General features: G+C 45.6%; 2 non-coding genes across 2 annotated transcripts; both read left to right on the plus strand.

Annotated features, from left to right (window-relative positions):
• The first annotated feature begins 33,378 nt into the window (after positions 1–33,378).
• On the plus strand, positions 33,379–33,585 carry LOC144820600 (small nucleolar RNA SNORD17). The gene has a single exon (XR_013607879.1). It is a non-coding gene; the product is annotated as a small nucleolar RNA SNORD17 (small nucleolar RNA).
• A 444-nt stretch (positions 33,586–34,029) lies between these two features.
• On the plus strand, positions 34,030–34,105 carry LOC144820572 (small nucleolar RNA SNORD83). The gene has a single exon (XR_013607856.1). It is a non-coding gene; the product is annotated as a small nucleolar RNA SNORD83 (small nucleolar RNA).
• Positions 34,106–72,089: the final 37,984 nt, after the last annotated feature.

Here is a 72,089-nt window from a genome sequence, read left to right on the forward strand (position 1 = left end):
ATGGTGTCAGAGACCAAGTACTTATACCCAAAAGTGCCTTTAATGTGGGGATGACTTCAAAAGAACTCTATGAGTGCACAGGTCTCCTATCAACCCAGTTCTGTCTGCCAGCCTAGAGATGGGGGGTAAATCAGCCTTTGGGTGTGGAGACAGGAAACTACCTATTCAAATGAAGTGTTACATCCTCTCCTCCCTCAGGCCCAGGATGACCCATCAGTATGCTGATGAATGCAGATGCAGTTGAGTGTCCTGTGTTGTGGCTGTCTAGAGGGAATGCACAAATGTAGCTGTCACCCAGCCAAGATGCGTATTGGAGACAGGCTGTCAGGCACACAGAGCAGTAAGAGCAGACAAATGTCAAATTTCTAAAAAGTGGAAACAAGGAGTCTTTTATCTGAACTGAGAAAGGAATAGGAAATTGAGGAAATGGAATATAAACATGGATTTATATGGATTAAAATGGAGGATTAAACTGACAACGAATTCTGCAGAATATTTTTCAAGTGGCTGTTTGACAGGCGGATGGAGCGTAATGTCGGTCCACATATTTTGAAACACTTTATAAAAGTGGCATTTCTAAAATAGTAAAGTTAAATCCAACCACACCAGTAAGTAGAATTTATCAATACAATTCTGAACATATGAAACATCAAAAAGCTACTTCTCTCTGATCAGGAATTACAGTTTAAAAGATATTAAGAAATTCCCAATGCTACCCTTTGTGAGGGGGAGGCCTCACAGTAGTGAGAAACAAAATAGACTGTTTGCCACTACCAGGACATGCACAAATAAAGGTACATGTCCTACCTCTAACTTACATAGCACCGTGCCTCTAGGCCTTCCTAGGGCCTACCATAGGAGTGACGTATATGTAATAAAAGGGGTGTTTGAGGCTTGGCAAGTAGGTTTCAAATGCCAAGTCGAAGTGGCAGTAACTGCGCACACTGATCCTGCACTGGCAGGCCTGAGACAGGTTTGAAAGGCTACTTCTGTGGGTGGCATAATCAGTGGTGCAAGCCCACTATTTGTATTTAACTTACATGCCCATGGTACATGGTGTACAACTTTAAAGGGACTTATAAGTAAATTAAATATGCCAATCAGGTATACACCAATCACAAACATGTTTAAAGAAGCATATGCACTTTCACGCTGGTTAGCAGTGGTAAAGTGCTCATAGTCCTAAGGCCAACAATAAGAAGGTGAACAAAGAGGACGAAGCAAAAAAGGCTCAAGTGACTTTTCACAGAGAGCAATTTTCCAACACATCCCATGAAAGAACCTGAATATTTAATGAGTGCCCATTTAGAGAATATGCCTTTTGCCAAATGTATGTCTGTATGTCTTTAATTCCTCTTTAAAATGCACCATTTGACCTTATTATTTTTTAACTTTTTCTTGGGAAGATTCATCCCCCCGCCTAACCTTGGAATCCCCTTACAGGAGGTCAGGCTCACTTGCTTCACTCCTTCGCTTGTATTTAGGGAACCTATTATTCCCCACCACTTTCAAAGATCACCAGCCATCCCTTCAAGAAAAGAAGGAAAACAGTATCCTAATAAGCAGGGTCTACTTTTTGTAGCTTCTACTGGGACCAGGACAATACATATAAGTTTGTAAAATAATTAATTTCAGCAATGCAATGCACATTCTTCTAATTAAGTAAACAATTAACCAAAAAACAAACACATTTTTTTAACAAGGTGTTTCATTATTGTAAAGCATGAAAAAGGATGTATGTGAATAGAACCTTCACCTCTGTGCTTTGTACAAAGGATAATGCCTTGCAAATGAATCATGAATCAAAATGTATTGACAAAAGGGATAATTTTAATTTAAGGTAGCATAGTTCACACAAAATATATGGGGTCCGATTCACAAAGGTAAACTGAGACAAAAGTCTAAGTTTACTACTCGTGAAGGAGAGTAGGATCAAAAGGTATAGGGTTGATTGTAGGGAAAGGGCAGGGGTGGATTGTGGTCAATTGCTGGGGAGGTCTTGGTGAAGTTGGGGAAGTTGGAATTCTGTTAGTTCCAAGGATCACGGGGGATAGGAGCCTGAGGGTTCAAAGGGTCGGGAGATAAAGAGCAGGAGGGTAAGGATTACAGGTGTCAGGGAGATCAGAGGCGGGGAGGAGTGTCGGGCGCAGAGGGTTCTGAGTGTTTCGTTACTGAGGGGGGTAGTATCCTGTTGCTGGGTGAATGTAGAGTAGTTTTGATCAGTGCACAGGGGACTAGAAGGATTGGGGTGGTTAAGTGAGGAGAGGGAGTAAACATCTTTTATGAGAGAGGTGAGTTCAAACGACAGGTTAGTGAGATGGAGTTCTATGTTAAAGAGCGTCTGGGGAATGAGGGAGAAGGATATGGGGGATGCGAGGACCTGGAGGATGTTCTATGTTAGTCAAGACGGGAGGCCTGGGGAGAGGGAGGAGAGGGAGCCCGGGTGGGGGGTGTAGAGGAGAGTTCCGATTTATGGCTGAAGGGAGGGAGGTGAAGTGGGATGAGGCAGTCAATGGGGCACAGGAGAGTCAGGAGAAGGGAAGGGAGCTCGGTGGGAGTGAGGATAGTGGACCTCCTGGTTAAGGAGAGAAAGGTCAGCTAGGGGGGAAGAAGTTAGAGCAGGAGATTGAGTCGAAGGGAGGTCAAATTGAGGGGGCTGGGAGGAAGAAGAATGTGGGGGACCTGCTGTGAGATATTGGAGCCTCAATAGGAGGAGAGAGAGTAAGGGTGGTTGCATAGGCAGTTGGTGAATCATTAGGAGGGGCCGTAGATAAGGTAGGGGATAGACTGGGAATCTGTGCTTGGGAGAACACCATGGTGTTTTCAAAGTCTGTAAGAGGGGGGTTAGAGTAGGTGACAGAGGAGGTGTAGGACCCGATTGCGATAGGGAGGCTGATAGAAGGGGGGGACTGCTGTAAGATGTTGGAGTCTCAAGCGGGGGGGAGAGAGTAAGGGTGGATGTGAAGTCAATTGGTGAATCATTCGGAGGGACAGTTGTTAAGTTATGGGAAAGATTGAGAGTCAGTGCTTGGGAGACTTCCATGGTGCTTTCACAGTCTGTAAGAGAGAGGGAATGAGTTGGTGAAGGAGGAGGCGCGGGGTCAGATAGTGAATGGGAGGGTGATGGGTCAGAGGATGGTATCGAGACTAGGTAAGTTAAGGGTAGTAACTGGATTATTAGAGTACTGCAAGGAGAGTATATGGTAAATTGGGTATTGGTAGAGTTATTGGATTAGTATATGGTACTGGCTGGGTGACTGGTGAAATGCACGGGGAGTGACAGTGTGATTGCAAGTCTGCATGGGTACAACCTGGGAAAATGAAGCTGTGAATAAGCATTGTATAAGTGGTTAGAGAGCTTCATGGACAGTGCACATGTTATTGTAGCACTACATGTGTTAGTGTATGGGTCATTGCATGAGTACATGGGTAGTGATTGTATGGTGAATTTATAAGTGCTTGGGTATTGGCGGAGTAATTGGATTAGTATATGGTACTGACTGGGTGACTGGAGGAATGCACGGGAAGTGACAGTGTTATTGCTGGACAGTACGGGTACTACCGGGGAAAATGAAGGTGTCAATAAGCGGTGTATAAGTGAGTAGAGGACTGCATGGATAGTGCACATGTTATTGTAGCACTGCATGTGTTAGTGTCTGGGTCATTGCATGAGTACATGAATACTGACTGGATGTTTAGAGTACTGCAATGTGAGTGCATGGTGAATTTATAAGTGCCTCGGTATTGGCGCAGTGATTAGATAAGGACATGGTCCTGGCTGGATGATTGGAGGAGTGCACGGAAAGTGACAGTGGGATTGCTAGACTGCATGGGTACTACCTGGGTAATTGGAGGAGTGAATTAGTAGTGTGGAAGTGGTTAGAGGACTGCATTAACAGTGCACATCTGATTGTAGTACTACATGTGTTAGTGCCTGGGTCATTGCATGAGTACATGGATAGTGACTGGATACTTGGAGTATTGCAAGGAGAGTGCATGGTGAATGTATAAGTGCTTGGGTTTTGGTGGAGTGATTGGATAAGGACATGGGACTGGCTGAGTAACTGGATGAGTGCATTGGTAGTAACAGGGAGATTAGTAAACTGTATAGATAACAGTCAAAGGAATGTAGAAGTGCATGAATAAGTGCCTGGGTAATGGCATGAGTACATGGGTTCTGACTGGATGATTACAGCAATGTGAGTGCATGGTGAATTTATAAGTGCTTGGGTAGTGGCAGAGTGATTGGATTAGTACATGGTACTGGCTGGGTGATTGGAGGGGTGCACAGGTAATCACAGTGTGATTGTTGGAGTGCATGGATACTACTTGGGTAATTATAGCAGTGAATCAGTAGTGTGTAGGTGGTTAGAGGACTGCATAGATAGTGCACATGTGATTGTAGCACTGCATGTCTTTGTGCCTGGGTCATTGCATGAGTACATGGATAGTGACTGGATATTTAGAGTGCTGTAACAAGAGTGCATGATAAATGTATAAGTGCTTGGGGTTTGGCAGAGTTATTGGATAAGGACATGGGACTGGCTGGGTGATTGGAGGACTGTATACGTAGTAACAGTGAGATTACTAAACAGTATAGGTAACACTCAAAGGATTGCAGCAGTGCATGTGTTTGTGACTGGGTCATTGCATGAGTGCAAAGAGAGTGACAGTGTGATTGCTGGACTGCATGGGTATACTTGGGTAATTGGAGGAGTGAATCAGTAGTGTGGAGGTGGTTAGAGGACTGCTGCAAGTTGAAAGCATGGTGAATGTTTAAGTGCATGGGATTTGGCGGAGTGATTAGATAAGGACATGGTGCTGGCTGAATGATTGGAGGAGTGCACAGAGAGTGGCAGTGTAATTGCTGGACTGCATGGAAACTACTTGGGTAATTGGAGGAGTGAATCAGTAGTGTGGAAGTGGTTAGAGGACTGCATGGATAGTGCACATTTGATTGTAGCACTGCATGTGTTAATGCCTGAGTCATTGTACAAGTACATGGATAGTGACTAGATACCTAGAGTGCTGCAAGTTGAAAGCTTGGTGAATTTATAAGTGCTTGGGTTTTGGTGCAGTGATTAGATAAGGACATGGTACTGGCTGGATGATTGAAGGATTGCGCGGAGAGCGACAATGTGATTGCTGGACTGCATGGGTACTACCTGTGTAATTGGAGGAGTGAATCAGTAGTCTGGAGGTGGTTAGAGGACTCCATAGATAGAGCACATTTGATTGTAGCACTGCATGTGTTAATGCCTGCATCATTTTACAAGTTCATGGATAGTGACTAGATACCTAGAGTGCTGCAAGTTGAAAGCTTGGTGAATTTATAAGTGCTTGGGTTTTGACGCAGTGATTAGATAAGGACATGCTACTGGCTGGATGATTGGATGAGTGCACGAAGAATCACAGTGTGATTGCTGGACTGCATGGGTACTACCTGGGTAATTGGAGGAGTGAATCAGTAGTGTGGAGGTGGTTGGATGACTGCATGGATAGTGCACATTTGATTGTAGCACTACTAGTGTTAATGCCTGAGTCATTTTACAAGTACATGGATAGTGACTGGGTACTTAGAGTGCTGCAAGTTGACAGCATGGTAAATTTATAAATGCTTGGATTTTGGCGAAGTGATTAGATAAGGACATGGTACTGGCTGGATGATTGGAGGAGTGCGCGGAGAGTGACAGTGTGATTGCTGGACTGCATGGGTACTACCTGGCTAATTGGAGGAGTGAATCAGTAGTGTTTAGGTGGTTAGAGGACTGCATGCATAGTGCATATGTGATTTTAGCACTGCAAGTGTTAATGCCTGAGTCATTGTACAAGTACATGGATAGTGACTGGATTCTTAGAGTGCTGCAAGTTGTTAGCATAGTAAATTTATAAATGCTTGAATTTTGGCGAAGTGATGAGATAAGCACATGGTACGGCTGGATGACTGGAGGAGTGCACAGAGAGTGACAATGTGATTGCTGGACTGCATTAAAACTACTTGGATAATCGGAGGAGTGAATCAGTAGTGTGGAGGTGGTTAGAGAACTACATGGATAGTGCACATTTCATTGTAGCACTGCATGTGATAATGCCTGAGTCATTGTACAAGCACATGGGTTGTGACTGGATACTTAGAGTCCTGCAAGTTGACAGCATGGTGAATTTATAAGTGCTTGGGTTTTGACGCAGTGATTAGATAAGGACATGCTACTGGCTGGATGATTGGATGAGCGCACGAAGAGTCACAGTGTGATTGCTGGACTGCATGGGTACTACCTGGGTAATTGGAGGAGTGAATCAGTAGTCTGGAGGTGGTTGGATGACTGCATGGATAGTGCACATTTGATTGTAGTACTGCATGTGTTAATGCCTGCGTCATTGTACAAGTACATGGATAGTGACTGGATACTGAGAGTGCTGCAAATTGACAGAATCGTGAATTTATAAATGTTTGGGTTTTGGCGCAGTAATTAGATAAGGACATTGTACTGTCTGGATGATTGGAGGAGTGCATGGAGAGGGAAAACAACCTTTACAACACAGTCATTACATCACACTACCTTTACATAGAAATCATTACATCGTAAAATCCTTTACATTGCATGTCATTACAACACAGCCATTACAATGCATGTCACTACAACGCAGGCATTACATCGCAAGTCATTACAACGCATACCATTATAACACATATTACCCTTATACTATCCGACACTTACCCTACTGTTGCACTCGCTGGAGTTAGAATAGTAATTTTGACCCCTACACTATCTAACACTTATCCTACTTTTGCACTCACAGGAGTTAGAATAGTAATTGTTACCCCTTACACTATCCAACACTTACCCTACTGTTGCACTCACTGGAGTTAGAATAGTAATTATTACCCCTATACTTTCCAACACTTACCTTAAGTGCAATGTAATGGTGTGCATTGTAATGGTATGCGTTGTAAAGGTTATAATGCGATGTAATGGAATGCGTTGTAAAGGTAGTTTCTGAAAATGCGATGTAATGGCATGCTAGGTAAAAGAATGCATTGTAAAGGTTGTTGCAATGTAAAAGCGGCGCAGTAAAGGCATGCATTGTACATGAATGCATTGTAATGTCATACATCAGATTGCGATGCCTCATCCTGGGCAGATGGGGCGGTCCTAGCATAGGATCTTGCATCTGTTGGGAATGACAGTGGCAATGCTGGGTGAAGAGTTGTCTTTGGTCCAGGTTTCTGTGAAGAAGGTGAGGCCCCGCAAGAGGGTGTTGAGGAGGTCCCAGATTTCATTGACGTGTTTGTGTAGGGAACGTACTCAGTGGAGGAAGCAGTTGAGGGGTGTTTGAGCAGTTATGTCCGGTAGGCTGGGAGATGCTGCTGAGGTACGGAAGTGGGTGATGGTGCGACAGTAATGTAGACAGGAGAGAGGGCCTTGGATGTTGTTTGGCGCAGAGAGCTGGCAGTTGTTCCTGAATCGAGAGTTGAGAGCTTGGAAGTTGCTGGAGTCGTAGCAGAGGCGGGTTTGATGACCCGGGTCCCTGGCACTGGTAGCGAAGGGGAGCAGACAGGCTTGCATTTGATATGCATTAGGCGTGCCAGCTATGCGGCAGTGCAGCGGCCCGCATTAAGTAGGGATCGGGTGAGGGTGTGTCAGCTGAGAGGTGGGAAGAACACACTGGAGGAGGGAGAGGCCGTGGGGGCAGCAACCATGGGGGATGCCGTAAAAAAAAGAAAAAGGGGAAGACAAAATGAAGGAAAAAAAGAGGGCACAGAGGAAAGAGCCAAGAGGAAAAAAGAAGGCACGTAGAAAAGAGGCAAGAGAGGCAGAGGCAGAACAGCAGAAGAGCAGAGTGCTCTTCCACTGGACAACCAGGGATGATGTGCAGGCAGGATTCGCAGGTGGTGGAGGCCCTTGAACACCCTGCAACAGGGAGCTCAGGGGGCAACACTCTGTGGTGGAGATGCGCGGGGTGGAGCAGTCACACTGACCAGGTCAGCGGTCTTGCTCTTCTTGCCACTTAGCAGCTGCCATTAAGTAGGGATCAGGGGAGAGGGGGTCAGTTGAGAGGTGGAAAGGATACACTGGAGGGGGAGGAGCCACGGGGGAAGCAGCGGCAGGGGGGATCATGCTGTAAAAAGAAAGAAAAAACACTGTAAAAAAAAAGGGAAAGACATAGAAGGCAAAGAAAAAAGAGTGCACAGAGGAAAGAGGCAAGAGAGAAAAAGGAAGCACAGATAAAAGAGGCAAGAGAGGCAGAGATGAAAGAGCAGAAGAACAGAATCCTCCATACTTTCAAAGAAACAGAACTGACCTACACGGAAATAGAGATGTGCCCATGACTATGCTTCGGTCAACTGTGAAAGCCAAGATCAGCACTTGTGTCTCCTTGCCCCACAGTTCACAGTTCAAGTAGTGGGCCATAGCTCCAGGCCTGATTTGCCCATAACACATTAAAGCACATTGCTGGACACATGGATAGACAGCTAATCTTGCAATTTGAAGTTTGAACTAATTTATTATTAAATTCCCACAGTAAGTTGACGGACCCAAAGTATAGTATCATCTCCTAGCTTGCCAATTTGCTCGGCCTGATATACTATTAGTCCAGACTAATAGTAAAATAAACAAAGTAAATACAAATTGCTGGGGGTCCCCGGCTTCCAGTGGTGACTTAATGGGGGTCCCCAGGAGTCAAAAGTTTGGGAAGCACTGATCTACACAACCCAGAAAGAGCATATACAAACCAAAGAAACTGCCAGATAAATATAGATTTCCAGTTCAGGGAAAAAGTCCAGCCAGCAGGAGTAAAGTCTGTAGCAAATTTTTTTGAGAGATTTCCCACTGATTCCAAAAATATACCTAGGGTAGAGATAAAGATAGTAACAATGAATGGCAATCAATTAACTTCCATAAGAGATTCTGTTATTATATGCAAGTTAAATTATACAATATACATGAATGGAATTAGACTCTACCATGCAAGTCTAGATAATCAAATACAATAAAATAGGCAGATTTGAGTCAATTGCATTGTGTTTAACATACAAACAAATTTTGACCCTGGCCGACCAAGTAACATCCGTTAGGGTAGCAAATGACTTAAAGTTCACCACTGTGATGAACAGTAGTCTGTCTTATTCAGAGATGACCACTGGCCCTGTGGTCATCTATGTACTCTGAAAAGAACTTCAGTCATTACAGTTCCCTTCAAGGCACAAAACGTTGGGTGGACGGCCGCTATCGGTTTTGACGGCAGAGCTCCAAACTTAATTTTTTTTATTTTTCTCCCAAAATGGAACTTTATAAGTAACAAAAAACAGAATGACTTCACACCCTGAGAGTTTTCTTTCATGGTGCCGACGCAGGGCCTACTATTTTTTCCTGTGCCCCATCGCCACGTATTCCCTGGCAATGATGGACAAACAAAAGACCCATCAGACCGTACACTCTAAACAGAGTGGGCTTTGTGATGACTTTAGTCTGATATACTATACTGTCGGGCCATCGGAAGTAGCTTTCCGCCAACGAGCCCCCGCTGTCAGGGGCTGACCATCCTTTCAAACTTAAGCAGGGAGGGCAACCTGTTTGGCGGACAGGGTAAGCTGTCATGTTTGCAGTGGAGTACCTTCTGTCAAACTTTAAATTACCCGCATAGTGCTTTGTGATATTGGTGTGCTCTTTCATAATAGTCTATAAAGCACTGTAAAGAAGAAAAGCATTTCTTAAAAACGAAAATTCCTTTATTCTTTAACACTGGTTAGCTGCAAAAGCTTGCATTGTAGTCTTGTACAATACTATGGCCCAATGATTCATTGTGATGCCCTTCGAATTGCTTACATTCTTAAAGGTGAGGATAGCCAACTGTGCTAGTCCTCTGAGACATCTATGGCTGAGGGTATATTGGGAACCACAAGTCCATGAAGCGCATTTTTACTGCAGGCAGCTCAACGCGAGCTGCCATTTTTAAAATTTTGATGGCAACAGATGAACTTATGCCAAGGTAGTGTATTAATATTTATTTTTTGTGTTTAGGCTACTTTAGAATACCAGTTTCACAATGTTACAGAAGTTGGAGTTTTAATTATTGGTTAGTTAGATGAGGACATTGCCCATCGGCTATGAATGGGAAAGAATGAACCGTGAAAGGTCGCCGACTTGTTGTGGCTCTGTCCCTCACTGGAGAACGGGTGCTTTTAGTCTGGTTAAACTATGGCATAAACACCATCTTCAAATGGGACAACTAGAGGTTGCTGCTGTAAACAGGAAGGCTTGGCAGACTCTCAGATGAGGTTCCAGCAGGTTACTGAGGAGGACGGCCTGTAACCTAATGAATTTGCCTCTATGTTTTCCTGCTGTTCTTGGTGCAGCAAATTGTCTTTACACTGAAGGACCCAATGTTTTGCATGCAGAAGTATCTGGGTACCACCTTGTGTAACTATTTCAGGCCACGGTTCCTGTCTGCATGTCCCAGGGAGCAAGCGGATTAAATTTGGCCATATCTGGTACGATAATTTATTTTAATGGCAAGCAAAATCTAGCTCACTAATATTCAATCCTCTAAAATGTCTACAGTTCTCTTACCGAACATCACAGGCTAAATGTTCGTGCCCCTGATGACAGGCTTACCTACAGAGTGGGAAGGTGTGTGTAAAACATTCTGCTCAGCACCAAGCATTCCCTATGTGCATAAAACATAATGCTCATGGACATAAGTATTTGAAAATGGTGTGCAGGGTGACATAAATGTTTGTGGTGATTGAGGGTATGTAGTTACTCTTCATATGTCCAAACATGAGGATCTCTGCAGAGGCCGAAGTCCTCAAACTGAAGTAGATCAGTTTGATACTTTTGGTAATCTGTCTGCAAGCTGGTTCACCAGTCAGTGGGGAAGTTAAAATCCCCTGAGCCAGGGAACTGTCTAAATGGTAAAAAGAATCTGCAGCTGGACTATGCAAGTAAGTGGCCCCATCAGCACCTCTGTTTCCTGCATCCCTTCATCCAGGCAGCTCCTCTTCAGTTCACGTCAAGATACCCTCTCTCAGCAGTTCAACAGTATGCGTAAAGGAGCAATAGCAATTGTGAGCCAATCTCCCTTTATGAGCATAAATATGCCATTGTATATCAAACTAAATAATACAATAATAAATATACAACCAATACAAGATCTTTACAAACAAATAGCAGCACTCCCATCCCTTTAAAATCACCTGCTTCCACCACTCTACATATTCAGCCCTGTATAAAGGCTGTAAACTACACTGAGACAAAGTTTTCACTGGTTAGGTGACACACTATGGGACATTTCTCCTATACTTAGGCCAACAATGCATCGTTTTACCAAAGAGCTACAACATTGACGATTATACAAAGGAACACCAACATAATTAATCGTTAGCTTGAGCCTGGGCTATCAAGTACCTTATTGTAACTGGCCAGGTAGGCAGAATATAACTGATCACTGCCAAGCAGACTGCTGGATTAACCGTTCTGAGGCAAAGTGCAAGTGCTTTAGTCAAACTACGATCGAGAACTGCTTCAACAGTGGTACAAGCCATTTGGAGCGTAAGTGATTGGTTTTAGTGCAAAACAGCAAAAAGTGAGTGTGTCTGAATAGGGGGGTTACTTTAAGGTGGAACATGGTAGATGTAAGGCAATTGGAGGCGGATATTTTTAAGGAAAATAAGGTAGGCATTGAGGTCTGTTTAATGCCCACTAGTGAGCCGGATTTAATAATTAAAAATTTCGATGCTCTTTTAGATAATGTGGCCTCTCACCTTATAAAAACTGTGCGGGAGAATAAAGATAGTGGACCAAAATGGTTTGACGCAGAATGTTCTGCTGCGCAAACAAGTCTATCGAAGGCCCTGCATCAGTTACCTCGGGATAGAGACCTGGTCAGGAAATCCAGGAAGATGTATAGAGACGCGATTAATAGACGGAAACTCGAATTAAAAGCTAAGGCTTGGGACGATCTGGGGATAGCGGCAGACCTAAGGGATAGCAGGCTCTTTTGAGAGGTGATTAACCAACCATTTTTAAAAAGTGAGGCAAAAGGCGATATTTTCGGACATATACCGGGGGATCTATGGGTATCACATTACAGTAATATTTTTAATCCAAAAGCAGCACCACTAAACTCTGATGAGGGGGCTGTGGAATTTAATTTGGAAACAGCCAAAACTTTTAGTATTTCAATTACTCTCTCAGAGATAGAGACTGCCCTGAGGAAAGGTGCTCTATTAAAGGCCCCTGGTCCAGATGCTGTACCTCTGGACCTTTTTAAACATAATTTAGAGGTGTGGGCTCCGCTTATTAAATGTTTTTAGATCAATAGTGGTGGGGCGTATTCCAACTTCTTGGAAAGTTGCGGTAATTATACCGATTTTTAAAAAGGGCGATAAGGGTGACCCGCGCTGTTATAGGCCAATATCACTAATAGATGCGTCCTGTAAATTGATGGGGAGAGTGATATTGGCACACCTTGAATCATGGGCAGAGTCAGCAGGCATTATAGTGGACTCCCAGTATGGGTTCAGACGAGGTATGGGTACCACTGAGCAGTGTCTCAATTTGGCACTAATTATGGGCAAGTACATGAGGGCCAAGCATAGTGTTATACACTTGGCCTTCATGGACTTGTCCAGTGCTTTTGATACAGTATGCAGGGGTAAATTGTGGCAAATGATGGAGACTATGGGATTTGAGGAACCGCTGGTCGTCTTGCTTCATAGACTCCATGCTGCCACAACAGTAACAATCAGGTTTGGTCGCGATGGTGAAAAGACAAAACCCATCCCATCCACCGAAGGTGTTCGTCAGGGATGTATTCTGGCCCCGTTTTTATTCCTGGTTTACACCAATGGCTTAGAAAGTTTTTTGTTGGAGAGTGGAGTTGACTTTCCCCAGGCCAATGGAAGACGGATACCGATGTTGTCATATGCAGACGACACGGTTTTAATGATTCTAACTGCTAATGGCATGCAGACTTGTCTAAATGCCTTTGAGATCTTTATGGAGGGTTTTATATCTCAGGGTCAATTTCGCTAAATCATTCGCTATGTCCTGCGGTCCAAAAGGTTTAAGATCTCGCAGGTACCTTGTGAAGGATTCAATTATTGCGAAAGTTGAAAATTTTAATTACCTGGGTAATCTATTTAACAAAAAGCTTAATTGGGACCCCTTATTAACTGCTCGTGTGCAAAGGGCCACACAATCGATTGAGGCCCTTTTTCGCTTCTCTAGTACACTGGGCCGAAAGCTAATTTCAAAACTAATTACCCTATATAAAGCTAAATGCCTCTCTGTTGCAACATTTGGGGCAGGGGAGTGGGGGACTCAAAATTGTAATAAAATACAAGTCATGGAGAACAGATTTATTAAACGTCTTTTATCTGTCCCATCTGGTACCTCTAACAGCTTCTGCCATGGGGAGGTTGGTATTGATTTTGTGAGTGACATTATTCATGTGTCCCCCTTGTTGTTATGGTCTAAAGTTTGGCAATCTGAAGATATGAAATTGTCATAGGAAATCCTGCAAGATTGCCTTAAACTTGACCATTCCATGAAGATTCCATGGATGCTATATGTTAGGGATACATTCTACAAGATTGGGCTGGGACACATATTCCAAAAGCCGGACATGATTGGCAAAGATTCCAAAATGATCATTAAAAATGCCTATCAATCTAGCTTAGGTATTTTGAGAAATAGTGAGCATGCAGTGTATAAGAGGTGTAAGCTGCAACACCAGTTTTACCTGTCAAATATTATGCACATCCAATGGCGTTATTTGACGAGGTTTCGCCTTGGCACACTACATTTCCTGTTTGCTTTCCCAAAGCAGGGAGGGTAGTGTGAGAGGCTACCCCCTTGCCCCTGCAATGGTAGGGTTTCTCAAAATACAAAGGAGTTAAAGACCATACAAATGGATAAAATCCAGGAGGTGGAACTGTTGGGTTTCACCCTCAAAACGAAAGGCGAGACTGGTAGCTATGGGTCTCCTTTTGCCCTCAATGGGCAGAGGACCAGCCCACCAGGCCAGTAGAGGTTTTGGTTTTTCCCTCCCTCCCACCCGCAGAGAAGGAACCCCCTTTCCATAGTTAGAGATTCTCTTATATCTAGCAGGTATCTCTAAGTCTACAAAGGAGATACCACACAGGTGGCTACACGGTAGGATGAGGGATATGTTGAGAGGCTGCCATGTTGTTTTGGGGCAGCTCAGAACCTCTGTTTCTTTTATCAAGTACAAGCTTACAAGTGTTAATGTGTTATTGATAAACAATCAATCCTCCTGATGAGCATTGATCTACTTCATTGTGTGCTAGGTTACAAATGTATTTCCCTGTCCAAGGCTGCCTTGCACTCCAGTGACAGACAGTCCACAAGGTCATGGGTTGGGGCGAACCGAGCTAGCTGAGGGTGTGGCAGGGCTAACTCTGCAGTTGCCCCACCTCTAATTGGGTGGGGCAGAAAAGCAAGTTTGGTTGGGGAGGTAAACTGTCAATTTATGGTATCTGACTCGCTCTGCCAATCTATAAATGGCCCCTAAGTCTGTTTCACAGTGTTAAGGGGAACAGAAGTGAGAACAGGCAATTGTGGACAGGAGGGAATGTAATGTTACTTGTTGTATAGCGCACATGCCACCTCAAACATTTGAGGGGACAGAAGAGGGAAGCATTTGACTTTAAAGTTAAGAGGGTTCCAGGAAAGTAAGAAAGATAAAATTATTGCCTAAAACAGAGGAGATTGTATTGTATTGTAATTGCATTTATATAGCGCTTACTACCCCTGATGAGGCGGCAAAGCGCTTTTTCGGCGAGTGGCATGCTACTCCGGGACCCATAGAGTATTAGTGTTGAATTAGTATAGTGAAAAATGCAAGTACATTTTAAGTGGTGGATAGGTTAGTCAGTTATTTGGATTTGGAATGATAGTAGAAGGATTGAGGAGTACAAAGGTTTGTATTTATTTATCGCTTGTTGACCCACGCTATTCAGGAAGCCTATAAAGGATTAGTGGTGAATTAATATGGTGAAATATGAAGTAATTTATTAGTCTATTACTTGGAGTGAGAAGGATAGCGGCTGGATAAAAGCGGAAGAGAGATTTGCATTCATATAGCACTTGTTACCCCTGATGGGTGTTGAAGCGCTTTTCTGGCGAGTAGCATGCCACTCCGGAACCCATAAAGGATTAGTGTTGAAAATGAGTGTAGTGTAAATATGAAGTAATTTGAGTAGTAGAAATGTTATTCAGTTTAATGTATTGCTGTCTAGGGTGCGGGAGATGGCACTACTGCTCAGAAGAAGGAACACCACCACATTAATGCAGTGCTGAAGAAGGCCCAGGGAAGGCTCTCTATGCCATGAAGATGAATGAACGCTGTGTAATGCCTTGTTCACCAAGAACTGGGAGAAACCACACGATCATTTAATACAGAACCATCAACAACAGCAAAGATGTCTCATCACTAGTTCAACGGACTACTGTCCCAGTAAATGGCATGCAACCTGCTTAACATAGTCCTTTCAAGTCACGTTGGTTGCTAGTAGCGCACACACAGAGAGAAACTTATATAAGCATTGATCTCAAGAGGGGAGAGAGAGCAAGGGGTGAGGGTGTACTACAAAGCAGTTGGTTGCGGGACAGATCCAGGTCTTAGATAGAAATCAGGGACAGGAGGGATCAGTGGCGTAGCTAGACCTTTCTGCCACCCATGGCGGTCTCTGAGTTTCCCGCCCGGGGGCTGTGTGTGTGAGCGGGGGTGAGTGCTGGCTGGCGGATGCTGCGACGCCCTCAAAACTTGTGTCGCCCGGGCGGAGAGACTCTCTCGCCCCCGCTTTGCTACACCACTGAGAGGGATCCTGGTATGATAGTGAGTTAGAGATCAGTGAGAACAGTAGGTAAGAAAAGCACTAGGACCGGACAAAGATTCCAGGAAAACAGTTAACTCCACTCTTCCCATTCTCTTTGTCAATGTTTGATGGCAGATACAGATCTTACTTCTTCTCTACAATCCTAATTGAGACTTTGATGTCCAGAGGAAGCACTTTAAGATTGAGTAGGATGAAGCAATAAGGAGTAGGAAGGGCTTCAGAGAGATCAGAGACATCAGGCGTCAAGTCAGATATCTTTTCTAGGGTGGTGAAGGGCAGGCCCTGGCATTCTCCTCGCCCAGGGCTACTGATCGGCATAAGCTTACAGAGTTTCAAGACTGACCCGAGGCTGCCTTAGCAGCTGCTCTGTTAGGCGTTATTGGTCGTAATCTAGGAGGACTCAGGTAGTGTTTAGGAACATTAGGGACCCCTGGCAGACTTGGGGCTTATTTCAAACCAGGATTTCAGGAGCACAGTTGGTGTTGATGGAAAGCTGCTAAATGCTGAGGACTAGAGCCAAAACAGCCCCAGCTGTGTAAGTGGAGGGCAGAAAAAAGGGTTACTGAACCAAAGTCTTACAGCTGGATGACAAGAGGCAAAAAATTAGAGTCTGTTTCAAAAGATATATTTTGCCAATCACTGCATAACCCAAGCTCCATCTTAAAGAGAACAAGCCAAGCACTCCAACCCGGCCTACTTTTTTTTTTCACCGACCCCAAGTTCCAAAATATCTTTTAAACTTCATCTCTGAGACCACGATTCTCCTGAATCTGCATTTGATGGGAGTAAGTCAATACCAATGTTCATAACTGGAGTATAATAGAGTGGGTGAGAAAAGGGGTGAAGGGATGGGTCTGTGGTTTATTCTGTGTGTGTGGAGTTGAAGTTAAGGGAGGTGGTGAAGCACTCTGGGGTGGTGTTTGAGGACATGGGATGGGATTTGGACCACCTCAGATGGCCATGACAACCCGGTAAGGAGTGTATTATCCAAGTGGTTCTGAATGTTAGAGACTATCTATCAAATTCAGAGATATCAAAATCTTACGGAATAATGGTTTCTTGTATAGCGTTTGTTACATGAAAGAGCTACTTCAAAGCACTAAAGAACACAAGATGAAAGAAAGAGGTATGAGAGAGAGATAGTGCCATCAGGAAAGGGGGAAGACGAGATTACCCCCAGGTCCCTCCTGTCCTCGTCCCATTCCTTAAAAATTGGAGACAGAAAAAAAGAAAAGGAGCATGCAGGGATACCCTACCCACTCCCTCCCACTGGGAGTACATAAGCGGTACCAGCCCAGCAAGCAGCCTGTTCTTTTTTTCTGTCTTTCGACAGAATGATGTGAGTTTGCTTCCTTACCTGCTGTTGGCTTCCGGGACGTCTCGTCGGGCTGCTGGGCTGTCCTCTCCGTCCCTGATGTCCTCCTTCTTGTCACGTCGTGCTGCTGGGCTTCTCGATGTTCTGTTTCCGTGGTCTCCTGGCCTGCCGAGCTTGCTAGGAGCCGCATTGTGGACGGCCGGTCCTTTGTGGCTGGGGCGCCGCTCCGCCCAGCCGCGTCTTCCTGTAGCTGGGCTGGTCAGGGAGACGTGCTGCTGCTGCTGCTTGGAGCACCACGGGCCGGTCTTGGGGAGGCTCCTGGTGTTCCTGGATGCCGGTTGAAGCTGTTCAGGGGCGCCTGGACGTTTCTTTGGTTTCCTCCCTGGTCTCGGCTTGAGGGCTTGGGAGTGGCTGTTGCTCCCGGTTTCCTGCTGGCTCGGCGCTCGATCCTGATGGCGCCTGGGCTGGTGTTTGGGGGTCGGTCTTTGAGTGTTGGTGATTGACTGCCCCTGTGGTGAGTACCGCATAGCGGTTTCTTTTCCCCTTGTTTGGTGCTCGCTTCGGCTGCTCCTGTTCTCCCATTGGTACACTACTGTGGAGTTTGGCAAGGAAGTTATTGACCCCTGCGCATTGGTTTTCCTGCTCGGTCATGTTTCATTCGTTTTTACATATTGCATTTTGTGCGGGGTGCCTGGTCTTTGCTTTCTCCCTCAGGTGCGGAGTATGGTGGATTGGTTTCCTGCTCCTTCCTTTGGCTCCTCCCGGTGCTGGTTTCCTGTTGAACGCCTGGGCTGGATTCATGGGGGTGTTGGGGCGGTGGTGCGCCCTTCCTGCCCCCTTGGTGAGTACCGCGTAGCAGACCCATTTTTCTACTTGCTCATGGGACTGGGTTTGTCCTTGGGGTGTTCGCATGGTTTCCCTTGTGTTGGGTGCGGCCATGGGGTAGGGTGGTCATGGCCGCGCTTTCTATTGCCAGCTTTGTGTGGGCTGGGGCTGTGTAAATGTGACGTGTGCTTGCTGTTGCGCCTGTTGATGCTGTTCCGTGCTGTGGCCAGGGTGTCTGGCTTGCTCGCCCCTTGTCCTCCTTCGGGGGTTCGCTTTCTGGGCATTGTTGTTTGGAGGTTGCCCTTGCTCTTTGCTGCTCCATTTGTTTGGTGCATGTGGGTCTCTGTGTGTGCCTTTCCCGGTTAGGTTTGGTCTCTTGGCCTGTTCTTGCCTGGTGTTCTTTCCCGGGTGGCTTTCTTCTTTCCTTGCTGGGTCCCTGTGGCCTGGTGGTTGTGGTCATATACTCTTTTTTCCGTTATCTGTGTTTCACTCTGTGGTGTTTCACTGCCTGTGTTGGCTGTCTGCGGAGGGTGGTTTGCCTCGTTTCCCCTCTTGCCGCCTGCTGTGTGTCCGTCTGTGCTACTTGTGGTCTGCTGTTGCACTTTGGATGGGCTTGGTGCGGGGGGGACTGCGGCGTTGTTCTCGCCTCCTTTTGGTTGGTGTTCGCTTGTGCCCTGGCTGCTCTCCCCCTTTTGGAGGTTTTCTTCCTCCCTGTGCGCCTCGCCCCTGGGGGTGGTCGGGGTTTTGTCCCGGGGACATCTCCTTGCGCTGCTTGCGCTCTGCTCTGGCGCTGGGTTCGGCTGGTCTCGTCCATTGCTGTTCCCTTTATGCTTGGCTTGTTGCTTTTGGTCCGTTTGTTGCCTCGGTCCGGGGTCTTTGGTGTCTCCTGCCTGTTGCTCTGCCTCCGCTGCCCCCTGGTCAGCCTGCGTCGTTAGCTCCCCTGTCTGGCTACTCGCTTGCTCGGCGCTTCTTGCTGGTTTGCGGCTGGGCTGGGATCTTGTGGGTCTGCTGTGGCCTGTCCCCTTGGTGCTCGCCGCCTGGCGGTTTCTGCCTGTGCTGGCCCGTGGCTTTGGCGCCTGCTGCCCGCCTTGTGGTTTGGCTGTGTTGGCTTTCTTCCTCCCTGGGGTGGTATCTGCCTTCTGGGCCGTGGCTCGCTTTGGGCGGCCTCTCCTGGGATTTTTGTTGGTTTCCTCTGGGACCTCTTTGCTCTGTCCTCGGGTCGTTTGACCGTCCTGTCCTTCAGGCTTCTGTTGTCACTGGTCGTCCCTGGGGGGTGCCTGGGTTGCTGTGCGCCTGGGTTTTCCCGTTGCAGTTGCCTGTTCTGGTCTCCTCTGGTTGCTTGTCGCTGGTGCCGTGGGCTTCTTGGTCTTTCTTTGGTTTCCTGAGCCCTTCCGCCCCTTGGTTCCTGCCCTTTTGTTGGTTCGGGCCGGGTGTGTGCTTCTCTGGGTCCTGACCTGTCTGCCTGCCTGAAGTTTTCTGTTGGGTGCTTCTTGCTCCCTTTTGGGTGCTTTTGCTTGCCCCGTGCTCGGGGTGTCTGGCTTCTGATGTGGTCTCCCCCTTCTTTTCCGGGAGGGGGGGGTTGTTGTGCCCCTCCTCTGTCCTGGTGGGCCATGGCCTTGTTGGGGTGTTGGCTCCGTTGTCTGTTTCCCTCTGGTGGTGGCTGGGATTCGTTGGTCTTCCTTGGCTTTGGCCTTGGGTGGCCTCTTGTTCTTCCAGGGCTCGGCTCTTGTGCCCTGTCCTGTTGGCTGTGCCTTTCCCTGCTTCTGGGGTTGGGTGTCGGCTTCCTCTGCTGTGTGGCACATTTTTCCCTTCTCGCCCCTCTCCTTCGGCTTTTGGTTGTGGTTGGCCTTGTTTCGGGTCGAGGGCTTTGGGGGCCTGTCGTTGGCCCTGTGCTCGTGTGCAGGCTCTGTTCAGCCTGGGCCCTTTGCTCTCTTTTTGGTGCTGTGGGTTCCTTCCCGCTCCCTTGTTCTGTGTTGGGGCGCCTTTGGCTTCTTCGGGCTCCTCTTCTTTGCTTTCGGTGCCTGGGTGGTTACGTTGTGCTCTGGGGCCTGGGCTCTGCCTCTGTTGATTTTGCCTTTGGGTTTCCTGTTTTTGGCCTCCCGTTCGCTTGTGCGTTTGGGTTGCTAGTACGCCTCTCGGCTTGGTTGTGTTGGGCTTTGTGCTGTGGGGCCCTTCTTTGCTTGGGGTCTTCTTTTTGCCCTTGCTGCGGTCCTTCCCTGGCCGCTCGTTCTCTTGGGCTTTGTCTTGGTCCTGGGCTTGTCTTCTGTCCTTTCCGGTGCCGCTCCATTCGGTTGGCTGTGGCGCTGGGTCCTTCGTGTGGGCTCTGGGCTTCCTTCCTCTGCTTCTCCTTTTCTGACGGTCTGGCTGTGGTTGGCTGCTGTGCCTTTCCCTGTGCCCCTTTCTGGTTGGGTGTTGTTTTGCCTCTCCTTCCGGGTCCTGGTGGTGCGGTGTTGTGTGCCTCCTGGCTGGCTGGCCTGCCTGTTCGGCGGCTGGCTTCCTGGGGTTGGGCAGTGGTCCTCCTTGTTGGTCTTTCCTGTTTTGCTCTTCTGCCTCTGGGAGTTCGCCCTTCGGTGGTTCCGTGGTGTCCACCTTTCTCCTCCTGGCGGTCGGTCTGGTTTTTTGGTTGCTTAGCTTTTCTCCTTCCGGTTCTGGGGTTTTTATTCCCTGGCTCCGCGTGGGGCTCCTTTGGTCTTTTTTGACTGTGACCTGGTTTTACCGGGTCTGTCTTGGGTTGGGCTTTTTGCTCTCCCTGGCCTCTGTTTGGCTGGTTGCTGGTTTCGAGGTGTGCCTCGCTCCTGGCCGGTTCTTGTGCTCCGGGTTCTTCTCCCGCTGGGTTGGCCCTATGTGGGGTGCTGCCGCTCTTCGGTATTTCGGCCGGGGTTGGCCTTTTTGTCGGTCCTGCCCTGTGGCATGGTGGTTCCGTGGGTTTCTGTCCTCCGGGTTCCCTGTTGCTCCCATGCGACCGCACCGCTCTGCTCCCCTCCGGCGAGACCTACCGCCCGGGCGGGCGGATTTCTTCCCCAGACGGGTTCCCGTGTAACGGTGGGGCTCGCGCGGGTGTTCGGTCGCAGGTGGGCACGCGGCTCCCGCGCCCGGTGTCGGGTGCGGCGACGCTGTTGTCGGCTTCGGGTGGAAGGGGGGCCTTGTTTGGTGCCCTGCCTCTCCTCTTCCTGGCGGTTCCTCTGGGGTTCTGCTTGTGTGCCTCTGCAGGTCGGCCCTCTTTGCGGCTCTGCTGGTGGCCTTCCCTGGTGTGTTGGGGGTAGTCCTGTGGTTGGTCATGTCTCTTTGTTCCTTCCTGGCCCTTTGGCTCTGCCGCCCTGTGCGGGCTGTTCTCCTCTACATTTGCCCGTTGGGCTGGGTTGGCCTGTTTGGTTCCTGGTTGGGTGGCTGCCTGGTGGTGCCTGGGTCCGGGTGCTTTGATTTGGGGGGTTTCCCCCTGGTCGGTTGCCTTTCTGGCTCCTTTTTCCGGTGGTGGGGGCCTTGGTTTTGGCCCCTCTGGTTGCTCCCTTGGGTGCTTGCCTCTGCCCGTGTGGCCCCTTTCTGGCTTGCCGGTGTGGGGTGGCGGTTCTTGTTTTTTGCTGGCCGTCCCCTTCTGGCTTTTTGGGTCTCGGTTCTGCCCGCTGGGTTGGGGGTCTGGTTGGTTGTTCGCCCCTTCCTGCTTTTTCTTTTTCGTCCTTCTTGGGGGGTCCTTTTTGCTCCTGTGGGGTGCTGTTTAAGGTCTGGTGCCCTTTTGTGTTGATGAGGTTCCGGAAGGCCGGGTTCTCTGCTTTGGTATTTCTCCAATTTTTAAGGAATGGGATGAGAACAGGAGGGACCTGGGGGTAATGTCCTATTACTTACCGGTAATCTTCATTACTCCTGGTCCCGTTGTCCTCGTCCCATTCCTTACATCCCTCCCTCCCTCCCTGGCGGCCGGCCTTCCTGTTGTTGACTTGGTGTTTTCAGGCAGCATGCTGGGCTGGTACTGCTTATGTACTCCCAGTGGGAGGGAGTGGGTAGGGTATCCCAGCATGCTCCTTTTTATTTTTTTCTGTCGTGGAGATGGTCATCTCCAATTTTTAAGGAATGGGACGAGGACAACGGGACCAGGAGTAATGAAGATTACCGTTAAGTAATAGGACAATCTGCTGTCATGTTGGTTCCTAATACAGCTTCTATCAGCCCATAAGTGTGCCTAAAATCAGTGCCTGGGACAGTTGGGGCAAGGAGGCAAAGAGAGAAAGAAGGGGCAACACAGGAGAGCGAGAAGAAGGGTGAGCTGCTGAGTCAATAGAACAGCACTGTTTCATGTAGCTTGTGTAAGAAAGCATTGGATGCAAGATATTCGCTTTAAAATACAGCCTTGATGTTAAGTGTCTGCTTAATCTGAAGTCATGTAAAAGGTCCACTAAATGCTGGGCCAAATTCGACAGAAAGGCAAGCCATATTGCCTTCTATGCAATGAATAAGAAGTTTAAGACTGGGCTGGGCTGAATGACTAGAACTAATCATGAGGGGTTTGAGTGCTCCACTATGCAATTAGATATTTGTTTTCGAAAGGAAGCGTAATTTTTTACATATTTCCTTCAAATATTAGTTCATGTACCCTCTGTGGAGATGCCCATTCGTTCACCCTTGACCACAAAAATAAAGAAATACCTGAATAGCTTAAGTTATGGGTATAGTTAATTAAAGGAATGTAAAATATCACTGCAATCTGATAATCTGTTAAAATTACACTTTTCTTGCCACACAACATTTTTATTTTGTGGGCGTTCAATATTGCTGCCTTTAAATCAGATGCCTTTCCTTTTTAAATAGGACAGACTGCTGACTCGGAAAAGGATTAGGAAAAGGCATAAACAAAACCATCTCCTACTGGTTCAAAAAAGGCCTTCCAAAAGTATTTCATCTCCAATTAACGTGGTTCGGAGGTCATTGTCTATTCAGTTCTATTCTTTTATTCCTTTCCGGGGACGCACTGAGTGATCATCAGGTTTCTAGAAAACACCAAGTTAATACATAAATGAAAAACTAAATAAGTAAAGAATATAATTCGAAGTGTTACCGAGATCCATAAAAAGGGGTTTCCGAGCATATGTTGAAACTGAAAGGTGACCTGTGATCCCCCCTTACCCTCCATCCCCCACCCCTTCAGAATGTTTACTAAATTGCCGTGCATAATGAGGGCAAAGTACAGTAATACACCTATGAGGTTTGCCTAACCCTCTTATGGTTTTAGCATATCTCCATAGCAGCAGCATAAACCCGATGACATCACTGCGTCTGCACTATGATGTCACGAGGCCAGAGGAACATGCAAACAACTTACTCGAACGGGGACAACTCCGCAGTAGCAGAAGCAAGGAAAGGACATCGTAAAATCATCAATCACCTCAGAGACTACACGACGATCTGTCCACATTACTGGTTAAATGAATTAAACAGGTAAAAAGTTTACTTGGAAAGTACAACTGCTGCTGTGAATTTCGGTTCTACCCCCACACAGCCTCGAGGCACATGGTTTTTCCCAATTATGATGAGGGACTCATTGTGACATATTCCGAGTGTATATAAAGGTCAGTTACTAAGGAGCCGTCGCACTGAAGACCCAGACATGGTCACAAGGCAACCTCTGCTGGAGCCAGAAAACAACGAGAAGAGGGAGTCCATGACTCAATTACAGGGACTCCCTTCACCGGAAAAAGAGAGGGTTACGCTGCCTGCCACAAAGATAGAATGTGAGTCAGTGAAGCAATAACGCTCAAAACAGACTTAAAACCCGATTTCATAACTCACCTTAACCCTAGTTTTCCAAATAGCTTCACACCTGTACCTGTGAAGTGGAATGGATCACTGATATCCAGGAATAGTCAGGAGGCGAGTAGGTTGAAAAGAAAGATTTATTTCCACAAAGTCAGCGTATCCACAGGAGCACGTCTGCACTCAGCAACCTCCAACTGCATAAGTGCCTAAAGCCACAGTTGGAAGCTACTGGTTGAAGACGCCTCGAGAAATGCATCTCTTGAAGATAAACATTCTTCAAGAGATGCGCGACTATAAATACAGAACATACAGCACGTGTGAGCTGTCAGAACTAACTGCACGTGCAAGTAACATCAAAGAACAGAACACATAACTCTAAGCACTCTACATCTCCTCCCTCCCCACAAAATAAAGAAATAAGGAAATTACAAGCAAACTTAACTTAAATAAAAATCTCTAAAGCGTGAAGGAAACGAACAATTCCTATGAGACCTAGACGGCAAATCAGAAGAGGGAGAGGGGAAGGAAGAACATGAAGCTTCAGCATTTTCTAAAATGTCTTGAGAAGGAAAAGAAACATCACTCAACATATCTTGAGCAGGTAAATGAACATCATTTAAAACTGGAGCTTCCAGCTGAGTTGTAAAATCATAAAAGGAACAGGAGGGGCTCTCATCACCATGCTTAGTTCTAAGAACCTTCCTAGCCTGTTCAGATGTTAACTTTACAACAGCACGTTTGTTACGCCACCCTCTTTTATCTAGAAACAGTGATCCTTTAGATACTTTGAGAACTTGAGTTGGAAGTGAAAACTTTGAAAAACCCTTCTTCACTCTATCAACAGTCTTAACCATAACCCAATCACCTACTACAAATGATTCTGGAATTGAAATTACTTTAGAATCAAAGTTCCGCTTCTGCACTTCCTGTTGTCTTTCAACATTACTTTTAACAACTAATTTGTCAGAACAGGATATACATTTAGTCTTTTCTGAAGTCAAATCCTTAATCCAGGAGGGACAGACAATACCATGTGGAATCCTCTTTTTCAATAGCCTGAAAGGGGATATGCATGTAGTAGAATGAGGAGTAATTAAGTATGCCCAAACTTTTTCCCTTAAAAAATTCTCAACATCCATACCACATGAAGTTGCTGTCTGAATGCCCTCCTTCAAAAACCTGTTCATACGCTCAATCAAACCGTTTGACGGGGGAGAATAAAGAGCAACCCTTAAATGTTTCACATCAAATGCCTTTAAAAATTCTTCCATGACACCAGAACAGAAATGTGAACCATTGTCACTAACAATTTCTCTTGGAGGACCCTCTGTCCTAAAAACTCATTTCAAGAAACGTATTGCTGACACTGAATCTGGATTTGCACAAAAATCAAAATCAAACCACTTTGAATGATAATCCACAATTGAAACCATGTAACGCTGAGATTGCGAAAGAATCCCAAACGGACCGGAAAAATCAATGGCCAACTTGTCCCAGGCCTCTTCAGGAACTGGAACATTGTGCAGCGGTAAATTCTGTAACTTCCAGTGTTTATCTGACACCAAACAAGTACTACAAGAGTCAATCCATTCATTAACATTTCTCTCCATGGCAGGCCACCAGAAATGTTCCTTCAACTTACGTGAAGTCCCACCGACACCTAAATGACCCTGGTGAGCTGCCAAAAACAACTTCTTACGCAAGGCTAAAGGAGGAACACATCGATCCCCCCTAAAAATAACTCCATTAATTATTGTTAATTCCCCAGATACCTGCGCAAAAGACTTCAAAGGGGCAGGAAGGGAACGTATCCTGGGCCAACCTCATATTATCAAATTCTTCACAGCCACAAGAACAACATCATCCGAATAGCATTTAAACCAATCCTCCTCTGAAATAGACAGTGGAGAAAACACCAAGTCTTCTAAAGAGGCCACAACACACTCAACATCATCCTCCAGCACATTATCATTATTATCTAAAGGCAACCTCGAAAGAGCATCAGCTCTCATGTTCTTACCTCCAGCAATATGGTGAATACTAAAGTTAAATTCATGCAACTTGGAAAGAATTCTCACCAACCTCGAAGAAGCTTTTCCAGTGCCATTTCCGTTCAAAAGATGTAACAAGGGCTTATGATCACTATAAAGCAAAAAGTGAGAACCCCAAATGTAGACCTTAAACTTCTCAACCGCCCACGCACAAGCAAGAGCCTCTCTTTCGATGGTACTGTAGTTGCACTCAGCACTGTTAAGTGACCTAGATGCAAACCCAATAGTATGTTCCAAAGAACCATTCCACTGACAAAGAATAGCACCAAGGCCCTTCTGACTTGCATCCACATAAATACCACACTTCAGACCTGGCGTAAAAGATGATAAGGCAGGCGAATTCACAATTACCTTCTTGATGTTATTGAAGGCTATATCCGCTTCTGCACTCCACAAAAATGCAATATCTTTTTTAATTAACACTCTAAGGGGTTGAACCAACTGGGAATAGTTCATGACAAACCTAGAATAATACTCAGTGAGACCGAGAAAAGATCTCAAAGCATCCTTATTACCTGGTACGGGCACATTAGAGATAGCTTGTGTAAGTGAAAGTTTAGGTTTAATACCCATAGTCGAAATCGAATGACCCAAATAGTCCAATTCTTCTACAAAAAATTGACATTTCTTTTCACCAAGAGTAATGCCAACATCTCTGAAACGTGTCAAAACAACTCGCAGATCCCTGATATGCTCATCAACATTCTTTGAATGAATCAAGACATCGTCTTGATACGCCTGGACACCCTTTATATCACACAAAACACTATCCATAAATTTTTTAAATACGCTCGCGGCGCTCGCCAACCCAAAAGGGAGTCTCAAGTATTTGAAAGCCCCAAAAGGGGTTATAAATGGGGTGAGCTCCGCTGAGCACTTCGTCAAAGGAATTTGGTGATATGCACTCCTCAAATCCAAACGAGTGAATAATTTGGATTCCGCAATTCCAGTGAGAAGCTCCTGTATCCTTGGCAAAGGATAACAGTCAATTAAGATGTTTTGGTTTAATGACCTAAGGTCAGCACACAAACGAATACTTGAGTCCTTTTTTTTTACGACCACAATCGGACTGACCCACAAAGATGAGTCCACAGCTTCAATTATTCCTTCTTCTACCATTTTCATTAACACTTTCTTCAAATCCTCCCTCACACTAAGAGGTACATTCCTCAACTTATGTATCACAGGGACCGCATTAGGCTTAAGGCGAATACGATGTTCATAATTTTTGATCATGCCAACAGAATCATTAAAAACTTCTGGAAACTCAGAAACAATTTTGTTTACAATTCCCACATCAACAGAATTAACTGAGCAAAAGTTTCTTTCTTCGTTTATCTGTACAGGAAATTCAGATCCAGGAACCAGCTTGAGGCCCATCTTGGCAAGATCCTGCCAACCCACAATGCATTTCCCATCAGTGGCCACGTAAACTTTTGTATAAATACTCCTGCCTAAACAAGTCACACTCGTTATGAAGAAATTCCACATATCAATCTTTTTTCCCCCATATCCCTTTGGTATGACATCCAAAGGTTCAAGTGTAACTTTACAAGACCAGTGTGTATTAAATAAAACATCTGATATAATTGTCATGGGTGCGCCTGAATCTGCCATCATATCAATTGCTATGTGATCAACAATCACCTCACAAGTAGGATCCTTCACTCGTTCCATACCAATGGAATCAACCATTAGAATGGAAACTAAGTGAATAGAAAGAATTTCCTTTTTTACTAAACTTCTCCGTTGACCCCCTTGAGAAGCACCAATATCAACAGAACTATGGTTGCATTTTTCATTTCAGAGTCAATAATCTGAACATCCGAATCTTCACCTGTAAAGGAAGAAATATTATTAATTTGAAAACCTTTTCTGTTTCGACAAACAGTTTGAAAGTGCCCATTTCTTTGACAAAAGGTACACTTTTTCCCTTGAGCTGGACATACAGGACTATTACCTAGGTGTGTCTTAGATCCACACCGAAAACAAAATGCACTTGACCTCCTCTGAAATGGTCTCTGAAATGGTCTATTTCTGGAATATACCGCATTCACACTCAAGTCAGTTTGAGGAAAAGGTGAAATGTTTTCAGTAATGCACTTTGAAGAGACGATTGACCTCTCAATCCCCTTTGCCATTTCTAAAACCTCAGACAAGGAAGGGTCTCTGCAGCTCAATATTCTTTCTTGTATTTTTTTGTGGCAGCATTTGTACACAAATTGGTCTCTTAAAACCGTGTCCAAGTATGCCCCAAAATTGCACTCTGCCGCAAGATTCCTTAGTGCAGAAATGAACTTTTCTACAGTCTCATCCTGCTCCTGACGTCTTTTCATAAAATTGAACCTTTCAAGCATGACACTGGGCTGTTCAAGGAACTTCCTATTCAATTTCAAAATTGCAGCAGAATATTCATTCATGGCATCCTCACTACCAGAAGCTGGCAGTGGATTTGGTAAATTGTAAAAAATTTGCCTTCCTTCTTTGCCCAAATTACTGTAAAGAATTGCCATTTTTCTCCTTGCAGAGTACTCATCCGCTCCTATGGCAACCAAGTAGCTCTCAAAATTTTTAAACCAGAGTCTCCATGGTTCTTTTGGCTTCCCAGGGACTGGTAAAAAGTAATTCAAACTCACAATCTGCTGATTTGTGGCCATTCTCCTTTTTTTTATTTTATTTTTATAAAGTTATTAAAGTCCTTTTAAACTTTGGACAGCCAAATCTGTTAAATACTCTTAGAAACTTTTTTAACTTCTCTCTCAATCAGGATTAAATTCTGAAACATCCGCTTTGATTTACCCAAATCCTTTTGAAAGCGCTCACCATTAAGGCTCTCTCTCCTCACGATCGGTTATTCTCCTTCCGATCGGTAAATCATTACCATGGTAACTCAAGCAAGCTCTCTCCGAAGATACAAGATGGCCCCGATGTGTAATTACGCTCCTGCACGTGATGACGTATGTTCGAGACGAGACTAGGATCTCGCTCACGTCATAGAGGAACTGCCAATGAGCTTGTTAATCCTCAAAAAGGATTAAAATATCCGCTTTCTCGCCGTAGCAGTCAATTTGAGGCGGATTTTCAGGACGTGGAGATTCAACGAAGCCTTTAAACAATGGATGAGCTTATTTCAAGATCGTGCAAAGTAGGTGATACGCTGTTTTTTGTTAAAAAGTATCCTTCATCGCCAAGATGTGAAGTGGAATGGATCACTGATATCCAGGAATAGTCAGGAGGCGAGTAGGTTGAATAGAAAGATTTATTTCCACAAAGTCAGCGTATCCACAGGAGCACGTCTGCACTCAGCAACCTCCAACTGCATAAGTGCCTAAAGCCACATTTGGAAGCTACTGGTTGAAGACGCCTCAAGAAATGCATCTCTTGAAGATAAACATTCTTCAAGAGATGCACGACTATAAATACAGAACATACAGCACGTGTGAGCTGTCAGAACTAACTGCACGTGCAAGTAACATCAAAGAACAGAACACATAACTCTAAGCACTCTACAGTATCCCCTCTAAATCGTTTTGGGCAAATCCTCCCTTCTTATACCACTTAATGGGGCCTTGCCACATATTTTTCTTCCAACCTTTTCAATCCCTGCCCTTCCCTAATCTGTGTCCATTTCCAAAACCTGCCTTATTACAAATCTGCTTTCCTTGTTCCAATTTTTTACCTCCCCGACTCCCACACCTTACTCTCTTTAATCACCAAACCTTACTCTCGTTACCTTCAATCCCCTCAACTTGTCACACCTGCTGCCCAAATCATATTTCAGTCCCACCCTTAAACCTAGTCCATTTAAGTATACTCCCCTACATTACGCCCATCACCCCTATTACTCGTACCCCATTTCTATCATCAACCCCATTCCTTCTTACTGCCACCCACTTCAATTTGTCTCCCATTTTGCACACTCCATCCTCCATTATTTGCCAACCTTCCACACCTCGACTCCTTACTTCAAAGCACTTCTCTTATCCCATACCTTAATTTACCCAAACCTCACCTGAGACCTATTTTCCAACAATTGCACTTCTCCATCATCATTACAAGTTTGGATAACATCGGATATATATGTTTTAATGATTGCGTTGTTTATGCAAGTGTTGTATGCCTTCATGGATTATTAACGAATAAAGATGGTCTTGACTGGCTGCATCAGACCTTGCGCATAAGCACTGTTTGAGTCTAATCTCGAAATTGTAGCAGTGTGAAATTGCTGCACTTTCGGTTGTCAGGCATAACAGATTATAAGGGTGGAAAAGTGCAGATTGTCAGTGTGTCGACTCCTTACTTCAAAGCACTTCTCTCATCCCAAACCTTAATTTACCCAAACATCACCTGAGCACTATTTTCAACAATTTGGGTAACATCGGATATATATGTTTTAATTATTATGCTGTTTATGGAAGTGTTGTATGCGTTTATGGATTATTGATGAATAAAGATGGTTTTGACTGGCCGCATCGGACATTGCGCATAAGCTCTGTTTGTGCCTAATCTCGAATTTGGAGTAGTGTGAAATTGCTGCACTTTTGGTTGTCAGGTTTAACAGATTGTGATGGGGGAAAAGTGCAGATTTTCAGTGTGGCAAACCCGCATTTGCACGTCATTTCCTATTCCGACCGACCTCATTTACTCAGAAGGGGGAAGTGAAATTGTCGGGGCAAAACACTGTTAATCGAGCTACTCTGGGGAGATTGTTACTATGCCGTAATTCTGTGGCATTTGTAACCACGCCATTGACTTCAAAAACATTTTTGGATAAAACAGAAACTGTAAAAACCCGATCACCTAAATTTTGGTCTTATTAACGTCTGCAAAAAAAATGCACCAGTGCGAAATTATGTCACGTCTGGAGTTCAAACAGTAAATTTACCCACTAATATAGGTAGTGAGTTTGGCAGAATTTAGGTATTAAATACAATTTAAAATGTTTGCCGGGAGATATTTAAGTAGGGTCAAGATTAAGCCAATCCATATTATGGAGTTTATCTCTCTGCAAATTATGTTTTGGGAGTTTTTGTTTCCATGCGGAACCACCATTTGAGAAGAAGGATGGAAAAGCTACTTGGGGAGGCTGGAGGATTGTATGGTAAAATTGTGGGTGTTCCTTGGACCCTTGACTGAAGAGGGTAACATTATATTTCTTCTCCCAGTTTCGAGCCTCTCAATGCTTTGGCTTCTGGTATTGCAGTGAACACCAAGCAAGGTATCGAGCAAGGCATGATTCGAGGGTACACACGGGTGGACGGCGTCCACCCACTATTTTCACAGAGTGAACTCCGTCCACCGTGCCAAGAAGTTGGGACCCACTTAATAATGTGCTGAACTCGTCCCAGTGTAATTTCCACACTCGGACACTTTCAGCAGCGCATGCACTTTGTCTGCTATCCATCTGGAACAAACAACAAAGTGCAGGCGGGGACAGGGCTTTCTTATTTTACACTCCTGCTGGACCCATAACAAAGGCCGAATTTGAGGAGTCATCAGGCCTACTTGTGTTCAAGTCTCTTAGCTGGGAGCAAGCTTAATTTGCACCTGGTGCAAATGAAGCAGAGGGGAAACAAAGGCTTCACACCTTGTTAGCACTTCACACATACTTGAGAGGCATCTTTTCACTTTGTTCAGTTCCTGTTTAGGAGATATGCATGCACTGAAAGAATGTTAGATGTGTTGGACTTTCCCAGTATTTACACAAAAGAAATTGCATTTATATAAAGCTTACTTCTCCTGAGGAGGCGATGACATAATTTAAGTACCACTATGTTTTCTTGTATAGCCCTACTCATTCCAATGCAGATTGTCAGAGCTCTTTATTTCAAAATGTGCATATTACATGTACAATAAATTATATGTTTGTAAATTAATGTACAGGATGTGTTACATAAAACTGAGGGATTGCAAGGTGTAGAAGTCAAATATCATGTTCACAGCTCACTGTGCTATTATCCTCGCAATGCGCTCAAAAGTACACATGACTGACCTGCTAAACATATATATGAGGGCTTTAGATCTGAAGTCACTTCTTGTGATGCCACTTCCTGTAAAGTTGTGGCTTGTGATGCCACTTTCTATGATGTCTATTCGTGTGATGCCATGTGTGATGTCTCACGCCGTGATGGCACTTGCATACGGCCTAATTAGGTTAGTCCCCCACTTCTTTTTTTAGGCCGAGGACCGAAAGGCTGTGCTTGCGCAGTCTCCGGTCGGAGATTTAATGATTTTTAGCACGGGGCTTGAACCCGCCTCTCTCTTCCATTGGCTGGCTCCCTAAACGGAGGCCAGCCATTGGATGAGAGGGGCATCTCTCAGTTCAAGCCCCGTCTCTTTCAGATTCGGGGGCATGTTTTTTGCGTTCTTTCGCCCTGTGACGTCATCTGTCACTCAGAACGCCAAAACACGCCCGACTCCGAAATTTTCGGCAGCCATTTTGCTGCTTGTTCCCGCCCCCCTCCCGCTGTCCGTGTCCTCTTTCGCGTTGTCCTCTTACCCGTTGTATCCCACCCCCCTCCCGCTGTCCGTGTCCTCTTTCCCATTGTCCTCTTTCCTGTTGTATCCCACCCCCCTCCCGCTGTCCGTGTCCTCTTTCCCGTTGTATTCCACCCTCTCCCGCTGTCCGTGTCTTTGTTCCCGTTGTATCCCGCCCCCTCCCTCTCCCGCTGTCCGTGTCTTTGTTCCCGTTGTATCCCGCCCCCCTCCCGCTGTCCATGTCTTTGTATCCCGCCCCCGCCCCCTCCCGCTGTCCGTGTCTTTGTATCCTGCCCCCTCCTGCTGTCCCCGGATCGCCACCTCGCCGCCATGACCCGCTGCCGCTCCACCACCAGCAGGCAGTTAGCACACTGACAGTCCCGCCAGCGGCAGAAGCGCTTGTGCCCCTTCAGGCAGGACACCACCCCGTGGTTGCGGCTCAGCTTCCTCTGCTCCCCGCAGCCCTTGTTTCTCCTCCTCCTGCGGTGTTTGCTTTTTTCCTACTGATGGCCGAGTCGCCCTTGTCTGGTTCTGTTGCTCAACTGGGCGGTGCCCCCCTGACCTGTGTGCTTTCTCCCTGCAGGACCGGGTTAATAAACCTGGACAAACCCGCCAACCCCTCGTCCCATGAAGTGGTGGCCTGGGTGCGGCGCATCCTCCGCATGGAGAAGACGGGCCACAGCGGGACCCTGGACCCCAAGGTGACGGGCTGCCTCATCGTGTGCATTGAGAGGGCCACCCGGCTGATCAAGTCCCAGCAGAGTGCCGGTGAGTCTGGGGGACCCATGGGGTGCAGGGGTGGGGGTGGCTCGTGGGGTGCAGGGGTGGGGGCGGCTCGTGGGGTGCAAGGGTGGGGGCGACTCGTGGGTTGCAGGGATGGAGGGCGGCTCATGAGTATGCGCGCGGCTGTGCACAGTAAAGTTAAGTAGCCTCTCCTTACTACTCTTATGTCGTCACTTGCAGGCAAAGAGTATGTGGGAATCGTTCGGCTGCACAGTGCGATCGAGAGTGAGATGCAGCTGTCGAAGGTACGTGCTTTGCAGGGGGGGCTCGTCGTCTGCTTGCTTTGCCTCTGGGCGCTGTGCCACGTCCCACATGTGCTGTGATGAATCAGTTTATCCATTCTCTGAGTGGCCATGCCCCGCCGCTGCACGGCCTGTTCCAGGCCTGTGCTTTGCATCCTGCCAGCGCCCCCTGGTGGTGCAGTGTTCTGCTGCATGCCGTGGGCGCTGGCGGTGCTGTCTGGGGTGGGTTCTTGTCACCGGGAGGCCATCTTGCAAAGACGAGTAAACTCCTCTAATCACATGCTGGGACGTGTGCACGTGCCTTCCTACAGTCTTGAATGGCCTATGTAGTGATGGAATAACACAGGGTGGGGTTATGTTATGCTTTTTACCAAGTGCTTGCATCTGAAGTTCATAGCCGTCTTGAACTGTGGGAACGCTGTGCCTCCGAGCACAGAAGTTATTGGGGGGGGGTTGGGGCCTGTCCGCTCCCAATCCACCCTGTATTGCAGGAGCTCTGTTTGGCCGCTGAGGTGACTTGATATTTTTCCTCTTCTTTCTTCAGACGTTTGAAACCCTGACGGGGGCTCTGTTCCAGCGCCCCCCGGTGGTAGCTGCAGTGAAGAGACAGCTGAGAGTGCGGACCATCTATGAGAGCAAACTGCTCGAATACGACCCAGAGAGGAGACTGTGTGAGTGCAATGTGGGGGGACCTCGGAACCGGAAGTGAGCCACATGATGTGAGCCACATGATGTGAGCCAGATTTCATCAGCACGCTGTGCGAGGATGACTTGTATCTATCACCCATGGCTGATGGCTCCTTCCGGGTAGCTCTGCATAGCTGTCACTGTCTGTCTGTGTGTGGCTCTGTCTGTCTGTGTGTGGCTCTGTCTGTCTGTGTGTGTGTGTGTATGTGTGGCTCTGTGTGTGTGTGTGTGTGTGGCTCTGTGTGTGTGTGTGTGGCTCTGTGTGTGTGTGTGTGTGTGGCTCTGTGTGTGTGTGGCTCTGTGTTTCTGTGGCTCTGTGTGTGTGTGTGTGGCTCTGTGAGTCTGTGGCTCTGCCTGTGTGTGTGGCTCTGCCTCTGTGTGTGGCTCTGTCTGTGTGTGTGGCTATGTCTGTGTGTATGGCTCTGTCTGTGTGTGTGGCTCTGTCTGTGTGTCTGGCTCTGTCTGTCTGTGTGGCTCTGTCTGTCTGTGTGACTCTGTGTGTGGGGCTCTGTCTGTGTGTGGGGCTCTGTGTGTGGGGCTCTGTGTGTGGGGCTCTGTGTGTGTGTAGGGCTCTGTGTGTGTGTGTGGGGGGCTCTGTGTGTGTGGCTGTGTGTGTGTGTGTGGCTGTGTGTGTGTGTGGCTGTGTGTGTGTGTGGCTGTGTGTGTGCGGCTGTGTGTGTGTGTGGCTGTGTGTGTGTATGTGGCTGTGTGTGTGTGTGGCTGTGTGTGTGTGTGTGGCTGTGTGTGTGTGGCTGTGTGTGTGTGGCTGTGTGTGTGTGTGGCTGTGTGTGTATGGCTCTGTGTGTGGGTGGCTCTGTCTGTGAGGGTGGCTCTGTCTGTGTGAGGGTGGCTCTGTCTGTGTGAGGGTGGCTCTGTGTAGGTGGCTCTGTGTGAATGACTGTGGGTGGCTCTGTGTGTGTGTAAATGCAATAGGTCATGCATATGCGAGCGATTAAGCTATTGGCAATGTAAATGACAATGCTATTTATTTATGATAAAAAAAAAAAATGTCATGAGCAATGCCAATAGCTCTACCTTTAATAATGCCGAGACGATTGCATTGTAAATGCTTGTTTAGGACTGTGGGTATGCCTCCTGTAACTGATTTGTAGTTGGTGCAGAAGGTAAGGCTGGGCTGAAAGACTAGAACTAATCACACGGGGTTTGAGTGCTCCACTAAGTAGAAAAACATCCATGCAATTAGATATTACAAAAATAAGCGCAGTTTTAACATATTTCCTTCAAATATTAGTTCATGCACCCTCTGTTGACATGCCCAATAGCACACACGTCACTACAAAAATACGTAAATACCTGAATAGTTCAAGTTATGGGTATATTTAAGGAAAATTAAAATATAACTGCAGTCTGATAATCTGTTAAAAATGCACTTTCTTGCCACACGACATTTATATTTTGTGGGCGTTCAATATTGCTGCCTTTAAAACCGACGCCTTACCTTTTTAATAAGACAGACTGTTGACTGAAACGGAAGACTCTGAAACGGAAGTCACATTCCGTTCTCGATCACTGCTGTTGGTCGTATTGTAATGTACATGCTTAGAGAAATCAAATGGAACGCCTTTAATTAGGTATAAAGAATAAACCATCTCCTACTGGTTCAAAAAAGGACTTCCAAAAGTATTTCTTCTCATATTAACGTGGTTCGGAGGTCATTGTCTATTCAGTTATATTCTTGTATTCCTTTCAGGGGATGCACTGAGTGATTAGTTTGTTTCTAGATTGCACCAAATAAATAAATAAATAAATAAATGAAAAATGTAAGTAAATAATATAATTCGAAGTCTAATCGCGATCCAGAAAAAGAGGTTTCAGAGCATATGTTGAAACTGAAAGGTGACCTGTGACACCCCTCCTCCAACCCCTTCAGCATGTTTACTAAATTGTTGTATAGACAGGGCTTTAAGTGGGATGAAAAAACTGGGGCGGGGTCTCAAAGGGGCGTGGCCAATGTAATTAAGGACGTGCCTTAAAAAACACATAAACCAAAAATCTGTGTTTTCAACTTTAGCATAGTGTGTCATCCGTCATTTTGCTGTTTCTGTCATTGCATCCAGGTATATGATACAACAAGTAACATCATACCTACAACAAGGCAGGACTATTGGCTCTGTCAAGAAATAAGCAGCAACTATGGCTTGTATATAAAATTGAAAAAGCTTCCACTTAAATCCATGCTGACACCGCAACAGAGAGAAAATGACTCTCTTTAAAGGATTTCTCTTCTCCTACAACGTTCATCTGGCATGATGTCATGCCGTAACTTCACTAGTGAGAAAAGCAGTGTGAGCACGCGCACATGGATGTGTGTGCTGTCACTATTGTCCGGAAAACAACGGACCGCTTGTGTCAGGGCACAAAACAGAGCCGTTTCGAGGCCCCCTCAAGAATATTGCTTGTGCTTAGACCCGGTGAGACCTGGCCCACTTAAAGTCCTGCGTAGAGAATGAGGGCAAAGTACAGTAATACACCAATGAGGTTTGCCTAACCCTTGTATGTACTTTGCATATCTTCATAGCATCAGCATAAACCCCTGATGACATCACACCATCTGCACTATGATGTCACGAGGCTAGAGGAACATGAAAACAACATACTCCAACAGGAACAACTCCGCTGTAGCAGAAGCAAGGAAAGGATATCGTAAGATCAGCAATCACCTTAGAGACTGCACAACCAACTGTCCACGTTATTGGTTAAATGAATTAAACAGGTAAAAAGATGACTTGGAAAGCACAATTGCTGCTGTGATTTTCCCTCCCACCCACACAGCCTCCACACACACGGTCTTTCCCAATTGTGGTGAGGAACAGATTGTGACATATTCTGGGTGTATATAAAGGTCAGTTACTAGGGAGCCGTTGCACTGAAGACCCAGACATGGTCACAAGGCAACCTATGCTGGAGCCAGAGACCAACGAGAAGAGGGAGTCCATGACTGAACTACACAGACTCCCTCAATGGAAGAAGAGAGGGTTATGCTGTCTGCCGCAAAGAGAAAATGTGAGTCAGTGAAGCAATAACGCTCAAAACAGACTAGAACCCGGGTTTGATAATCCACTTTAACCCCAATTTTCGAAATATCTTCACACCTATACCACCTCTAAATCGTTTTAGTCAAATCCTCCATTCTTACACCCCTTCATGAGGAATTCTATACCCCATGCAGGAAGACAACACAAGCTGCACGACAGACAATGGGTATAGGAATATGCGCAAAAGGATGAGATGTGACAAAAAATTGTAATTATATAATCCAGAATCCCGGTGCTAGCCTATACTTGTAGAATTAGATAACATTATTGCTTAGAAACAAATGTAATTATACATGTGCTAAGAAAAAATGCAATAAAGTTTGCCTTAAAAAAATTAGGCCTTCTACACCTGAAACCTTTAAAGCCACCTATTTTTCTTCCAATCTGTTCAATCCCTGCCTTTTCCTAATCTGTATCCATTGCCAAAACCTGCTTTATTACAAATCTGCTTTCCTTGTTCCTTCCTTACCTCCACAACTCCCATACCTTACTCTCTTCAATCACCAAACCTTACTCTTGCTACCTTCAATCACCTCAACTTGTCATACATTCTGCCCAAATCATATTTCAGCCGCTCCCTTAAGCCCAGTCTGTTTAATTCTACTGCCCTCCTTTACGCCCATCACCCCTATTACTCTAACGCCATTTCTAGAGGATGTAGCCTTATGGCTAGGAGCTGGCGACCTCGTAGCTGGTGCACCAGGCTCGAGTGTCGGCAACGACGCTCAGCATCCTATGATTCTGGGCAAATCACTTTCAGCCACGGCCGGTAGTAGGTGTAACTGCAGGGTGGTGACTTGGGAAGGGGGAGGGGCAGGGTAGGGGGTAGTAATGTATGGATTACGGACTTTAACAGGTAAGTAAACATATAAATAAATAACATGAATTTCGTTGTGTGCACTGCATCACCAAATGCGACGCAGTGCGCACAACGAAATTCGTTTTATTTATTTATATGTTTACTTACCTTTTTAAATCCGTAATCCATACATTACTACGCCCCACCCTGCCCCTCCCCCTCCCCACGTCACCGCTCTGCAGTTACACCTTCTACCGGACGCGGCTGATCACTTTAATCTCCCCGTGTCTAACAAAAGAAGAATGAACCAGTTTCTGAACGTAACTGGTGCTCATGTAAAGCTACCTGATATCTTCGGGTCTAGTTCACGCTATATAAAACTCTAAAAAAAAAAATCCTTCTGACTGCCACCCACTTCAATTCGTATCCCATTTTTCACACTCCATCCTCCATTATTTACCAACGTTCCACACCTCGACTCCTTCAAAACACTTTACTTGTCCCAAACCTTAATTTACCCAAACCCCACCTGGGCCCAATTTTCCAACAATTCACTTCTCCATTATCATTAGAAGTTTGGGTAACATCGGATATTGTGCATAAGCACTGTTTGAGCCTAATCTCAAATTCGGAGTTGCGTGAAATTGCTGCACTTTCGGTTGTCAGGCATAACAGATTTTAATGGGGTAAAAGTGCAGATTTTCAGTGTGGCAAACCCACATTTGCACGTCCTATCCTATTCCGACGTCATTTACTCTGAATGCGGAAGTGAAATCGTCGGGGCAAAACACTGTTAATTGAATTACCCTGGATAGATTTTTACTACGCTGTAATTCTGTGGCATTTGTGAAAACACCATTGAGTTCCCATACATTTTTTGTAAACCCCAATCACCCAAATTTTGGTCTTACATGAACGTGTCTACAAAAAAATTGGACCTATTCTTTATCGAGCACCAGCGCGAAATGAGGTTACGTCTGGAGCCCAAACAGTACATGTACCCACTAATATAGGTAGTGAGTTTGGCTGAGTTTAGGAATTAAATACACAATTACATTTTTGTAGGGATATATTTAAGTAGGGTAGAGATTAAGCCAATCTATATTATGGAGTTTATCTCTCTGCAAATTATGTTTTTGGAGTTTTTGTTTCCATGCGGAAGCACCATTTAAGAAGAAGGATGGTAAAGCTACTTGGAGAGGATGAAGGGTTGTCTGGTAAAATTGTGGCTTTTCCCCGGAGCCTTGACTGAAGAGGGTAACATTCTTTTTCTTCTCGCAGGTTCGAGCCTCTCAATGCTTTGGCTTCTGGTATTGCAGTGAACACCAGAGATGGACTATTTTCTGCTAGGTATGATAATCAGCCTTCTGTAAGAGATCTGTAGTTGAAGCAGCAGGTCTTAAAGATGATACAGGGACACTACAAACAAGAATGGTTCCCAAGGGCATCAACTTCAAAAAGAGCAATATTTTTCCAATAGTGCAAAAGTAATTGAACCAATCATCATTGGGCCAATGAAAGTTGTTTATAATAATAGTATATCCATGCTATATTCAGGCCGTCTCCATCTTCTTTGTGATACGTTGGTTGAAAAATAGGTTGCTGTTTTAATGTATAAGAAAACGCTTGTTTAAAACAAAAACATTTAGAAAATGGGAAATTATTTAATTTATAAATGTACCTGATTATTACATTAGGATATAGTAACTTTCTTGAATAATCACTCTATAATGAATGAAATTTATATTTTACACTTTCAGTCCGATTTATTAGGAAGTGGTGGAGGGCAGCGATAGCCACCTTGGCTTAACGCTGCACTCCGCCACTTCCAAAACGATGGGCTGCATTGTATTTACAAAGATACGGTGCAGCCCTGCAATTCCACCTGCACTGGTGCTAATTTTTGCTGCCTAGTGCCAACACAGACACCCTTGCACTAGTGCAAGGGTGCCTGCATTGTAGAGAAAGACGGTTTATGTGCAGGAAGGTGTCCCTTCCTGCACACAAAGGTGTCCCTTCCTGCACAAAAACAATGTGAAATGGCATTTTGAAACTTCTATGTGTGCTGCTTAATACAGCACGCATAAAAGTTGCAGAATTTCACATTTTTTAATTGATTGTTTATGTGCAAGAAGAGTCACCTTCCTGCACATAAACAATCAGTGGTATTTTGCTCTTTCTATGTGTGCTGCACAACGCAGCACAAATAGAAACAGAAAAAATGAGAAAAAATGAAACATTTCTCCTCGTTGCCCCTGTTTAAGACCAGGTTTTACCTGGTCTTAATTTTGGTGCTGCCCCATTTTTATGCTGCCCTTGTAAATATGGGGCTAAGTCAAAACCAATGGGTGTTGCGGTGGAACGCCTACCACAACACACATTGCCCGCCCCTTTCACGCTAAGTATAGCGTGAAAGACAGAATTATAACACGTTAAGTGGCTTAAACATGCCTTGTAACTAAGACGAAGCCGATATAGCCCAGGAACATCACTAAAAGTGATGTTTCTGTGGCGATAAGGGCTTGTAAATATGCCCCATAGATTTTTGAGTGCTTAATGACTGTGGGGACGCTATCTTCTACAATTGCAGCAGCGCCTTGGACGGAGCATTTTTAACTCTTTTAACACCCTCCTACCTCTCGCGGAACCCGCTCCGCGGGTCCCGCTTCGTGTGGGGTGTGTCACCGGAGCATCAGGAACTCGGACTGTGTCCCACCAAAGGCAAGTGACAGGCGGGGCTGCGAGCGAGTGCAGGCGCTCTGCAGGGACTACTGTTCCCAGGAGCGCTTGCCAGGCCCAATCCTCAACACCTGGGCCGCTCTCCCTGTCTGCTCCTCCCCCTCCCCTGCGCTTAAGACTCGTGCGCTTGGGGCTTCATTTGGGACGCTATCTTCTACAATTGCAGCAGCGCCTTGGACGGAGCATTTTTAACTCTTTTAACACCCTCCTACCTCTCGCGGAACCCGCTCCGCGGGTCCCGCTTCGTGAGGGGTGTGTCACCGGAGCATCAGGAACTCGGACTGTGTCCCACCAAAGGCAAGTGACAGGCGGGGCTGCGAGCGAGTGCAGGCGCTCTGCAGGGACTACTGTTCCCAGGAGCGCTTGCCAGACCCAATCCTCAACACCTGGGCCGCTCTCCCTGTCTGCTCCTCCCCCTCCCCTGCGCTTAAGACTCGTGCGCTTGGGGCTTCATTTGGGACGCTATCTTCTACAATTGCAGCAGCGCCTTGGACGGAGCATTTTTAACTCTTTTAACACCCTCCTACCTCTCGCGGAACCCGCTCCGCGGGTCCCGCTTCGTGTGGGGTGTGTCACCGGAGCATCAGGAACTCGGACTGTGTCCCACCAAAGGCAAGTGACAGGCGGGGCTGCGAGCGAGTGCAGGCGCTCTGCAGGGACTACTGTTCCCAGGAGCGCTTGCCAGACCCAATCCTCAACACCTGGGCCGCTCTCCCTGTCTGCTCCTCCCCCTCCCCTGCGCTTAAGACTCGTGCGCTTGGGGCTTCATTTGGGACGCTATCTTCTACAATTGCAGCAGCGCCTTGGACGGAGCATTTTTAACTCTTTTAACACCCTCCTACCTCTCGCGGAACCCGCTCCGCGGGTCCCGCTTCGTGTGGGGTGTGTCACCGGAGCATCAGGAACTCGGACTGTGTCCCACCAAAGGCAAGTGACAGGCGGGGCTGCGAGCGAGTGCAGGCGCTCTGCAGGGACTACTGTTCCCAGGAGCGCTTGCCAGACCCAATCCTCAACACCTGGGCCGCTCTCCCTGTCTGCTCCTCCCCCTTCCGTATAGACTTATAAATAGACACAGCCACTACCGCTGCGCGGAAGCGCGCGGGAGCGCCGGGAGAAGCCCGGGACAAGGGCGGGGCCGTCTGTGGCCGTCAGGGGCCGGCAGAGGCTGGGCTGGGCCCCCCCTCTGATAAGGACACTATAGGGTGTGGCTTTTGCTTGACCAAACTGATAAAGTCATTTAACAGGTCACCGGTTTGTTAATGCTGTACATTACCAACTGTTCTTCAGTGGATACTGTGAAGCTTTTATATTTATTGGGTATTACTTTTATTGTGATTATTAATTGTTATTTATTTAGGGGGTACCCTTTTAATCTTAATTTTTAATCCTTTTAGTAATGTCTAGCTCCGGTACTAATCCGCTTCCTGATCGTGTAAATACATCTATTCTTGGTCCCTTGGATAAATTTTTTGCCAAGGCAACTAAAGAAATTGACCGAGAGTTAGCTTTAGCTGAAAGGAGGGCGGAACGTCGCCTTTCAATTGAATCCTTAAAGAAACAAGCTCCAGCCCCGAGTAAACTGAAATCCCCTGTTAGTATTGGAGAACAAATGGAGTTGGATGCGGAGCTATTCAATACTGATAGCATACCGTTAATTTTTCAAGAAACTACGACGTCACCAAGGGTTTTGGATGAAGGTGCGGATGGTATTATCGATCTGTCCTCAGTAACATCCGATAACCTTATTGATCTAAATACACCCCTTCCCCAGGAGTTAGACCCTCATACTATTAGTAATATTTTACCTCCACCATTAAAGATACAAACTGAGGTTGTGACATTGCGTGCATCTCAGTCAAATACTAAAAAAAGTGGAGCAAGTGATAACCAAAATTCCAAAACCGTGATATCTTCACCAGCCAGGAAAAGAAGGAGGAAGGGAGGGAAAAGCAATAAAGGGTTCTTAAACCCATGGTTGCCTCAACACGCTACAGTATCTAAAGAAACTGTATTACAACAGGCTGGGGATAAAGCTATAGATGAGGTACTTTCAAAACAAGGGGATGTAGATATTAGAAACAAAACTACATCTAGAGAAGAAATGTTGGAGGCTATTGAAAGCCTTTTAAAGGCGTTTGTTCTTCCCCTAGTTGAACGACTTAAGAGGTTAGATGAAAAATTGGATCGCCTCTTACCAGATGTTACAATTCCATTGAAGACAACTGAGAATATAAATAAAATTTTAAATCAAGTTGGAAAACCTGAAAATATTCATTTAAGTCAAAATCACTCCCCTAAAAAAAAGTGTCCCTGACCCAACTAATAAAGAACGCAGTGCTCCAGTGGGCCCAATCGTTGGAACAGCCCCAAACACACTAAATAAAACTAAAGTGCCTTTGGTACTGACAAAGACGGGCCAAAGTAGGACCCCTGCTACCCAAACAAAAATCCCTAGTAGAAGTAAGCCTAGCCATAAAAATATTGTAGATCTACCACCAGATTCTTTTAATTTTGTCATTATCCTAACGGGCGTTACTCCTGTTTCTGAGGGAGTAATTGAATCAAACACCAGTTTAAAAAATAAAGTGATTCATTGGTTAAGTTTAAATAGACCATTACCGCCACATCTGAATGGCGACATAGTCTCAGTCAGAAGATGCCACTGGGTGGGTATACGCCCTAAGGACATAGAGGGTGACCTGGTTATAGTTAATTTTCGGGACCACAGGGTAGTATCCTACATAAGCGATTGGTTTGTGAATACTGGCAATGGGGGAGTGTCAACTCGAAATTTAACATATTTTTATCCACAAAATATGTTACCCCCTTTGAAAGAAGTCCGATCTTGTCCTGGGTGGGATATTTCCTCCCAATTGAAACATTTAAGGAAACAACCAATCCCTAATAGAAATATTAACTACCTTCCACAGATAAGTTATCGAGAGGCATACCCTGGGCCAAATAACTATCTTCCTATAAATCCAAAAGAATTTTGGAATGTTCCTCTATCAAATATGTTCCATCCATTGACCCCTATGAGTCTCAATGATTGACTGTATCCTACTTCACCACCATTAATATCTGTTTGTGATGTTAAGTCCACTTCTATCCCCCTGGATCATGTGAAATGTAATTTGCGGTTGGTGGGGGGTAGTGTGGAGGGTACAAGTACATCTATTGGGACAATGAAAGATCTATGCAATGATCAAGAAATAGATGGAGGAGATGATGACCAACAAAATGAGCTTGCAGGGGGTGAACAAGCACATATTATAACTGTAATAGAACAGGATATGGTAGAGAGGCCTGTGGAGTCTAGAGACTTTTGTTTAATATCCTGGAATATAGCCGTTTTTTCCCGCAGACAGGACGATCCTGTGTGGTTGAATTATGTTGATTCCTTTGACATAGTCTGCCTACAGGAGACATGGTGTACTATGGATCAGAGCATGGATGGGTTTCAAACGTTTAATGTCCCTGCAATACCATCACAATCAGGGAGAGCAAAGGGTGGGTTATTGACAGCAATCTCTGTAAGGCACAAATCAATGTGTGTGAATAAAGTGTTGGAATCACCTTGGTACCAGATAATTATGATTAGGAACCACTTTCCGTTAGACGTGCTCCTAATCAACTGGTACTATAATATTTTTGACCCTAACGATACTACAGTTATTGATACCCTACAAAAGGAAATAGTAAAATTGAGAAATAGTGTATTTCCTTTGGCAATTATATGGTTAGGTGACTATAACTGTGAGTTGTGTAAGTTTAGTGGGTCTAGAGTGTGTGGCCTGTTGGATTTAGAAGACCAACCGATGGCCCACTTTAAACACTCTAAACAAGGAGAGTCTCTTAATAGTATTATCCTGAATAATGATATGTGTGTTTTGGAAATGTCCAATTTCTCGGGTTCAGCTAATATTCCCACCTTTCAAGGCACAGGCGGTAGAATGACCACAATTGATTTTGTTATGGTCTCCAGGGAGTTCTCCCATATTGTAAAAGATTTTAAAATTGAGGTGAACCCTGTTAGTGACCATAATCCCCTAATTTTGAGTTTTGATTTGGCGCTTGTGGATAAAACGCGCCAAGAACAGCCAATAGAATATAACCAAAATAAGGGGGTTACCGTAAGGTGGGATAAGGTAAATGTAAAGCAGTTAGAGATAGACATTTTTAAGGATAATATAGATTGTGTAGAAGCTTGCCTGACACCTACAGCTGACCCAATTAATACAATAAAAAGTTTTGAGACTCTTTTGAGAAATGTTGCCTTACGTCTTGTTAAGACAGGGGTTAGTAACCGCCATCAAGGCCCTAAATGGTTTGATGCCGAGTGTTCATCTGCCCAAACTTATTTAACAAAGGCTCTCCATCAAGACCCACGTGATAAGGATTTGGTCAGACTGGCAAGGAAGAAATATACTGATGCCATCAAAAAAAGGAAAAAAGATTTAAGGATAATGGCTTGGGATGACCTAGATAAAGCTGTGGCACTAAAAGATAATTGGCTATTCTGGGAAATAATTAATAGACCTTTTTTAAAAACAGGGGAAGACAATACAATTAGGACACACATCCCTGAAAATTCCTGGGTGGAGCACTACAATAAAATATTTAATCCCAATGATATAGTTCAAATTGTTACCTTAGGAGATGATGAATATGATGGCCCCAATACTGAATCAGCAAAAATATTTAGTGATTCATTAACAATTAAAGAATTGGAGTCAGCTCTCACTAAGGGGGCGGCGTTAAAAGCCCCTGGGCCGGATGCCATCCCTTTAGATTTGTTCAAACATAATCCTAAGGTCTGGTGCCCATTGCTTCTGAATGTCTTTAAGGCGGTAGTGTTGGGGCGTGTACCGTCCTCATGGACTGAGGCGGTTGTGGTGCCTATTTTTAAAAAGGGAGATAAGTCGAACCCAGGATGCTATAGGCCAATATCTCTAATAGATGCCTCCTGCAAATTAATGGGTAGAGTGATATTGGCTCGCTTGAAAACCTGGGCAGAATCATCAGGGATTATTGTAGAGTCACAATATGGGTTTAGAAGAGGGAAGGGCACTACTGAGCAGTGCCTGAATTTAGCACTGATTATGGGCAAGTACATGGGTGCCAAAAGAAGTTCTATTTGTTTGACATTCATGGACTTGTCTAGTGCTTTCGACACTGTATGCAGGGAGAAATTGTGGTCCATGATGGAGGTTATGGGCTTTGAGGAGCCTTTGGTAACTTTGCTCCGTGGGTTGCATGCTGCTACAACAGTTAGGGTTAGATACGGTCCTGGAGGTGAAAAAACCAGGCATATCTTTTCTACTGAAGGAGTTCGCCAGGGTTGTATATTAGCTCCCTTTTTATTTTTGGTTTACACAAACGGTTTAGAAAGTTTTTTGATTGAAACTGGTGCTGACTTTCCTAAGATTAATGGTAAAAAGATCCCAATGTTGTCATATGCTGATGATACTGCGCTAATGACCCTTACTCCCAATAGCATGCAGACTTGTCTGAATGCCTTTGATTTATTCATGGGAAACTTAGATCTTGGGGTCAATTTTAGCAAATCCTTCACCATGATGTGCGGTCAAAAGAAGAACGCGAAAACCCGCAACTTCAAGGTGAGGGAGTTTGGCATAGACAAAGTTGATAATTTCAATTATCTGGGCAATCTTTTTAATAAAAAACTGAATTGGGAACCGTTGTTGTTAAACCGGGTTCAGAAGGTTTCACAGCTAAATGAGGCTCTTTTTCGTTTTGCCAGTAAATTGGGACAACGACGCATTGCTGAAATGATATCCCTGTACCAGGCTAAATGTGTTTCTGTGATAACGTATGGTGCTGGTGTTTGGGGGTCACAGAACTGCAACAAAATACAGGTTGTGGAGAACAAATTTTTAAAACGCCTATTATGCGTCCCTTCGGGTACATCAAATTCTTTTTGTCATAGTGAGGTTGGAATTGAGTTTGTCTGTGATACTATCATTGCACCCTTAGTACTATGGTCTAAAGTTTGGCAATCTGATGATTTGAAATTGACGAAAGATATTCTCACAGATTGTCTTAAACTTGAGCATTTTGACAAAATCCCTTGGCTCCGATATGTTAGAGATACCTTTGATAAAATAGGGTTAGATATTATGTTTAAAAACCGTGATACCTTGAGAAAGGACTCTAAAACTATCATTAAAAAAGCATTTAGCCAAAAATTGGGATCCTTGGGTGGTAATGAACAGGTACTACGTGTTCAGGGAAAATTAGTGCGCCCATTTTATTTAACATATATTTTGAAAATGCAAGGACGCTTTTATTTAACTAGGTTTCGTCTTGGAACCTTACATTTTCTTTTTGCTTTCCCAGAGCAGGGGGGTTGGAAGGTGACTCTACCCTGTTGTCCCTGTAATAATAAAGTGTCACAAAACACTCTACATCTAATTTTATTTTGTACCTTGTACAAAGATCCAAGAAATTCCTTTATTAAACCACTATTATTATCCCTTGGAACGCCTTATTATAAAGAAGGCTATGAATATTTGTTATCATTATCCACGGAAAATATCTGTAATTCTGTATTAAGCTTCATTAGAGCGGCACTTGCCATCAGAAACCGTTATTGATTTGTATGGTGTAAATCAGAATTGTGTAACAATGTATTATGATGTCTTCTTCTTTTTTGGAAATGTATTATGATTTAATGTTGTTATATTTTAACTTGCATACTTTTATGATTTCCTTTGAGAAATCGAAATAAAGTTATTTGAACGAACGACTGTGGAAAAATGACAAACTACGTTGGTGGTGATTCAGTACTTGGTGGATGTGGGCCATCTGCAAATAACTGATGGATTACTGTCAATACTAGTTGGAGTTTAATCCTGGATATGCTCTCTTAGTAGTGCACACAGAATATTCATAATTGTTTGGTAGATCTCCCACATCCACCAAACTCTAAATAATCCCTTTTACCATTTTTCTAATTTCGCATGTGAGCCAACTGAGCTAATCCTTTGCTTAAAATGGTGGTGAATGTACGTCTGTCCATACCTTTGCTTGTTATTTGACCTCATCTTATCCAGTTTAAAATGGGGAGTGACTGGTCCATTGGGGCTGAGGGGCCAAGCCCCTCCTCCTGTCGCCCCTCATGAACAGTGTATGTCAGGCTGCACAAAGATCGCCTGATAGACACTGTTCACTTTCAGCTCAAGCTGCCAGAAGCCAGACATGCGCATTTAGCGAAGGCACCTGGCTGCCTGAGCTGAACCTTGCTGGGCTGAGGAAGTCACAGCTCCTGTGGGCCTGACGTCCTCAGTTTAGCAAAGGTCCCTGAGGCCCTCCCCTCAGTGAAGAGGGGTAGTGTCACTGATTGCCTTGCGCCTGAGTGCTTCAGTTTTAAGCACCGAAGTGATCAGGGTCGAGTGTCAATCAGTGACACTTCATCACAGAGTATTGTGGGGTCAGCAGTCTCACTGACCACTTTCCACTCTTTGATGACATTGGCACTGCTGCCTTCCCTCATTAGCTGACCTTAACGAGGGAAGGCAGCAGTCCCAAGCCTTCTGGAACCTCAGAGGCAGAGCTGGCTGCGGGTAGGTGTTTGTTTTTGTTTTAAACTGTTTGGTGCGTGCGTGCATGTATGTATGTATGTATGTTTGGTGAAGATTGTTGTGAATGAATGTGTTTGTGTGTGCATACCTGTGAGTGAATACATTGCTTTAATTGTTCTGTGTATGTGTGTGTGAAAGGGTGTCCCGTCCGCTCCCTCCTTCCAAACCTTTCCTCAAAAATAAGATTTAAGCACACCATGAAACATAGACAAGTCAATCTGTTCCTTATAACTTCCATAGTAATCTCTTGTGTGAAGAATCCAATCAACTTCTGACATTTATTTTTCTTTTCTCTCCTGCAGAAATGCTGGAGCTGTGCTCCCATCTTGTAAAACATGAGTATATTCATCTCATGGACTTCCTTTTGGTTTACCCTTATCTTGACAGACTTCTTGACAAAGGTGTAAATGTCCATTTTACGAAACACCGCATTGGCAGCATTTGATACCTCTTTCGTGGGGTTTCATACTGAGGTCCATGAAAAAAAGGACACCCGCTCCAGAGGTTTTCAAATGTATCCATGAGTGTGCTACTTGCGACTTATCTACAACATCAATTGGATCCTAGGAATCCTCACTAATGTGGGGAGTGATGAGCTGAGATGAGAGGCCTTGTGCAGTTTCTTAAAGAGCAGCTAGAATTTGGCAAGTGCCCATCGCAAGCAGAACATATATAAGCTTTTAGACTCTAAACAAGAAGATCTCAAAAGCAGCAAAAGAGGGAGTTACAGTCCATCAAAGCATAGTGTCTTGAAGGAAGAGCATAGTGCTGGTGCAACAGCCAAGAAAGAATCAACTGATCCACAATGGAAAATCAAAACGTCTGAACAGTATAGAACAATCAAAGTACATATTTCCAGAACTTGATGAACTGAAATCAACTTAGCCTGAACAGACTAGGGTGCAAACTAGAACTGTATTCTCTCCCCCAAGAAAATACCAACCCATTCCAAATATACTGCCTTAGAAGTTGAACCTGCTTACCCAAAATCTCTACTATTAGATCATCCTTTGCTATTCTATGTGGTTTGGTTTAAGACGTTACAATGTAAAATTCCACACTAACAACAGATTACACTCTCTTAATGCTTGCCGCCACCGTACACCTATCATCGTTGCCTTTCAGACATTCATCCCTTTCATCCTGTTTATGCCTCATACCTTTGCACTCATTTTAATTTTGGTTCCTTATTTGAGTTAATTACACCCACAATTGTACTACTCTATGCCACTCCACTTTATGCCACTCCACTCTACACCACTCCACTCAACACCACTCCACACAATTGAATTCTACCGCACACTACACTACTCCACGCCACACATCACCACTCCATGCCACTCTACTCTACACCACACCGCTCTATACCACTCTACACTGACTCACTCCACACCATCCTCTTACCAATTCCACTCTACACCACTCAACACCACTCCATTCCACCCCACTCCACGCCACTTCACTGTATGCCACTTTATGCAATTCTACTCTACTTCACCCTACTGTATGCCATTCTACTCTACAGCACTCCACTCTACTTTATGCCATTCCACTGCACACCACTCCATTTAACTCTACACAAGTCTAAGCCACTCTACTCTACACCTCTCCGCTACTCCACTCCATTTTAACCACTCCACTCTTTGCCACTCCACTCCATTCATTCAACTCCACTCCAATCTATGCCACTATTCTCTACCACTTCACTCTACGCCCACTCTACACTATGCCACACCACTCCACTCCACTCTGCACCACTCCACTCTGCTCAAAGTTATTCCATTCTAAGGCACTGCACTCTACTCTATGTCACTTTACTCCATGTCACTCTCCCCTATGCCACTGTATGCCATGCTACTAACTTTTAGCCATGTTGAACAACTACCACGTCGCTGATCAATATGGCTAAAAGACTGACAAAACCAATAGGTCTTGCATAGGCAAGAGCTATTGACTTTGTCCATGGTTGTTTGTGTCTGCTGCGGCCTCAGGGCTTTTAAGGAGCCTCCTGCTTGGGCAGCACCGTCAGCCTACTTCAGATACTGATTAGTTTTTGTGCCATTCACATTTTACTTCCACATAGCAAAGCATACAACACAGGGCAGTGGGACAGCCCATTTCAACTACTGATCAGTTAGCCAGCTATTCATGTTTTTGTATGCCCACAGTATTTATGACAACACTAAAGTATACACAACTGTGATGGATAGAATCCTTGAATTAATCTCATCACCAGTAATTACTTAGGCCAAATCCCATTCCCTTATTTTGCACACCATGCCATCTTTGTTTGGACCTAGCCATGTGAATATCTGTTCTGACCCTGCTCCAATGGAAACAGACCAATTTGAACTACTAGGCCAGGTTCTTCATGAGATGAAATAGGTTGAGGGCCGTCAATGTATTCTCTGATCTTCTGCATTTTTTTCACTGAAAAAGAGGTTGATGGCATTGCACTTTTCTGTGGAGTGAGAAATAGATGAATCTGGCAGGAGGGATGCAGTTCTTGATTGATTTGAAGAAATTGCTGCTTCTTTTGGTGGATTCATTGATGGTGATGGTATAGTACTGTACTTAGGCTGATGTGATGACCTGTCTGTATGTTGTACTGAGGACCTTCACTATCAAGAGCTCCTCAGGAGTTCTGTTTTTCTTACCTGTATCGTATGGATTGTATATTGTCAGGAATTGCTTTAGAATGCGAGAGCGCTAAAAGCTTTGGGCTTGCACTTGCATTTTGTAATTTGGGTGTGGATGTTTGTAGGAAGCTGGATATACTGTACCAGAAAGAGCTATAGTATGCACAGAGTCCAGTGAGTCCCCAAAGGTATGGAAGAGGTTAAAGTAGATAATAGCTTACTCTCAATTTAGTGGTAACTGAGCTGAGCTGCTAGGCATATCAGAGGGTAGTGCTAAGCATTTATTGTATACTCTCAGGCAAGAAATGATGTCTCACACTCAAAGGCTGAATCCAAACCAATGGGTTGTACAACAAGTTGTTACTTTGTTGTTTTATTTCTCAAACTAAGAATCATTTACTGCAGGTAAGTTTCACAGTGGTTTAAAAGTAGCAATACTTTCAAGAATGCAGTAATGTTTTGTAAATGCATTTATATACTTTACAGTATTAAGAATGTTTTCAGTAGATGTCAGTCAAGTACAGTTGTATGCGTTTGCAGTGATAAAGTTTGACAGTACAATGCAATAGATAGAACTACAATGCAAATTTATGGAGGAAAACAATGTTAAACAGTTTGCAGGTAAGTAACTAAACTTACTTCCCAAGGCTTCGGGGGTTTAGGACAACACAAGGCAAGGTTCAAGACCAGGTAGGTACTGCACCACGAGCGGCACAGGGGCGGCAGAGTGCAGAGGTTAATTGGCCCAATGTTATCCAATAAAGCCGGGGGGTAACTCGAAGTGGCATGGTTTGAAGGTACTTACCCATGGTCTAAGGCAAATGCCCTGGGGTTGAAGTGAGCACAGGGTGGCAGAAAACAGTACCTTAGCTACACCAACAGCGGCACAGGGGTGGCCCAGTCTGGGGTGCAGGCTCAGACCAGAATGCTGAATGAAGGCGACCAACAGAGTTCGTTGTTTTAGGAAAGAGGCTGCAGGCTCGGACCAGAATGCTGGATGAAGGCGACCAATGGTTGGGCAGGTTAGTTGGATAGCTGGGGGACACTATCAGCTGGGATCCCTAAAGTCAGGCGGCAAAGGATACAGGGGTGTCTTTTGATGTTGGGGTTTCTCAACTGGTTCCAGTCACAGTCGGGCTGCAGTCGTCGAGGGGGATATGGGGTCCTGGATTGGTCAGCTACTGATGCAGATGAGGTCAGGATCGGTGGGGAAACTTCACAGGATTGGTGAGTCACTCAAACTCGGGCTGTGGGTGTCGGGTGCAGAGTGAGCTGGGGGCATGGATTCGCCTGGATCGGGAGTCCTTGAAGGTGGAGTTTCTTTGTTGGACAATCCGTGTCCTTGGAAGACAAGAGTCTTTTTTGAAGGCAGGGCAGGTCTCCAGGGTTCTTGGATGCTGCTTAGCTGCAGGAATCACTGGCTTTAGCTCACAGGTTCTCTGAAGCGGAGGACAGGCTGGCAGGGATGGGGCCTAAGCTGTTGTTGTCGTCATCTTCTCTGCAACACAGCTCTTCAGTTCTTCTTCATCTTAGGTTGTCGTATATAAGGAGCAAGGTTCAGGGGTCCCCCTAAATACCTAGATTTAGGAGCGTTACAGAGAGATGCAGGTTGGAACCAATAGGTCCCTTCCCTGGGGTGTCTGCACCCCCTTATGCCACCCTCCAGTGAGGGGCATATGCCTCGTCCTCATTGAGGTAATCCCCTCATCTTTAAGGTGGAGGGGACTGAGATGTGTTTCACTTCACATCCCCACCCCTTTCAAAGCTGGACATAACTCCCTTTCTCTCTAGGTTTTCTTGCCAATTCTCCTAGGGGTGAGAACCTGTGTGAGTCAGCTTCTGATAGCAGCAGAGGCTTTGGCTAGCTTACAAAGGAAGCAAGCCTTTGAAGCTTCCAGTTTGTGGAACCTGCCCACCCTAGGTGAGGAGGCATGACACCGCTGCACAGGATGTGCTTTGTTTCAGGACCCAGAGAGGTGGCAGATGGAGGGAAGCCATTCAGGAACCACTGCAGGGATGGTCGTTTTCCACGGGGCATATCTAAGATGCCCCCTGAGTGCATTTTACATTAAATCCAACACTGGCATCAGTGTGGGTTTAATATGCTGTAAAAGTTGGTATCAAACTTCTCGGTCTTCAGTAAAGCCACCATGGAGCTGTGGAGTTGGTGCTGACAAACTCCCAGTCCATGTACTCAAAATGGCTTCACTGCACACACAATGTCTGTGAATGGCACAGCCACTGTAGAGGAATCGTTTTTTTCCCACAGAGTTTTATATAGTTCAAACTTGACCCTGTTTCGGGTATCAGAGAGCTTTACACAGCACCAATTGCGTTACATGAGGACACGTTCATTTTTGTTAGGCATGGGGAGATTAAGTGATTTGCCCAAAATCTCTAGATGTTCAGCTTCATTACCCAGACTCGAAACCGGTTCCCCAGATTCGAGGTCAACCCCAATAGCCTTTAGGCCAACTCCTCTCCCCTATTGCTCATGCAGCTATGCCCTCACCTGTTGTATGGTGTACCTGCCTTTGGGGCTGTAATGCCTGCTAGAGGGGTGACTTACCCATGCTGCAGGCAGTGTGGGTGGAAATTGCACATAGGGATGTGGGCCATGTCCTCTTTAGTTTGGTATGCACCAAAACATACAGCCTGCAGTGGCAGTGTGTGGGTGTTAAGGTGAGGGGTCTCTGAGGGTGGCATGCCCACAGAGGGACCTCTCTGGTCACAAGGCCCTTGGTATCAGGGGCACCATTTACAAGGGACTTGCATGTGGCCCAGAGGTGTGCCAATTGTGGAGACCAATATACTGTTTTGGGAAAGAAAGTAGGCCCTGTAAGCCTGATTGGCAGGGACTCGGGCACACTCAGTAAAGTTGGCATCATGTATCTGGCAGAAAGGTAAGGGGTAACCATGCAAGAAGGGGCACCCAAAGACTGAATTTAGACCTTTAGGTTGTACAAACCGTTGTTATTTTATTATTTTATTTCTAGAACCAAAAATCAAGTGCATGTAAGTTTCATAGTGGTTTAAAAGTAGCAATACTTTTCAAGGATGCAGTAATGTTTTGTAAATGCAGTTATATACATTACAGTATTAAGAGAGTTTTCTGCATATGTCAATAAAGTATAGTTGTATGCTTTTGCAGTGATTAAGTTACACTGTTCAGTGCAATAGATAGAACTACAATGCAATCCAACAGAGGAAAACAATGTTAAACAGTTTGCAGGTAAGTACTGACTTTGGGGGTTTAGGACTACACAGGGCAAGGTTCAAGACCAGGTAGGTACTGCACTACCAGCGGCACTAGGGCGGCCGGACGCAGATGTCACTGGGCACACTGTTATCCAATAGAGCCTGGGGGTACCTCGAAGAGGCACGGTTTGCAGGTAGGTACCCACGGTCTTAGGGCAAATGCCCTGAGGGTTGAAGTGGGAACAGGGAGGGGCCACAATGCAGCACCAAAGCTGCACCACCAGCGGCACAGGGCAGTCGGGTGCAGGGTGCAAATCAGCATCTGATGCACAATGTTCTCCAATGTAGGTCATCGGTTTAGGAAAGAGACTCTGCGGCCTTGGACCATGAAGCTGCATGGAGGCGATCAGCGACTGGGCAGGTAAGTTGGCTAGCTGGGGGACACCTGAGCACCGTCAGCTGGGCACTCCAAAGTCGGGGATGGAGGATGCAGGGGTGTGTTTCTGTGTTGCGGTTTTCTCTTCTGGTTCTTGTTGCGGTTGGGGGGACCCTTCGAACAGGAGCCAGTTTCTGATATCAGCAGGAGTGGCTAACAATGGCGCTGGTCTTTGAAGCTTGCCCTTCACGGATCCTGCCCATCCTGGGGGAGCAGGCATGACACCTCTGCCCAGGATGTGCTTTGTTTCAGGACCCAGACAACAGAGGCTCTCTACACAGGGGCCAAAACCTGTCTAGAGGTGGTAGATGGTGGGTAGCCAATCAGGAACCTCGCAATGGGCTTGTTGTTTTCAAGGAGATATCTCTAAGAAGCCCTATGAGTGCATGTTACAATAAATCCAACACTGGCATTAGTGTGGGTTTAATGTGCTGAGAAGTTTGCTATCAAACTTCTCAGTCTTCAGTAAAGCCATCAAGGAGCTGTGGAGTTCGTTCTGACAAACACCCAGCCTATGTATTCAAAATGGCTTCACTGCACTTACAATGTCTATGAATGGCACAAACACTGTAGGGGCATATTGCTCATGCAGCTATGCCCTCACCTGTGGTATGGTGTACCTGCCTTTAGGGCTGTAATGTCTGCTAGACAGTTGACTTACCCATGCTGCAGGCAGTGTGGGTGGACATTGCACACAGCGATGTGGGCCATATCAACTCTTTAGTTTGGTCTGCATCAAAACAGTCAGCCTGCAGTGGCAATGTGTGGGTGTTAAGGTGAAGGGTCTCTGAGGATGGCATGCCCTCAGATGGCTCTCTCTGGTCACAAGGCCATTGGTACAAGGGGTACCTTTTACAAGGTACTTCCATGTGGTGCAGAGGTGTGCCAATTGTGGAGACAAAGGTACAGTTTTGGGAAAGAGCATAGGGCCCTGTAAGCCGCCTGATTGACAGGGACTGGGGGCACATGCAGTCAAGTTGGCATCATGTATCTGGCAAAAAGGTAAGGGGTAACCATGCAAAATGGGACACTCAAAGACTGAATTCAGACCTTTAGCTTCTACAAACAGTTATTTTGTTATTTTATTTCTAGTAACAAAAATCACTTAGTGCAGGTAAGTTTCACAGTGGTTTAAAAGTAGCAATACTTTTCAAGAATCCAGTAATGATTTGTAAATGCAGTTATATACTTTATAGTGTTAAGAATGTTTTCCGTAGAAGTCAATTAAGTACAGTTGTATGCTTTTGCTGTGATAAGGTTAGACAGTTCAGTGCAATAGATAGAACTACAATGCAATCCAACAGAGTAAAACAAGGTTAAACAGTTTGCTGGTAAGTACTCAACTTACTTCCCCAGGCTTTAGGGGTTAAGAACAAAACAGGGCAAGGTTCAAGACCAGGTAGGTACTGTACCACTGGCGGCACCAAGGCGGCCAGATGCTGAGGTCACTGGGAACAATGTTATCCAATATAGCCTGGGGGTACCTCAAAGAGGCACGGTTTGCAGGTAGGTACCACGGTCCTGCGACAAATATCCTGGGTTGAAGTGGGTACAGGGAGGGGCTACAATGCAGCACCAAAGCTACACCACCAGCGGCACAGGGTAGTCGGGTACATGGTGCAAATCAGCATCTGATGCCCAATGTTCTCCAATGGAGGCCATCGGTTTCAGAAAGGGGCTGCAGCCTTGGGCCATGAAGCTGCACGAAGGCGATCAACAACTGGTTAGGTAAGTTGGATAGCTGGGGCACACCTGGGGCACCATCAGCAGGGCTCTCCAAAGTCGGGGACGGATGATGCAGGGGTGCTTTTTGGTGTCTGAGATTTGTAATCTGGATTTTGTCGCTGTCGGGAGGATCCTTTGAACAGAGGCTGCAGGAGTTGAGGGGGGTCCTCGAGAGGTCAGCCACTGATGCAGACAAGGTTAGGGTCACTGGGAATACTTGACAGGATAGGTGAGTCACTCAATCTCGGGCCATTAGCATCAGGTGAGGAGTGCCGGGACACAGATCTGTCTGATTCGAGTCCTTGAAGTTGGAGTTTCTTTGTTGGACAATTCATGTCCTCCTGATCCAAGAGTCTTTTTCTAAGGCAGTGCTGGTCTCTGATGTTCTTGGAGGCTGCTGGATTCAGGACTCACCAGTTTCAGCTCGCAGGGTCTCTGAATCAGGAAACAGGCTGGTAGAGCTGGGGCCAAACAGTATTGTTATCCATTTCTCTGCAGCATGGCTCTTCAAGTCTTCTTTTTCTTAGGTTGTCGTACCTAAGGAACAAGGTTACGGGTGCCCCTAAATACCTAGATTTAGTGACGCTGCAGGGTCTCTTCCCTGGGGTGTACACCCCCTCTTATGCCACCCTCCAATGAGGGGGCATATGCCTCGTCCTGATTGGGGGAGACCACTCATCTTCAAGTTGGAGGGAACTGAGAAGTGTGTTTCGCTTCACCTCTCCTCCCTGAGGGGTGAGGTTGACAAAGGTAGGCACACCTCTCTTTCCCTCTAGTTTTCCTGCCGATTCTCCTGCTCAAAGTGGTATTCAGAGCCAGTGGGAGCCAGTTGCTGATAGCAGCAGGGGTAGCTAACAAACACAGTTGGCATTTGAAGCTTCCCCTTCGTGGACCCTGCCCATCATAGGGGAGCAGGCATGACACATCTGTCCAGGATGTACTTTGTTTCAGGACCCAGAGAGCGGAGGCTCTCTATGCAGGGACCAGAAACCTGTCTAGAGGTGGAAGATGGTGGGTAGCCATTTAGGAACCACACAAGGGTCTTGTTGTTTTCCAGGGGTAATCTCTAAGAAGCCCTATGAGTGCATTTTACATTTATTCCAACACTGGCCTGATGTTTAATGTGCTGAGAGATTTAGTATCAAACTGCTCAGTCTTCAGTAAAGCCACCATGGAGCTGTGGAGTTCGTTCTGACAAACTCTCAGCCCACGTACTCAGAAAGGCTTCACTGCACTTACAATGTCTGTGAATGGCACAGGCACTGTAGGGGCATATTGCTGATGCCATGCAGCTATGCCCTCACCTGTGGTATGGCTTACTTGCCTTTAGGGCTGTAATGCTTGCTAGAGGAGTGACTTACCCATGCTGCAGGCAGTGTGGAGTGGGCATTGCACACAAGGATATGGGCCTAGTCAACTCTTTAGTTTGGGCTGCACTAAAACATGCAGTTTGCAGTGGCAGTGTGTGGGTGTTAAGGTGAGGGTTCTCCAAGGGTGGCATGCCCTCAGAGGCCCTCTCTGGTCACAAGGCACTTGGTACCTGGGGTACCGTTTACAAGGTACTTGCATGTGGCCCAGAGGTGTGTCAATAGTTGAGACAAAGGTACAGTTTTGCGAAAGAACATAGGCCATGTAAGCCAGATTGGCAGGTACCCAGGGCACACTCAGTCAAGTTAGCATCATGTATCTGGCAAAAAGGTAAGGGGTAACCATGCAAAAAGGAGCACTCAAAGACTAAATTCAGACCATTAGGTTGTACAAAATGTTATTTTGTTTTATTATTTCTAGAACTAAAAATCACTTAGCGCAGGTACGTTTCACAGTGGTTTAAAAATAGCAATACTTTTCAAGAATGTAGTAATGTTTTGTAAATACAGTTATATACTTTATCATATTAAGAATGTTTTCTGTAGATGTTAATCAAGTAGAGTTGTATATTTTTGCAGTGATAATGTTTGACAGTTCAATGCAATAGATAAAACTACAAAGCAATTCTATTGAGGAAAACAATGTTAAACAGTTTGCAGGTAAGTACTTAAACTTACTTCCCCAGGCTTTAGGGTTTTAGGACAACACAAGGCAAGGTTTAAGACCAGGTAGGTACTGAACTAACAGCAGCCCTCGGGCGGCTGTGTGCAGAGGGCACTGTCCCTAATGTTACCCTCGAAGAGGTACCGTTTGAAGGTAGGTACCCACACTGTTAAGCAGTTTGCAGGTAAGTACTCAACATACTTCCCCAGGCTTTAGGAGTTTAGGACAACACAGGGTAAGGTTCAAGACCAGGTAGGTACTGCACCACCAGTGGCACTAGGGTGGCCGGATGCAGAGGTCGGTGCACACATTGTTATCCAATATAGCCTGGGGGTACTTCGAAGAGGCACGGTGTGCATGTAGGTACCCACGGTCTTAGAGCAAATGCCCCGGAGATTAAAGTGAGCAGAGGGTGGCCACAAAGCAGCACCAAAGCTACACCACCAGCAGCACAGGGGTGGCTGGGTATAGGGTTCAAATCAGTGTCGGGCAACCAATGCTTTCCAACGGAGGTCATAGTTTTGGGAAAGAGCCTGCAGGCTTGGACCAGGAGGTTGGATGAAGGTGACCTATGGCTATGCAGGTAAGTTGGATATCTGGCGGACACAATCAGCTGGGCTCCATAAATTCAGGGGGCGGAAGATGCAGGAGTGCCTTTTGGTATTGGGGTTTTGCAACTGGTTCCAGTCGCAGTCAGGCTGCAGGCATCAAGTGGGAGAGGTGTTCCTGTATAGGTCAGCCACTGATACAGACGAGGTCAGAATTGCTGGGGAGACTTCACAGGATAGTTGAGCCACTCGAAATTGGGCAGTGGGCGTCTGGTTCAGAGTGTGCTGGGGACATGGATCAGCCTGGATAGGGAGTTCCTGAAGTTGGAGTTTCTTTGTTGGACAATTTGTGTCCTCAGAAGACGAGTCTTTTTCGAAAGCAGGACAGGTCTCCAGGGTTCTTGGAAGCTACTTAGCTGCAGGACTTGCTGGTTTCAGCTCGCAGGTTCTCTGAAGCAGAAGACAGACTGGTAGGGATGGGGCCAAAGCATTTGCTGTCATCATCTTCACTGCAGCATGGCTCTTTGGTTCTTCTTCTTAGGTTTTCATATCTATGGATTAACGTTCAGGGGTGCCCCTAAATACCTAGATTTAGGGGTGTTACAGGGGAGTGAAGTTTAGGACCAATGGGTCCCTTACCTGGGGTCTCTCCACCTCCTCTTATGCCACCCTCCAGTGGGGGGGGGCATATGCCTCGTCCTTATTGGGGGAGAACCCTCATCTTTCAAGATGGAGGGGACTGAGATGTGTGCTTCACTTCACCTCCCTTAGCTGAGGGTTGGGTTGGCAAAGGTGGGCACACCTCCCTTTCTCTGAAGGTTTTCCCACCAATTCTCCTGCCCAAAGTGGGCATCAGAACCCGTGGGAGCCAGCTCCTGATAGCAATACAGACTGGGGCTGGCTAACAAAGGCAGCAAGCCTTTGAAGCGTCCCGTTCGTGGAACCTGACCATCCTGGGGGAGGAGGCATGACACCTCTGCCCAGGATGTGCTTTGTTTTAGGACCTAGAGAGGTGGCAGATGGCGGGTAGCCATTCAGGAACCACTCCAGGGATGGTCGTTATCCAGGGGGCATCTCTAAGATGCCTTCTGAATGCATTTTACATTCAATGCAACATTGGCAGCAGCGTGGGTTTAATGTGTTGTGAAGTGTGGTACCAAACTTTTCAGTCTTCAGTAACGCCATCATGCAGCTGTGTAGTTTTTTCTGACAAAGTCTCAGCCCCTGTACTCAAAATGGGTGGCATGCCTTCAGAGGCCCTCTCTGGTCACAAGGCCCCTGGGTACCAGGTATACCATTTACAAGGGACGTGCATGTGGCCCAGAGGTGTGCCAAACGTGTATTCAAAGGTACAGTTTTGGTAAAGAACATAGGCCCTTTAAGCCTGATTGGTAGGGACCCAGGGCACACTCAGTCAAGTTGGCATCATGTATCTGGCAAAAAGGTAAGAAGTAACCATGCAACAAGGGGTACTCAAAGACTGAATCCAGACCATTAGGTTGTAGAAAACAATGTTACTTTGCTATTTTATTTCTAGAACTCAGAATCACTTAATGCAGGTAAGTTTCACAGTGATTTAAAAGTAGCAATACTTTTCAAGAATACACTAATGTTTTGTAAATGAAGTTATATACTTTATACTATTAAGAATGTTTTCAGTAGATGTCAATCAAGTACAGTTGTATGCTTTTGCAGTGATAAGGTTAGACAGTTCAGTGCAATAGATAGAACTACAATGCAATCCTACAGAGGAAAACAATGTTAAACAGTTTTTAGGTAAGTACTCAACTTACTTCCACAGGCTTTGGGGGTTTAGGACAACACAGGGCAAGGTTTAAGACCAGGTAGGTACTGAATTAACAGCAGCACTGGGGCGGCTGAGTGCAGAGGTCACTGGGCCTAATGTTAGCCAATGGAGCCTGGGGCTACCTCATGAAGCACAGTTTTAACGTATTTACCCACAATGTTAAACAATTTGTTCGTAAGTACTCAACTTACTTCCCCAGGCTGTGGGGTGTAGGAAAACACCGAGCAAGGTTCAAGACCAGGTAGGTACTGTACCACCAGCGGCACTAGGGCGGCCGGATGCAGAGGTCCCTGGGCACAATGTTATCCAATAGAGCCTGGGGGTACCTCGAAGAGACATGGTGTGCCGGTAAGTACCCACGGTCTTAGGGCAAATGCCCCGGGGATTAAAGTGAGTACAGGTTGGCCACCAAGCAGCGCCAAAACTACACCACCAGCTGCACAGGGGTGGCCGGGTATAGGGTACAATTCAGTGTCGGGCAACCAATCCTTTCCAATGGAGGTCGTCGTTTTTGGAAAGAGGCTGCAGGCTTGGACCAAAAGGCTGGATGAATGCGACTAATGGTTAGGTAAGTTGGATAGCTGGGGGAAACCATCAGCTAGGTTCCCTAAAGTCAGGGGGAAGAAGATGCAGGGGTGCCTTTTGGTGTTGGAGCTTCTCAACTGGTTCCAGTCGCAGTTGGGCAGCAGGCGTCGAGGGGGAGATGGGTTCCTGGATAGGGAAGCTACTGATGCAGACGAGATCAGGATTGCCGGGGAGACTTCACAGGATAGGTGAGTCACTCAAACTCGGGCCATGGATGTCAGGTGCAAAGTGAGCTGGGGACACAAATCAGCTTGGATTGGAGTCCTTGAAGTTGGAATTTCTTTGTTGGACATTCCATGTCCTCGGAAGAAAGAGTCTTTTTCGAAGGCAGGGCAGGACTCCAGGGTTCTTGGAGGCTGATTAGCTGCAGGACTCACTGGTTTCAGCTCGCAGGTTCTCTGACGAAGAAGACAGGCTGGCCGGGATGGGGGCCAAAGCAGTTTTTGTCATCTTCACTGCAGCACGGCTCTTCAGTTCTTCTTCTTAGGTTTTCATATCTAAGGAGCAAGGCTCAGGGGTACCCCTAAATACCTTTATTTAGGGGTGTTACAGGGGGTGCAGGTTGCGACCAATGGATCTCTTACCCGGTGTCTCTACAACCCCCTCTTACGCCACCCTCCAGTGGGGCGGGGGCATTTGCCTCGTCCTCATTGGGGGAGTCCCCTCATCTTCAAGGTGGAGGGGACTGAGATGTGTGCTTCACTTCGCCTCCCCCACCTGAGGGGTGGGGTTGGCAAAGGTTAGCACACCTCCCTTTCCCTCTTGATTTTTCTGACGATTCTCCTGCCCAAAGAGGGGGTCCGAATCGGTGGGAGTCAGCTGCTGAAAGCAGCAGAGACATTGGCTAGCTAACAAAGGCAGTAAGCCTTTGAACGTTTCCCTTTGTCGAACCTGCCCATCATGGGGGAGGAGTTACAAAAAGTGGGGTTAAACCCATATAGTCACGGGGACCTGGGCGCTATGTAGTACATATGTAGAAGGGTCCCCGTAAGGGTAGTGTATTGTCAGTAACATACACTAGAACATGATTAAGAAAAATTAAACAAAAATTAGAAAAACAATTCCAGATTGGTAATGTTGATTTATTACCAAACACTGCGTGATTGTCAATAACAATACATACACTTTATTTATAATTAGCAAGCCCCGAAAGGGGAAGGGAAACAAGAGGGGAGGGGGAAAGGGTGCTCAAAGGAGTGGTGAGAACATGGAAGGAGGAGGCATGATACCTCTGCCCAGGATGTGATTTGTTTCAGGACCCAGAGAGGTGGCAGATGGCAGGTAGCCATTCAGGAACCATTCCAGGGATGGTCGTTTTTCCAGGATGAATCTCTAAGATGCCCTTTTACATTAAATCTAACACTGGCATCAGTGTGGGTTTAATGTAGTGAGAAGTTTAGTGCCAAACTTTTCAGCCTTTAGTAAAGCCATCATGGAGCTGTGGAGTTTGTGCTGACAAACTCCCAGCCCATGTACTCTAAATGGCTTTACTGCACTTACAATGTCTGTGAAGGGCACAGACAGTGTAGGGGCATATTGCTCATGCTGCGATGCCCTCACCTGTGGTATGGTGTCCCCTGACCTTAGTGATGCAATGCCTGCTAGAGGGGTAACATACCCATGCTGCAGGCAGTGTGGGTGGATATTGCACACACATATGTGGGCCGTGTCAACTCTTTAGTTTGGTCTTCACCAAAACACGCAGCCTGCAGTGGCAGTGTATGAGTGTTACGGTGAGGTGTCTCTGAGGGTGGCATGCACTCAGAGGCACTCTCTGGTCACAAGGTCCTTGGTGCCAGGGGTACCGTTTAGAAAGGACTTGCATGTGGCCTAGAGGTGTGCAACTATTTACAAATCTTTTTAACTGTTATCCAAGTATATTACATTATCTCAAAAACAACGTAGAGACCTCCTTTGCTGTCAATCAACTACCAATGCATTTTGGACAAACTATCCTTCAGGGGCGATGATCTTATATTTCTGAAATGCAAAGTTTAACTATTCTCAGCTTAGGAAGGCCTGATACATGAGTCCTAAAACAAATACATTTCACTTGACCGATTGGCACGTTTTTATGGCTTGTGAACCAAAGGCCTACTAGCCCAATATGACTAAATAGTGGAAAAGGTATCATTTACGTTGAAATTAGGGTGTGTTGGGAACTAGAAAAAAACTGATACTGCAGTTCCACAACCCTACAGCCCATCAAATGACTGTTCCATCAGCAGCCCTCTGTATCAGAAAGGACCTAATCGATTTTATAAGGGGGAAGCTTGTCTCAACTTTTCCCACTTCAGTGTCTGGGTTCCCTTACTCCAGTCTCAGGAATGTCAGCAATACATTTCCACTGGCAAAGCATCGTCATAGCCATGTTGAACAGTCAAGGACTTCTAAAATGGAAACCACATACCTGTGTCACTCTGTTTACTCATTGGCTGCACACCATCACACTAGCATAAACAGACATGCTTAAGTGCATAGGATCTTGGTGCTACGACCCAAGATCAAAGTGACCAGCAGAATACTAATGCTGCCACCACTGTGACACACGTTTGAAGCACCTGACGGGGACTGTAGTCCAGCTGTCAACATGAAGATTTCGATTGGTGCTACCCTTGAGGTCCAGGACCAGCATAAGTCCAGAACCTCTTGCAGGTCAAAGGCAAGTCTAGTCTTTTGAAAACACACTGCATTAGTGACTCACCATGCAAATAATGATTCACTGTCAGCTCAGCCATCTCTACATATAAAATGCTGTACCTTATCCCTGCTTGCTGTACCACTGTGCACAACACTATCTCTACTTCCCACAGTCCCAACATCTTCTATGACCTCAGAAACACACTTCCCCTTTAACCTTTTAACCCTCCAGCAACACATGCAGAGCAATGGATCCTTTTTAATTACCAATCTCTGTAAGCCAAGCTACAATCCCAATTGCAGTGCTGGAATCAACCCTGTACCCCTCAATACCTGGAAACTTACAAAAGCCCACTCCTTGTCTTTTCTATAACTTGACAAAACATTTTTTAACCACAAATTATTATCTTCGCTCCAGAGTCATCCAACATGTCTGCCTCATTCCTTACAATCACTGTCCTCTAAAATTCCATAGCTGTCAGCTCCGAAAGTCTTGCAGCCACTGATTTTGATAAATATTTTTACTTGAACATTTACATCAGGATCACACAGGCCACTCTGTGTGCAATACCCCTAACTCTCTTATTCACCCCAAACTCGTACAACTAGAACTAATGCACAGCCTCTGCCTCAAAGCATACTCTCAACTTAAAGAGCAATCCAACATTACCAGCCCTTCACACACTAACCTCAATCATGCATAAAAGTCTTCAGCATAGGCTTTATTCTAAACAAATCATTGAGAGCTACCTGTCCATACTTCAACTTGGTGACACTTGAAAAACTGACCATTAGCATCATTGTCCCATTTCAGGCACACACTGCCATCTGCCATTCACCAGACTTTCAAGAATCTAGAACAACATCCTGGATCAACTAAACCCATTTGCTTCTGATTATGTTTAGAGACTACTCAACTAAAGAACGACAAAAGAACACTTTTCTCACAACTGCTTGTTGACCGTACGCTTAACATTACTTATTCCATTCAATCACACTGCAATCCTCTTGACTGCATACAGATCTCTCATTACATCACCCACTCTCAAATCTCCTCGTGCTTAATAGGCATGGGCGGATTTTGCGGATCCACGATTCGCGGATTTGCGGATTTACGGATTTACGGATCGTGGATCCGCAAAATAGGCAGATTTTGCGGATTTGCGGATCCGCGGATTTGGGGCGGGGCTTCCATGCGAGTGCACATGCCTCTTGTGTGGGTAAAAGGTCCGATTGTATTTTGGGCTGATGAATGAGTCACTGCATTTGAGCTTCAACTAGTTCCAGCGAACATGTGTGTGTTACTATGCGAGTGGGGTAATGCACAGATGCGAGTGCACATGCCTCTTGTGTGGGTAGGGTAGTATGCTTGTAATGTCGTAGTTCACAAAGGGGAGTGTGATTCTAATATTAAGTGTATGTTGTGAGGTTACTGAAGGAGTTGGGATCAGATGAAATAATGAGATTGTTGTGCATTGTTGTGGTGATTCAGGGATGTCTGGAGATGAGTAAATTAGATGATTACTGGGTGGAGGTACTGTGAGGAACAAGCGGATGCAGATGTGGTCAAAGGAGGAAAAGCACTAAGCATGGGCGCAAAATCCGTTCCGCTCGCGGATTTTGCGAATTTTCGGTAAATTCGCGATCCGCGAACTCCCGCGAATTTACCGCGAATTCGCAAATCCGCGAGCGGCGGATTCCGGGGGCAAAAGTTGAAGCCTTGCTGGCCTGTTGTAAATATTTTACGATGGCGCCGGCAAGCTGCCAGCGCCATCCTAAAATAGTTACTAAGTTAGCTTCAACAGGAAGCTCTAATAGATAAAATAAAGCAGGTGCTCGAGCACCTGCTTTATTTTATCTATTAGAGCTTCCTGTTGAAGCTAATTTAGTAACTATTTTAGGATGGCGCTGGCAGCTTGCCGGCGCCATCGTAAAATATTTATAACATGGCCTTCCTGTGACCAGGAGATTCTGTCAGGTGTGCCTTTTTCCCAAATCTACCCTCGAAAATCAGCTGTGATGCTGGATAGAGGCCTTTGCATCCTTGACGTTCACGAGCGCAATCCTCGTGCTGTTCCTGTGGCCTGGAAGCTGAAGGGACCCCTGCACCCCTCGGGGCGATTGCATAGTAACACACAGATGGTCGCTGAAACTAGTTGAAGCTCAAATGCAGTGACTCATTCATCTGCCCAAAAAAAATTGTGAGCGTCGTCGAGGCAGGTGTGCCTTCTTCCCAAATCTACCCTCGAAAATCAGCTGTGATGCTGGATAGAGGCCTTTGCATCCTTGACTTTCACGAGCGCAATCCTCGTGCTGTTCCTGTGGCCAGGAAGCTGAAGGGACACCTGCATCACTCGGGGCGATTAAATAGTAACACACACATGGTCGCTGAAACTAGTTGAAGCTCAAATGCAGTGACTCATTCATCTGCTCAAAAAAAATCGTGAGCGTCGTCGAGGCAGGTGTGCCTTCTTCCCAAATCTACAGTCGAAAATCAGCTGTGATGCTGGACAGAGGCCTTTGCATCCTTGACTTTCAGGAGCGCAATCCCTTTGCTGCTCCTGTGACCAGGAGCTTCTGTCTCTTCACCTACTGCTCTGATCGGCCTCAGCCCTTTTACCCACACAAGAGGCATGTGCACTCGCATCTGTGCATTACCCCACTCGCATAGTAACACACACATGGTCACTGGAACTAGTTGAAGCTCAAATGCAGTGACTCATTCATCAGCCCAAAAAACAATTGGACCTTTTACCCACACAAGAGGCATGTGCACTCGCATGGAAGCCCCGCCCCAAATCCGCGGATCCGCAAATCCGCAAAATCCTCCGATTTTGCGGATCCACGATCCGTAAATCCGCAAATCGTGGATCCGCAAAATCCGCCCATGACACGTCGCCCATAAAGCGTAAAGTGTTAAATTCATCTTTTCATACAAAATGGTATCCATGATCTACAAACCTCTGTACAACAACCGTGTCGTATGAAATGTCTCCAGGCTCGATGGCTGGCTGATCTAGGCCATATTGAGAAAGTTGTTCAGGAATAAATGATGTAACCTAAAGAGGTGAGGAATCGCCGAGCTTCAGGTAGGTACAATATAAAATTTGACAAGGAGGCTCTGATTCCAAGTAATTGGTGCAACATTTATTCCTTCAAATAAAATCCAACTCCACTGAGTTGCAATTTGTTGTGTAACAAAAATACCACCCAATTATGAGTCTTTCCCCAATAATATGGAATAATATGCAGATTTTACTCTTTACTACATCAAAATCAGCATGTTCTGGTATTTAATGGGCATCACTCCCTTCCAAGTGATATCCGTAGTTTTGACCTGCTGAAATGTATCCAGAGGATGTGATTTTTATTTCACTACTTAATACTACTGCTACATATATGTGCAGGATTTGGAGTTATTGTAAATATTGAAATTTTAAGGCCAACTCATAATGAGGGCCTGTAGCTACTACACTCAAATACAGATGTTATGGTTTGGTAAAAATAATAACCATGTTGGAGAGGATGCAGCCAAGCTCAGACCTTTTTCCTTATTTGGAATGCCATAGTTACGTGTGTTTTGGAAGGAGGTTGCAGAATGCCTCAGTAGCATCGACGTCTCCGTGCCTTCGCATACTGGGGTAATGTTGTTTGGGATGTCGAATGCTTAGAATCCTGCCTTGATTTATTTCAAGCTTTTAGGGATTTAGGATTGGTTGGAGTGCAGTGAGAAATTACCAGACTGTTGGGCAGAAGAGAGCCACCACATTTTACGACCTGGTGCACGGCATCCATACCAGTAGGGGTCGTCTTTGCATGCTTATTAAACTAGGAGGCCCGAGGAGAATGTTCCTTTGAAAAGAGACCAACTGGCCTGAATGAAGGTGGCCATCCAATAATAAATTAGCTAAGAACCACATTGAGAATCAGAAGTCAAGTCAAAAATTGTGGCTACCGCTGTTAAACCTGTGGGGTCCCCACCACCCTTGCCCAGCTGAAATCTATGGGAGCCACACCAGGAGATGGATGGCAACCACTTGGTCACCGTGATCAACACTCTGATACACCTGGGTGAGATACCACATGGGCGGTCTGTTTTCATCGAATAATGGAGGATAAGCCTCTTTGTCCAGAGGCAAGATGGCGGCCGCTGCAGTGGCCGTGTGAGGTGCTTTGCTCGCGGCTCCGACTGACTGACCCTGCCGCGGCGGTTTCCCTTGAAATTGAGATGCAGTCGGCAACTATGGAGTGACGGTTTCTCGGTTTTGCTGTGTGTCGGAGTTTCCCCTCGGGGGAGTTGATTTCTTTCTTTTGCTACTGGAGTCGCAGATTACTTGCAGAGGACTCTCGCCAGACGCCGGCCGACGTTTGTGGAAAGTGTGTGCAGCTGACCGCTGAGCTGGGGCGAGGCTACGGCGGCTACGGTGGATTGTTGTACGCCTGGATACACCGAAAACGCTGTAAACGTCGAGCACTGTGAGTGGACTGAGCTCGGGGCAATCCCTTTACTGCTTTGATCTATCGTAACTTGCAATTTGCTACAGTTTGTTACAAACTTTCCTTGGTTTCGGCTACAGTGTGTTTGGACCAGCCGAGCAGAAACTGTGTAAACAGAATTGGACGCTCGTAAGCTCAGAGGGCGAGCTGTGCACTGGATAAGAATAAATCCCCAGTTCTCGGTGATTCGAGTAAAAGGGTGCAGTTTTTTCGGTAAGAATGGCGCCGAAGGGCAGGGGCACTACAAGGAATAAAGGGGGCGCATCAACTGATACTCCAACTGGAAGGGGGGCTGAGTCAAGTGCTAATGCGGACAATTCCGAGAATGTAGCCAAAACTAAAGTGAATATTTTGAAAAATGTTACGAAAGGCAGTGCTACAGGGGCTATTTCCAAGTCTGTTTCAGTCAGTGCTGATATTGGAGCTGCAAGAGTGGCCTTCGAAAATTCTGCTACCCCGACTCAGTCTCTGCAGCAAGCAACGTCATATGTGCAATTAGACCCCCAATTTCAACGCTTGAATCAGACTCAACGTCAGGTCTTGGAGACGCCCATAAAACAAAACACGGTACTGGCAATCTTTGATAAAAAGCGAGGGGCTAAAGCAAAAGAGGTTCCTGAATCAGACTCTGTCTCTGCTGTTGTGGAAGTGGCTACCGGGGTGACCCCTGGTGCTCAATCACTGAATACTGTTGATAATGCTATTCCTGGGGGACTTGCGGACAGTCAGAGTTGCCAGGATGATCTAGATATAAATGGAATTTCAGTGGTGAGTGAAGAGATGGCAGCTCCAAAACCAGTAGCAACATTGATTGCGGCGGTGGAAGATAGTAATTTACTATTAGAATCTGATTGTGAGCCTTTCCTCCAGGGCATGGATAAGGCTACAGAATCTGAATATTCTGGATCTGATGGTAAATTTTATTCAATGTCAGACTTAACGACAGTATCGGACAAAGAACAGGAGCTAGATAGCTCAAGTAATGTAGGAGAGTGGGAGGATCTCCCTGAGGATAACGAAATGGATGATTTTGAGCAAACTTCATCTTATGATACCGTAAGGAAAATCGGGGAGACTGGAGAAGGTTTCCAGCATGATCCACATAATCAAGAACTGCCTTTAACCCAGCTTAATTTAGACGAGGACCTTGAAGAGGACTCAATTACTTTAGGTCTGATATATAGAACTATTATGGCTCATCGTAGCGAAACAAAAGCTGAGGGGTTACGCACTCAGGGAGCTGTGAAGAAATTGCAGAATACTGTGAGACGTCTTGTGAAGACCTGTGCAGAAACCACTACTCGGGTGGTTGAAGTAGAGGAAAGAGTTTCTTCTGTTGAAGACTCTTTAGTAAAGCAGCAAACAACTTTAGAAATTCTGGAAAAATCCAACTCCGATATAGACTGGAAGTTAGCGGACTTAGAAAACCGTGCGCCGCGTAATAATTTGCGCGTATTAGGTATAGCTGAAAAAAGAGAGGGGTTAGACCCCCGTAAGTTTATTATTCAGTTGTTTAAAGAAGCATTCCCAGAACTAAACGAATGTAATTGGGAAATTGAAGTGATACAGGCACATAGGTTTCCTTTTGGGATTCGTCAACAGGGGAATGAACGTCAAGGCACTCAGAACCCATATCCCAGGGCAATATTAATATGTTTGATTAATTATTTGCTCCGTGAAGCGCTTTATGATTTGGCACGCCCTGGAAAGAAACGTAGCGGTATGGGATGTGAGTTTTTTGTTCGCCCTGATTTTTGCCCAACTACTGTGAGCGAAAGATGGCAAATGCGGAAATTGATGGAGCCTTTTCAAGTGAAGGAGGCTCAGGTTTTCTTGCTCAACCCTTCCAAAATAAAGGTCATTTTTAAAGGCCAAACTAAGTATTTTACTTCTGCTAAAACTACACAGGACTATTTAACGGACTTGGAGAAGAATGTTAAAAAGTAGAAGTATTTTACAAGTTGTATCCGCAGGGGGGGGGGGGGTGATACCTCTGGGTGGAGTATATGCTGGAAGTTCTCTCCTTTATTGTTTAGGGAAGGGGAACCACCATGTGGTGGTTCTGTAGTTTTTGTTCTTCCCTCTTTTCCAAGATAGTGTAATGTTTTTTTCTTACTATTTTGTTGAATCATAGTTGATAATATGTCTCATTTCTTCTTTAAATAGGCAATGCTAAAATTGTGTCATCAAAGGCATATGCAATGTGTTATGATGTATGAGATTAGGTTACATTTTTTTTGCTTTCTACAGGATTCAACGAGATATGATTTGTTAAGCCGGGAAAGGGGGGTAAATGATGGTGGTGGGGGATGTCAGTGGGAGCTGGGGTTGGACAAAGCACCCAACATCACTGAGGACATAGTCCTTAAGCCTCATTTTGGGTGGGAGGGGTGGCGGAAGGAATGGGAGGAGGGTCCAGAGCAGGGTTGGGGGATTGTGCTCAGGGGGAGGGGAAAAAAATAAAATAATACATGAATATTGGTCGGAAAAGAGTTATTTTGGTGAGAATACGTTTTGTTTTGAGTTGGTACATGAAGTTAGATTACCTAAGATTGACTCAATTAAATGGCTGGTAGGGGTATTAGGATAGGCACCCTGAATGTCAAGGGGCTGAATTCGATAGATAGAAGACGTCGGGTAGCACAGGAGCTATCTGCTCTCTACTGTGATATAATTTGTCTCCAAGAGACGCATATTGTATGGTCAAAACGCAGGTTGCTCGAAGAGCTGGGATTTAATCTTATTGCCTGTACTAAGTACTCAGGTACGTCAAGAGGGGTGGCAATTATGGCTAAGCGGCATATAGGCAAAACAGGAAAAATTCTAGCTGATGATTTAGGAAGATGGGCAATCGCAGAGTGTGTAGTAGGGCAGGTAACTTTTACGGTGTGTGCTGTTTATGGGGCAAATTTAAATGAAACTTTAACTCTAGAGTTTCTGAATGTTGAGTTAGCTTCCTGGCCTACACCACTGATTTTGTGTGGAGACTTAAATATAAATTTAGCTCCGAATATCTTATATAATAAAAATGTTAAGTATAGTGGGCGGAAACCACGGGTATTTAAGGCATTGCAGGCATTAATGATGGCACATGGGCTGATGGATGCATGGGCTTTTATAAGGGGAGCGGCTCCTGGGTATACATTTTTTTCTTTTTCCCATCGTAAGTTAGTTCGGCTGGATTATGTATTAACTCCTCAGTCCTTGTTGAAATCGGCCATTATACAGGTTTATCCTAGAATTACGTCCGATCATGGGCCTGTGGTTCTCTCTATAACAGATATAATTACGCCTACCAGACCAAGGGTGTTCTCTTTTGACCGTAAGCTGTTATTGGAGCAACAATTTCTTGAATACATGAAACAATGGATTGTAACATTCTTTAATGTTAATCGGGGGACTAGCAGTGTGGGTAATGTCTGGGATTGTTTCAAAGCTGCATTTAGGGGGGAGTCCCTGAGCTTTGGTTTATATAATCAGAAACAACAATCGGCAAAATTACAAGAGTTGTATCAGGAGCTAACAAAGGCAGAGGAACTATTGGCACAGGCTTTATGTACTGGAGGGGATATAGGGGACCAGATGACGTTAGTTGCTAGACTTAAGGCAAAGCTGAACTTGAAATGGTCGCAGGAAAGTGCAAAAAAAATCTTTATTAAACAACAAATTCAATATGAGTATGGGGAGGCAAGTGGCAGATGCCTGGCCCAGAAATTAAGGTTAAGGGAAGTAACACAGCGGATAGATAATATTAGTGACGTAAGAGGGGTATTGGTTACTAATGAAACAGGC

The sequence above is a fragment of the Lissotriton helveticus genome, chromosome 2_1 (genome assembly GCF_964261635.1).
Source record: "Lissotriton helveticus chromosome 2_1, aLisHel1.1, whole genome shotgun sequence".
Taxonomy (NCBI): domain Eukaryota; kingdom Metazoa; phylum Chordata; class Amphibia; order Caudata; family Salamandridae; genus Lissotriton; species Lissotriton helveticus.